Source organism: Panthera leo, chromosome B2, assembly GCF_018350215.1.
Source record: "Panthera leo isolate Ple1 chromosome B2, P.leo_Ple1_pat1.1, whole genome shotgun sequence".
In the NCBI taxonomy this organism is placed as follows: domain Eukaryota; kingdom Metazoa; phylum Chordata; class Mammalia; order Carnivora; family Felidae; genus Panthera; species Panthera leo.
Window position 1 is genome coordinate 99,898,807 of NC_056683.1, and position 50,487 is coordinate 99,949,293.

Genomic DNA, 50,487 nt, shown 5'->3' on the forward strand with positions numbered 1-50,487 from the left:
CAACATGATCATTTAATCCTCCAGCCACCAGAGGACAGAGATGCATCTTCCCTCAGGCGTCCTTCTTTCACGAGGCTCAGTTTACCTCCAGGAGACCCTGGGTCATTTGTTGAACAAATCTACAACCAAAAGCCAGAAAGCCTTCTAGGTTTATCAAACAAAGGTCTGCAGACTAGAAATCAGGCTATCTGGGTTCTAGCCGCGGGGCGAACTTAAACAAGCTTAGGTGTCTGTGGGTCCCACTTTTCTATGCATGAAACCACACTGCAGAGGTGCTGGATTTCCCGGGTCCTTTTCAGATGGAAAATTCCAAATGGTTCCAGAAATAAATGATTTAAGAATTACATTTATTTCTGTGCTTTCTTTCTTCCTTTCTGGTTTTTGTTTTAGTTTATTTCGTGGGCTCATATAGAGCCACTTATCTTGAAAAGTAGTGCCTAATTCTTCAGGATGAGAGGCGTTTTTTCTTTGTGCCATTTTCCCACAGTCTAACCTTCCTCCTCTTTTCATTTGCTGCTAGGAGGTGGGTCTCACTGATTCTTCTTGGTTCATTAGGAAGAAACAGAAAGATCCTGTGTTTTGAGAAACTCTTTCTGGATCATTTCCCAATGATCACAGGACTTTTGCAATCCCTTTGGCAAAGGTGATGGTGACAATGGGGTGTTTGGCAAAGTGGGTGGAGGTGGCTAATGAAGTGGCTGAGGTTGAGAAAAATGCTCTTGGCAAAACATCATGAAACAAGGTCTGGAGTGCTCAGAGCCGAGGGCTTTCCTCCCTTGCTGAGATGACTAAGAAAAACCCAATCTTTAAGTAGGTGATTTCTTTAATAGGGAAAAAAAAAAAAAAAAGAGTATCAACAACAATAATTTTTCTGAGCACTGAACTGAGAAGTAGCCAGTCCAATACTTAGATTGTAGCCATGCACTGAGATGCCGTTAAATAATACAGAAGTCAAAGGAACTCGGCATAGATTTTGAAGCCGGTCACTGAAATTAAAAAATTACATTTCAAATTTTAAGTGAGTCACTAAATATTAGACTTAAGAATCTGACTTTGCATTGTGCACACCTCACCGCTAAAATCAGTTTTGGTCTGAATCAAGCCTTGAGGCTAAAGGGTTATTTTTACTGAGTCAGCCCTACCTCACTTCCACCCCCAAAATATCTGCAGATGAACGCAGAGGACAGGGATAACATCTAAATAAACCAAGTGTTAATCCTAGTGCCAGTGCTCTATAATAGTTGTTAAAATTCCTTTGATATCCGTGGCCATCAAATTTCTTAGAAACTTCAAGGGTCCAACTTTCATCACTTGGCCAGGTGTTGTATGTGTGTGTGTGTTTACTTTTTGTTTGTTTGTTTTGCTACCAGTGCTACCAGCTGTAACACTTTAATGAATGTGGAACACCAGGGAATAACCCCGGGTAGGAACAGTGGCTGAGGGCTCAGGACAGGTCTCCGAAGGGAGGAGGGGTAACAACGTCCCATTATTAAACCTTGCAAACTAGACACATTTGAGGGTAGAAATTGCGGATGTCATTTTATTTACAAGGGTGTGAATCCTTAATGATCGTGTCACCTCCAAAAAAGATTTCAAAAGAGAGAAAGACTTGAAGTTTGTGTTTGGGGTGTTTTCTTAGGCATTTTGAGTTAAACAAGAGAGAGTTCAACCGGGTCTCAAATGCTACGGAGCTAAAGATGCTTGTGTTCGTCTTACAATGATTCCTTAAGGGATACTAGCTTTTATCCTTTCCCTTTTTTTTTTTTTTTTTTTTTTCAACACAAAGACATTCACCTTACCACCCAGAAGACCTGTAGGTTACAACGTAAATGAAACTAGTGTTCTTTACAATTCATTAGCAAACTTGCTTATTTATAGTTGGCACATATTTGTCTTTTCTCTGTGGCGACATACCAAGGTTGAACTATCTCACAGCACAATTGAGCCTTGTTTAAGAGATTAGATAGATCGGTAACAGGAAGCAGTAGCATCCCTCCCCCCCCCCCCAAGAACCTTCATATTAGCTTACTACTTAGGCCATAATTAACGTAATACCACCTTGCTCAATAGTTTATGTAGATTATACACATATTTCATATACAGGTATGTTTGTGTGTTTTTTGGAATCAGATGAGCAAAGTGTACGTGTTTCTAAAATTATGCATGTGAGGGACTGGAGAGATTTAAAGAGAAGAGATTTTAAAAAGAAGAAAATGTCCTTGTTAAGAAAATGTAAATTTATCCTCTGGGAGATATAATTATGACAACTCAGTCATTCCTCAAAAGAGTATTTAGAACTTAGGTCCCAGACCTTCAACCATTTAGGGCCGTTAGAGGGTACATCTGTCCACGTGATTTTGTTTTGGGTAGGCTTCATCCCAGCACAGAGCCCAACGAGGGGCTTGCACTCATGACCCTGAGATCAAGACCTGAACTGAGATTAAAAGTGGGACACTTAAGTGCTTGAGCCACCCAGGCACCCCTGTCCATGTCAGTTTATAACAGAGTCCTCGGGGTTTCAGAAAAGTGAAAGGACTTGCCTAAGGTCACATGGCTAGTTAGTGATAGAAGCAAGACTAGAACACAAACCACCATTCCAGCCAAACTTCTACATCCACGGCCACTCCTGACCATAGAGGATATTCTTAGATATACACATATCACGGTGGTTGCACAAGTGGTTTTGTTAAAAAGTTCTACTGCAACAATAAAGCTTTCAAGATTATGTGAAAAGGGATTGTTCAACTATCTGGTTCTAATCCTTTAATACAGACTAGTCTGTTACATGTATCTAATATTATATCTAAGCAGCTTTACTAACATCACTGGAAGCAACTGCCCATCTCATCAGGAATTAATACACATCTATCTCCTTTGAGATAAGTAAAATACAGTCTTACAAAAGAGTAAACATTTTATTATCTGTACACGAATCAGGTTGGTCTGAGGACACAAGAACATCTGGCTAACTCATAAAAATAGCCCTAAGCGATGGGAGAGCGTTTGTGGTCCGTTCACATTTATTGCAACATCATTTATATGATCTACTCGCTAAGCAGTGAGAGGCCCAGAATGGACACATCAGACAGTTAGGAGCAACATGCCGTGGGTGTTAGCAGTAGGGAAGGCAGAGCAACATGGCCTCTGTCTGAAAGGAGGTCTCTGGAGGAAGAATGCTCTGCAGAACAGGTTTTCTGGGGTTGCGGGGAGCCCTCTGAGAGGGCCTGCAAACGAACAGCCTCTGCTAGAAGAGTGCTTGTAAGTACACACACACAGCATGGCCCTGGGGCTCTGGGGATGGTGGGGGTCACAAGGGTACCACCTGAAGGGTGGGCAGAGGCCCCCGGGGAGGGGCTATGTACTCTTCCTCTCTGAGCAGCCGCAGCAGGATGTTTTTTTTATTCTTGGGCCAGCTGTAGATGTGAGTGTTCTGAAGCCAGGTGGGCACATGCTCCTATGGGAGAGAGAATGACAGGAGTGAAGGCCATTAGAGAAAAACCTGGATTCCAGATCCCCGGCTCCGTTCCCAAACATCTACGGCTTTCCCTGCATGGGCGTTCCCTGCCGAACTATCCTGGGAGTTGTGCTGTTTTGCTTTTGGAAAGGGCTAGCATGTGAGCCTCTCCTGGCTCCGCGTACAAGCTGAATATCTCATTATGGAAACCACATGTGCGCGGCGTTTTCTGTCAGCCTCCCAGGCTACCTGCCCTTTGCATTTCAACGTGCTTTTCACCACCCTCACATAAAAGGGGTAGGACAGAGGTCACGCAGAGTGATGGGAATTCCTTCGTGGCTTCAGAAGAATGCCAAGGCTAGGGGCTTAATCTAATTCGTTTCAGCCACAGATCTGGCCTGCAGCAGCAGGAGCCCAGCAGATCTGTTAGCAGGCAAAAAGCACAAAGCGAGAGCCGGGGATCGTGAGGGTGCGCTTTCTGACTGCCCTCGTGGAGTGGACATTCTGTCTGCTGTGGCGTGGACAGACAGACGACGAATCAGGAAAACGTATAGTGTGTTTGGTGGTGATACATGCCTCGGAGGAAAATGAAACAGAGAAAGGGACTAGAGAGTGCTGGGGCAGGGCTGAAAGGTTGCAGCTTTAAACAGAGCTTGCAGGAGGGGCACCTGGGTGGCTCAGTCGGTTGAGCGTCCTACTTCGGCTTAGGGCACGATCTCACAGTTTGTGGGTTTAAGCCCCGCATCAGGCTCTGTGCTGACAGCCTGGAGCCTGCTTCAGATTCTGTGTCTCCCTCCCTCTCTGTCCCTCCCCTGCTTATGCCCTGTCTCTCTCTCTGTCAAAAATAAATAAACATTAAAAAAAAAATTTTTTTTTAAACAGAGTGTATAGGAAAGGTCTCACAGAGAAAATGAGCAAAGACCTAAAAGAGCAGAAGGGGCGAGCTTTGTGGATGTCTGGGTCCAGACAGTGCAGAGGCCCTGTGACAGGGGCGTGCCTGGCCTGTTCAAGGAGCAACAGGCCAGTGTGGCCAGAGAGGAGTGAGTGAAATAGAGTAGGAGAGGAGGTCTGGAAGTAGGGGGGCCCGTGTCCCATGGGGCCTTGTAGGCTTTTCTCTGAGGAGATGGGATCCCTTTGGGGACTGCCAGATACACCCAGAAGCAGCACGTGCTACATGTCAGGCATGGTGCTAGGTGTTGATGACACCCAAAGGAAAAGACACAGTTACTGTCTTGAGGAGTTCACAGTCTAATGTTGGAATGTAAATGAAGATGTTAAGAAACTATTTTCTAGGCAATAGTGTACCAAGGGGGCAGGAGGTGGGAGCACAGGCCACAAGGGACTGTCTGACAAAGTTTTAAAAACATTAATAAAACCAACTAAAAGTCGGTCTCCTTTTCCATCACCATATTCCCAACAGTGCATCCACCCCCAACCACATTGACTCAAGGCACTACGACTGAGAGAGCTCAAGAGTATTGGCAAAGGGGGCAAGAAGTCAGGAGAGGCTAGACAGATTGGGTGATATAAGGATAGGCAAGAGTTGACTACACAGACAAGTCAGGGAAGGGCATTGTAAGCAGGGGGAACAGAAAGTGCGCAGGCACAGAAACATGAAAAAACACGGCAGGTGTGAGGGCATGCTGAAATAGCCCAGTACGACCCGAGCATAGTCACTGTGCACACGGTCGGGAGAGGAGACCGAGCATGTGGGCACAGCCCTCTTCTCAGGGGCCTCATCTGTCATGCTAAGAAAGGTGGATATGATCCCGTGGTTGGTCGGAATCCACTACACGATTTCTAAGCTGGGGCGAGACAGGGGAGATCTACATTTTGGATGTTCCTCTTTGACGGCGGTGCAGACGATGGCTAGGGAGACCAGTCAGGAGATGCTGCAGCGGGGCTTTGAGAGCCTGGGCAAGGGATGGAAATGCATACCATCGCACAGGGTGTGAGCTTTGTAACTGGAGGCATCCCATTCGTATCAGCTGGACTCTCCCCCTCCTTCAGCACCTGAGTCTCAAGGCAGTCCTGACATTTAGGGATCCTCCAGGGTGCAGCTGGGCCTGGGCTCAGGGTGCTGTGCTCCAACTCTCAAGACATCCACCACACCTCTGTCTTCCCTTTGCCAAGCCTGGAACGTGGCTTCAGATGGTTTCTGTCCTCCCTCCCCTAACCTGCTGGCATGCTCTTCTGGGGCAAAAACCCACATACGAACCACAGCAAAGCTCACTTTGGCAACTGTGTAGATTTAATTCCTTTCATCTACAGGTTTGAGAGCTGAGCTATGTGCACCAAAAGACTTCTGTGGCTAGTCAGCAAAAAATGTACATATCTTGACTTTTATGTACAAGAGATAAGAAGTATCAGATGAACAGCCTCTTTTTCTCTCATGAGTTAAAACACAAACTACTTCTTTGTGTGTAATGGCTGTTTGAACAATTAGGGCAGCGATGGTCTATCAGATAACGTCTTAAAACCTTCCTGATCCATGCAGCTGAGCTGAGCTGAGCGTGCTACGACCTGTGGATCTTTCTGGTAACACTGTTATCTCTAACGACTGATAAAGAGTTCACAAGCTTTTCCACTTAAAATCCCAGATAGCAGACAAAGCAAAGCTTGAATTGTTAAGGTTTGTTTGTGTGCTTATTTCTTTGTTTACCTTCTTAGCGTTTGGGAAGAGCACAGGGATGAATCTGAAATTCATGCTTCCTTGTTTTATGAACTCAATCTGCATCTGGAACAGAAAGAATGTGAAAGTTTGATTTCAGGAATGAGGAGGAGGAGTTAATGGCACCCACAATCATGCAAGGCCCACACAGCGTTTTTATTCTGATTTCGAGTGCCACACACTTCGCCTTTCAGGTGCCCCCCATGACACATGCATGCCATACACACGAATCATTTGTTGAAGGCCTGTTAAACATCACACTCAGTGCTCGACCTTGGGTTTCAAGGATTAGGATACCCTCCAGGGTGTGCTGAGCTGGCTCGTATTGGCTCACAAAAGCCAGTTGTATGCATCCATTCCTAATTCCTTGTTCAGTGATTTTACACTGGTAGCTTGAAATGGGCCCTAATGAGAGTATTTATACCATGGAAATGGGGAAATGCTACAAATCAGGATTTTTTTTTTTTTTTTTTTTGAGAACCAGTTTACCAGAACACTACGGATACAATCCCTATCCCCCGAAAGTCAGCAGATTGGTGCGGAGGAAGAAGGGTAAATTGCCAACCACGGTGCAGTGTGAAAAGTTTAAACAAATTGCTGTGGAAGGCCAAAATGGGGGCCATCCATTCTGCATCAGTGATTTGAAGAGTTACAGGGGACGTGTCACTTAGATACTGGAAGACAAGAATAATTTGATCAGGCAGAGGAAGTGGGGGAGAGGGGAAGGACACTCCCAGCAGACGAAACAGCAAGAGCAAACCTTTGGAGGTGTGAAAGAATTTTAGTGGGGTTGGGGCCAGCCAACAATGCTTTGTGGCTAGAGCACAGGATGGGCTAGGGAGGGGATGGGAGATGAGGCTGGGGAGGGGGGGGTCAACCGTGAGGAGCTCTGCCTGCCACAGAACATGTAGGTTCCCCACACGGTTCCAGTTTGCTCTGACACTGCTGTGGCCCCAAAAGACTCAGCTGCCAAGAACTGTATCAAAACCAGAATTTTCAAGATGAGCGGAGTTGGGAGTCTTCCCAATCCTGTGACCAGCACAAAGCTCTCAGTCAGTCATCTGATGACAAGGAGATGAGGAATTATGTGTCCCCAAGTATTTCATCTTCCAATTGATTTTTAAAACTGAGAAATCTTCATTGTGCAGGGGAATACAAACAGGACAGAGAAGTGACAGTGGTGACAGTTGGTTATTGAAGTCACCATAGAAACCCACAAACACAGTCTCACGCATGCGCACTCACACACACACACACCACACACAAATGCCCCACACGGTGTTTTCTCAGAACCGCTGTCTTTTAAAATCCAGAGGACCAAAAGTGTATTTTAAAATGACCCACGTACAGTGCAACTGGAAGCACCAATCATCAGGACAAACACGTGAAAGGAAGGGCACAGGGTTTCGAAGTTAAAAGTAAAGAAATGGATTTCACCTCTGACTTCCAGGACCCTGTCTCTAAAATTTTGCTTGTCTGCTAGGCTACCCAGCCTGCCGGCGGGCCAGACAGCAGCAGCGGATTATAGTTTTCTCTCGTATTTCCAGATACCGGCTTTTCGTGAAGTCACTGGCTCTATAATGCGGTTACTCCTGGGTACCTTTTCACTCCCTCTGTCCTAGAGGTTTCTGCTGCCTGGAGGGGACCTGGAGGTCAGCCAGCTGGGCAGGAAGGCACTTCTGTATCAGGCCTCTTCAACTCCTTCAGTGATAAGGAAGGGCCCAAGACATCCATGTCCCCAGACACTGAGTTTGGAGACAATCTGGTTCATGGCTGGGCACAGTCAGACAAACTCTGAGGTTGAGCTGCGTTTTACTGCCTGGCGTGGCCACACACCAGCAGACCTTGACAGGTTTCCTCAGGAACTGGCAGGGACCTGGAGCCCTTCCCACACACCAGCTGTCAGCTCCCAGGACTGGCAGGTTCCTAGAGATGCAGACAGGACATTGAGTGCTTTGGGGCCAGCCAGACATACAGCAGACAGCCAAGGGATGGCAGCACCCGCAGCCAGCCGTGACCCTTTTCTGGGCCCTGTCCAACCCCCGGGGGGCTGTCAGACTGGGAGAGGATGAACAGGGGGGAGGCTTAGCTCCTGATTCCCTGGCCTTACTCTCTGACCTCACCACCTTGCCTTGGGTTGGTTCTGAATTCGCACAAGTGGTCGGCACTTGGTAGAAGAGGAGACAGATGGGGAACCCCTGCCCACTCTGCCTTTTTCCTGTGCTCCTGATCCCAGGACAGACCTAGTCTTAAGTCAGCTTCCGCTGAGGTAAAGCTGCATGTCCCTTGCCTGCCTGTGTCCTGCCTTGTGCTGCTTACTTATTCTGTCGGGGCCACTTCGGTGTCTTGCCTCATCATCCTGTCTTAGTCAGTGATCCTTTCTGCGCATTCCAGGTGCCTGTGGAATGTTACCGTTGAAATGGAGCTTACAAGTTCTAGTCCAGTGGATTTCGAGCCTCTTCAAATCTCAAAATCCTTGGTAAACAAGCCTGAGAAAAGCAAACCAGCTGTGGCTAAGTTGGGGTGGGAGGCCCAGAGCCGCCCTGACCCCCAGCACCTGCGAGAGTCCATCGGGGACATTTTGACCCGCAGGACATTTTGAAAGTCACAAGTCTAGTCCAGCGCCCTAGTCAAGCAGGGACCATCTCCACAGCATCTCTGTAATCCTGGAAAGCAGGGAGATTGCTAGCTCACAAAACGGCCAATTCCAAAGCTGGGTGGTATTTTCGGTCAGAATGTTTTGCCAGATGCTGAGCACGCCTAACTTCCTACAGATTTTTCCAGTTTGACCAGGTCCCATAGTTTAGGTGTGGCCATGGAGGGTTGCTCATCTATCATGAGCTAAGAACAGTCCCTTCCCTTGATGTGAGCATCGATATGTTCGTCACGAACGATTTCATTCGATCTTTACAACACTGTAAGTGTTAGTGACCCATTTTATGATTAGGGACATGGAGGCACAGAGAAGCTCAAGCAGTTGGCCCGCAGTCACACAACTATACATGAGGAAGCAGAATTTGAACCGGGTCTATCTGACACAACAGCACGGGTCCTTTTCACTATGCTACTCTGCCTCTCTGGTGAGGCAGGGGTCAGAATAGGACACAGATGCAGGAGCCCGCTCTCCGCACAGCCCTGTCCCCTGCCCTCTTGGGACTTCACATTTGTTGGTAAACAACCACGTCAGCAGAGCACTGTTTTCCAGAGCCTTGGACGCTCCAGAGCACATGTGAATCTCCCCTTGCTCCTGACAGGAACGGAGTCCCAGAGATGTGGTCACTTAAGACAGAGCCAGAACCAACACCCCCCGCTGCTGCCTGGGCTTCTTCACCCATCATCATGCCGCCTTCAGTTGGTTTCTAGTGAAGGACAGGCCTTCACAGAAGAAAGGGCCCCTCTCCGAGGGGCGGCGAGGTGCTGCGGTCCCCCCACCACTCACCATTCGATGAATGTACTTAGTATGTAAGCCATGCTCATCCTCGTCCAGCTGTGATTCAGCACCTTCCACATCCTGTTTGTATTTGGGGCTGATTGCTACAATTATCATCACTGTCTTCTGTTAATGAGAGAGAAAGCATGTTTATGGAAGTGTAAAGTGTGGTCCATTTGGGGAAGGCAGGCTGGAAACTGGCCAGCAGGACTGTAAGCGTCGTGACATGCTCCAGAGTGGAGGGCCTGGCTCATTCTCTGCCCAGGGTGAAAGGCACTGGCCTCCGCTCCAACAGGCTCCTGTCTCCCCTTCTCCCCTCCGTCTCCCTCCCGGCTCCCTTGAAATGCAGAGCAAATAGCTCTGTGAGGAGCTCTCCTAAATGGAGGCGGTTTTGCCCACCATTGTCCACAACCATCACTAATAAACGTCTAATGAAAGCTGGAATCGCTAAGTGACTGTGCATCGTGGCAAAAAGGCTCCGGAACATCACCAATGAAAAGCCCCCTCCCTCCGGCAGCTGGGTGTAAGCTGTCAGTTACTGCACTCTTGACTGCCCTGCGTGCCACTAGCGCTTACAAGTCAGCACAGCCAGGAGGAGCAGCCCCTTCAACACAAAGCAAACATCAGGCTGCAGACAAAAGGAAAAGCCACAAAACCCCAGCCTGCTGAGACTCTCTCCCCCACCGCTCTCTCCAAAAGAAGCAGCTGAAGCAGCCGACACGGACACACTGGCAGCAATCAATTTCTATCTTGTTAAAGCACAAAGTGTCCCAGTGGTCAGTATAGATTCTGTCAGTGGAAAACAAATCACAGGGCTCCGAGTGGGCGCCTGGATTGGGGAGGGGGGACGGTTGCTGCACAGGGAGCCTCCCGGGAAAGCTCTGGAGCCCAATCCTGCAAAACACTTGGGGTGGCCTCAGATTAAATTGAATTCTGTCACTCCCTCCCCACTCTCTGCCTTCATTTCCTCCTTTCCTATTCTGGTCAAAAAATTGTTTGCTCTGATTGTTATCAACCACCTGTGTCTGGTTTGACCGTTATTTCCTGCCTGTGCATGTCCAGAAGGGTGACCCCATCCTTCCTTTCCAGGTCTTTGCACGGCTGCCAACAAGGGAGGCTTTGTTGGGACTTTCTCGGCTTTGGACTTGGTGGGTTTGCCAATTGCTCCTTTTATAAAATAGCCCCATAAGCACATTGTCTTTCCCACCAGCCAACGAGCTCAGAATTTTGGAATGTACTTACATCTCTAAGGTAGCGTTCCATCCACTTGATGATATCAATGCCTCGGATTCTATCCTCAAATATGTCAATCTACAAGAAAAAGACATGGGAGGTGGCTGTTAATGAGAAGCTTTCTCTAGATGCAGAGCAAGAGAAAACACGAGACTATATGCATTTAAGACTGAAAAAATTATGAGCACTTTTTGCAGAGAGCAGCATATAAGTCTAAAAGCCAAAATACAATTTTCTTAAAGTGTTCCCTATTTCAACATTAGTAGGCATTTAAGTATTTAATATCCGTAATTAGGATATAGTGGTACACATCAAAATGTATCTTTGGCTACACAATAATTATGTTTTAAAAATCTGAGAGATATAGTAGACTACCAAGTTGGATATAAGCCAGCAAAAAAAAAAAAAATTATATATATATATATATATATATATATATATATATCTGTAATATGAAAGGCAAACACGATATGATTCTGGAGCATTTTAATGGATGTGTGGTGTGCAAGTACGGAGATATAGTTCTGGTGCTTTACTTGCATTAGCCAGGTCATTATTATGGTATTATGTCCAGTTTCGATCTATACGTTTAAGAAGGATTGTATGAAACTTGGAGCAAATCCAAGGAACAGTCACAAAAACAATTACTGAGATGGTGGGAAAAGGTTTATGATGAAAGTCAAGAAGCAGAACCTCCTGGGCCTTGAAAAGATAGATATTAAATATCAAGTCTTTGAAGGAGTATTTGAAGGGGAGAAAAACCAGTTACTTTCTGTTTTTTCAGAAGACCAAATAAGAAGGCCTTTCTGGGGCTCAGGCTTTGCCCTGCAGCCAGAGAGTAATGTACATGTGTACAAGGTGCTCTTGTTTGGAAGAGGGATTATATACAAGAATGGGTGACTCGGGGAGAGTGTCCTTGAGGAGGAATTATTTGGTTCGGCCACACCGTTCTCAGATCAGTTGTCCTAAATGTCACTCCGCCATTTAAGTCCTAGCTGTTCAGTAAGCTCTCCATGCCATCCGTGACCCAGCCTTACCTCTTGTTTCATGTGCCCTGTCTACTTTACTCCCCCGCACCCCAATAGCATAGCCCAAGCCTCCCTGCTCTGTGACTCCTCCCCACTCGCTGACTTCCTCCTCCTCACCTCACCCGACTCAGCCCCGCTGTGACCAGTGGTGTTAGACACTTAACACGTCATTATAACATCCTTTCATTCACTGTATGACTCATTTATGTCTGCCTTATCTCTTCAACCTAGTTCTAATCTTCCTGTGGAACGAGAAAGTGCCTCGAGAACACCAAACTGTCAAACACATACAGTATATAATACAAGTTCAGAATATGTTTCTTTACCGATGGCACATTAAAAATAGAATGGCTTTCCTTTTGGTCTGGATGATTCCTGCTTTAAAATGTCTGATAGCCAATGACCACATGAGGTTATCTCGAGAAAGCTTGTAGCTCTCTGTGACTGTATCAGGAATTCATTTCTATTATATGAGACAGAAGCAATATAATGTTGGGGTTGAGAAGGAACGGACAGCTTGGCTCTACTCTTGGTTCTACTGTTGGCTTCTGCACTTCCTGCTTGCATAACTTTAAAACATTATGGAAACTCTCTAAGTCTTATTATCCTTGTTTGTAATATGTGGTTACTAAACCTACTTCCAAGGATGGTTATGAGGATTAAAACAATTGGTTATGAAAAAGGTATATCATAATGCCAGGCTTGAAGTAAGTACTCAATGAATGGTACTTCATTGTTAACTGAGCACCTAAATTATTCCCTGCTACTGAGGTGGACTTTCTGGGAGGCACAATGTGCTTGATATCTCTCATTTGTCTCTCCAGGTCTCTACCAAAGTCCACAGCATCTGTCAGGCCAACTTTTCCACACAGCCACTGTTAAAGGCCACATTGTTTCCCCCAAAACTCACATGTTGAAGTCTTAACCTCCACTGACTCAATGTGACTACATTTGGAGATAGAGCCTTGAGAGAGGTGATTAAGGTAAAATGGGGTCATGTGGGTGGGCTCTGATCTAATAGGACTGGTGTCCTTAGAAGAGATTAGGACACACAGAGGGAAGACCGGTGGAGACACAGGAAGAAGACGGCCACCTGCAAACCAAGGAAGAGGCCCGTAATGAAACCAGTCTTGCCGACACCTTTATCTTGGACATCCAGACTCCAGAACTATGAGGAAATAAATTTCTTTTGCTTAAGCGTGTGGTACTTCATGGCAGCCCTAGCAACCCATACGGCCTCCCTCTTCAGGTTGCCATAGCCACTGTTCCCTTGCCTCTTTAGACTTAGGGATGGTGGCAACTTCCTGCTGTTGCTGTAGGCCCAGGATATGCTCTGCTCCCTGAGGATTTCTTAAAATTTACCTAGAACTTTGAAAATAGTCCTTTCGGGGTGCCTGGGTGGCTCCGTCGGTTAAGCGTCCAACTTTGGCTCAGGTCATGATCTCACAGTTTGTGAGTTCGAGCCCCGCGTCGGGCTCTGGGCTGACGGTTCAGAGCCTAGAGCCTGCTTCACATTCTGTGTCTCCCTCTCTCTCTGCCCCTTCCCTGCTCATGCTGTGTCTCTCTCTGTCTCAAAACTAAATAAACATTTTTAAAAAAATTAAAAAAAAAAAAAAAGAAAATAGTCCTTTCATTAAACTTTCCTTAAATTACCCATTAAGTGTTTTTCTCCACTAAGGGACTCTTAATGTATCAATATAGTAACTTAGCTGTCCAGGATGGGGCTCTGTGATTCTAATACAAGGCTTCATGGTGATACAAATTAAGGACAGATTTAAATTCCGTCTAAGGCGTCCCTGACTCTTAAGTTCATAAAAACCTGTCCTCTTCTCCAAGGGCAATCAGTATGCTTTTTTGGAAATGACCAAAAGTAAGATCTTTTCTGCAAATGTTGGCCTTAGGACCTGTAATTTGATTTTACATCCTGGTTGCCGCAGTGCTTTCTTTCTCTAGAAACGAGAAATTGAAATGTTGGCTTCTATACAGTCACCTAAGTTGGAATGTATAAATTGTATCCATTTTTAACCTTGTAGACGCTCCTATTAAAAAAAATTATAGAATAAAGAGAAATTCAATAAAAACTGTTAAATAACGCTAAGTAATGTTTAAAATTGACATTTAGTTGCCAAGTATTCTCTTTTTATCCTTCCACATTCCTATTCATAGATATTTTCCTTAATTTTTCAGCACTGTCTAGAATTTACTATCACTCAATACCCAAAGGGGGCCTCTGGGAAGGAAGAGAAGTGAGCTCAGTGTTTTAGGAAAGCCAGTCCTTTGAGTCGCCTCCTGTGGTATTTTGTTTATCCTACAGAAGAACTTACATGACTTTAAGCTGTGCTGTTGGAAGGCACTGCAGGGAAACTTGAGGAGTGTGTGCTTCCTGAGATTTCTTGGGCCAAGGTCACAGTGAACAGCAGGGCTGGGTTGTCTACCTCCCCTAGAACTAGACGAGACCAGCTGAGAATCAGGCCATGTATTCCCTGCCCAGAGGGGCTGTTGCTGCATCAAGATGTGGAAGGCAGCTGTGCACAGTGGGCCTTGACCTCAGACCTTACAGCCTAGTGCCCTACAGAAGGGCCTTGTACAATAAGCAGGTGGCCTGGTTAAGCCTGAGGCCTCCTGCATCACAGGAAACACAACCAAAGCAGGCTTGCTTGGTGAAAAAAAAAAGAAAAAGAAAAAAAGGGCAAAGGTAGAAAGTGCATTAAGAGCCTGGCATTTCCTTTGGGTTGGGGGCCAAGCTGCGTCTGTGGTCAGCGCTGACTACCACCGTTCCGGCTGTTCAGAGGTTCTCAGGGTAACTCCAAAAGCACACAAGAAGTAACTGCTGGAGACTCTGGAGAGTTTAAAATCTAGAAAATAATTATCTACATCTATAAGCGTTTAGCTCCTAATCACGTAACTCAGATAATATAGTTTAAAACGTCAACAGCTATTTTGTTTTGCTTCTCATTGTACTTGCTTTATTATTTTTTTAAGTTTGTTTATTTCTGAGAGAGCACAAGCGCATGCACATGCATGAGTGGGGGAGGGGCAGAGAGAGAGGGAGACACAGAATCTGAAGCAGGCTCCAGGCTCTGAGCTGTCTGCACAGAGCCTGACACGACGCTCGAACTCACGAACCATGAGATCATGTCCTGAGCCTAAGCTGGATGCTTAACTGACTGAGCCCCCCCCAGCTGCCCCTCATTGTACTCACAAGTCTTCTCTTTGGAGAAAATACTTACTGCAGTTTGGAAGCCATTTACCAACAAAAAGTTCACGAATTTCACCACCTCCGTGGCTGTGTCCATAGAATAGGTGATAAAGACTTTCCCTAAGAGAGAGTTTTCACATTTATTAGAAACTAGTCAAATCATTCTATTCTGAACACTCGTAAATTGTATGCAATGTTTCTTGTCTTTTTAGACTTATAAAATGAAACTTTATCTGGGGTTGGTCTGAGGGCTTATGCCTGCAGCTGTGTGCATCACTAGGCCCCAAGGGGCGGCAGGGGTCTGTCCGAGGGGCTGCAGACTGCCCAGTGTGCATGGGAAGAACAGTGCTGGCGGCCTGAGCCCAGCCAAGGAGGTCTGCTGAAAAACCACACGATGCATTAACAACATCTATCACCCAGAACCTGAGGGGCCTTAAGATCAGGCCACCTCCTGGTTTCTTAGAGACACTTGGCACTGTGCCTGAGGAATACTCTCACAGCAGGCCAAGAAGCTGAACCTTGCTAAGGGGCCACCCAGCAGTGTCCTCTTTTGATCTCATGATGCTCTCTGCTCCCCAAGCTCTTGCTCAACAAAAGCAAGTGGGGGGAGAGGGAGCAGGTGGTTCCCTACCACCTCCTTCCCCTTACCACTCACTGCTGGGAGAAACGCCAGGAAATGAGGGTACACCAAAGCATGGATCGGGAATGTTAGTAGGAACTTCAGCAGCTTGAAGGACAGATTCCACCTCTGGGCATCCAGTGTCACTTATTCTCTGGCTCCTCCCTGGGTCAGCCTGGAGCAACAGATGGCATTGTGCCCACAGACTTGACCCAGTCAGGATGGCAAGCCAATGTTTTATCAGGCTAAAATCTTGGGGAAATTTCTGGGTAGCATGTTAATGTGATAGATGAATAATCTCTGTGTGCTGGCTTTTAGTCTGGAAGAGACAAGCTCAATATCAGGAAGTCCCTGGGGCAGGAGATGGAGAAGAAAGGAAAGTTGGAGAGAAAATATGAGTTTGTATGTATTCATCTATGCTTGGGCTCTGGACTTTTGAAACAAAGATCTCAAATAGAAGCGTGTACAATGCTCATACTGACTCATTTAAGCAGCCCGACATATCGATGGCCCTCAATGTATTCTTAACACCTAATATTCAACCAATTCCTAGGTAAGAATTTCCAGACTCCTTTATAGATTATGGTAAGATAAATATGATCTATAGATTGACATGAGGATTATATCCTATGCAGGACAGCATCCATTCTCCACAAGTGCTCAAGATTAAAATGTATAAGATTTTGAAAATATTAAAAAAATTTTTTTGGATGATAAACAACAATGGATCCTTACCATAGATATCTTCCAGAGCCCTAAATGACTAATGAGCACAGATTCCCCCGATAAGTTAGCAAATGCAGAAGGCTTAATTTTCAAGTTTGGTTCAAAGAAGCACCCAGGTTTCTAAAGGGCTTATTAGAATTACCTGAACTTCTCTAGCAAGCACAACAGAATATAACAATTTCACAAGTAGTGGCTGTTTTCATAAGATTTCTGGAACTTACTGTCCTGACTGACCTTAATATGAGAACATTTTGGTGATATTTCAACATTTCTGGTTCTGGCTGCAAAATCTGGAAAGAGAATCATCACCTGACACTTAGTTGAATGTTTCTTTAAATAAAAGGCTTGGTTTGCATTGGTTGTAAAACAGTATGGAGAATGTGAGACCGCTTTTTCCAAACAAGATTGCTCATTCCTACAGGAAATGACCTCGTTCCTGATGGCTGTTGCTAATTTATGGTGAAACACTAGGTCCCTGGCCAATACCACATGGACATCCAATCAATTTACCCAGGGACAAGTCCACTCAAGAGCATCATTCAGAAGAGAGAAGCGTTGGAGTTATTTGTTGTTGGAGTATATGTTTAAGAAAATCTAATGGTAAGCATTTTGTGAGTTTTGCTGGTAGTGTCAGCATCACTAAAAACGATTCATATAAAATGCTGGTTACTTTTTAAAGCAAAAAGTAAGGAAGTGAAATTTATTTCACTCTGTGTATGAGGAATACCCAAGGTCAGGGATGAAAAATCATCAAGTACTCTGTAAGTAGAAGACCTGACAAAAAAGAAGGAAAAACAACATTGCAAACAACTTACGTAATTCTTCTGGCAAATTGCTTGTTTTCAGAGTTCCTCTAGCTGGAAGGTTACTAGGGGGTCTGGGGACAGCAGCTGGGGATGGAGCCTGGGGAGCTGGTGGTCTCAACTCTGCAGGACACTCCAAGGACTCCTCAGGAACTCCTGCTCGATTAGGTGGCTGATGATATAGTTGGTCCCTGGAAAAGAATACATTTATGGTAAAATTTTCATTTTTTTACAAAGGCAAACCTAGCAAGACAGAAAGCCTTTAAGAACTATGGGAATATACCAGTGAGCTATCTCTCTCCTCTCCCTCCATTTCTTTCCTGAGCCAGAGGGATGAGGGTTGCTCCATTGAATTTCAGTCAATAAGTAATTCGGTGGGCTGCCATTTGTAAGGACCTGTGCTAGGGGTCGAAAGAGGGAGCAAGACCTGTGTAGGAAGAACAAATATTGTTAAAATGTCGATACTACCCAAAGCAATCTACATATTCAATGCAATCCCTATCAAAATAACACCAGCATTCTTCACAGAGCTAGAACAAACAACCCTAAAATTTGTGTGGAACCAGAAAAGACCCCAAATAGCCAAAGCAATCCTGAAAAAGAAAGCCAAAGCAGGAGGCATCACAATCCCGGACTTCAAGCTTCACTACAAAGCTGTAACCATCAAGACAGTATGGTACCGGCACAAGAACAGACACTCAGATCAATGGAATAGAATAGAGAACCCAGAAATGGACCCACAAACATATGGCCAACTAATCTTTGACAAAGCAGGAAAGAATATCCAATGGAATAAAGACAGTCTCTTCAGTAAGTGGTGCTGGGAAAAGTGGACAGCGACATGCAGAAGAATGAACATGGACCACTTTCTTACACCATACACAAAAATAAACTCAAAATGGATGAAGGACCTCAATGTAAGATGGGAAGCCATCAAAATCCTCAAGGAGAAAGCAGGCAAAAACCTCTTTGATCTTGGCCACAGCAACTTCTTACTCAACACGTCTCCAGAGGTAAGGGAAACAAAAGCAAAAGTGAACTATTGGGACCTCATCAAAATAAAAAGCTTCTGCACAGTGAAGGAAACAATCAGCAAAACTAAAAGGCAACTGACAGAATGGGAGAAGAAATTTGCAAATGACATATCAGATAAAGGGTTAGTATCTAAAATCTACAAAGAACTTATCAAACTCAACACCCAAAAAACAAATAATCCAGTGAAGAAATGGGCAAAAGACATGAATAGACACTTCTCTGAAGAAGACATCCAGATGGCCAACCAACACATGAAAAAATGCTCAACATCACTCATCATAAGGGAAATAAAAATCAAAACCACAATGAGATACCACCTCACACCTGTCAGAATGGCTAACATTAACAACTCAGGCAACAACAGATGCTGGCAAGGATGCAGAGAAAGAGGATCTCTTTTGCATTGTTGGTGGGAATGCAAACTGGTGCAGCCACTCTGGATAACAGGATGGAGCTTCCTCAAAAAATTAGAAATAGAACTACCCTATGACCCAGCAATTGCACTACTAGGTATTTATCCAAGGGATACAGGTGTGCTGTTTCGAAGGGACATATGCACCCCAATGTTTACAGCAGCGCTATCAACCATAGCCAAAGTATGGAAAAAGCCCAAATGTTCATCGATGGATGAATGGATAAAGAAGATGTGGTATATATATGTGTATGTATATGCATATATATTATATATATATAGTATATGTGTATATATAATATATATATACAATATACATATTATATATATATACATATACTATATATATTATATATATATATACACATGTATATATATACATGTATATATATACATACACAATGGAGTATTAACAGCAATCAAAAAGAATGAAATCTTGCCATTTACAACTACGTGGATGGAACTGGAGGGTATTATGCTAAGTGAAATTAGTCAGTCAGAGAAAGACACATATCATATAACTTCACTCATATGAGGACTTTAAGACACAAAAAAGATGAACATAAGGGAAGGGAAATAAAAATAATATAAAAACAGGGAGGGGGACAAAACAGAAGAGACTCTTAAATATGGAGAACAAACAGAGGGTTACTGGAGGGGTTGTAGGGGGGAGGGGATGAGCTAAATGGGTAAGGGGCATTAAGGAATCTACTCCTGAAATCATTGTTGCACTATATGCTAACTAATTTGGATGTAAATTAAAAAAAAAAAATTAAATTAAAAAAATAAAAGAATATGAACAGGAAAAAAAAAAAAAAAAGAAAAAGAAACAGAGAGAAGATTCGATGTCTCTATGCAAGGACTGTCTAACTGGGAAGATAAGTAGTATGTGCAAGGCAGACATGGTCTCCAAAGAAAGAAAGTAGTATAATGGTTGACATACAAGGTTGGTGTTATAGGCGTTCAGATAAAAAGACAGGATTTTTAACTCATGATAGAGAACATTTCATTATGTATCAAAAGGTAGAAAAGGCCGTGTAGGTTTAAGTATTTATGTTGTTAATATATGGATGAAAATCTGATTTTGAGGAGCTTTTAATGAAGTTTCTACCACATTGTTACATGTTATTATTAGTATTATTTTTGTTTTGGTCACCAGTATTCCCATGAACATTGTACTGAGAGGAACACACAGATGCACTCATGTGAGATCTGGAAAGCCAAAGGAAATATGCTTCTGCCACTTCTGTGATTTCTGTTGATAAGTGCTACCATCAGGTGCTGAGTTCCTGGGGAAGCACCCCAGTGTCCCATTACCAGCTCCCATGTCAAGGTGAGGGCAGAGGCATCCATTGTTGGCCAGTGCAGATCCAGCAGGCACAGAATGGACCCAATAATTGCAGCGCCGGTGGCTTCCTGATCCTGGACTGTACTATGGCGACATGGCCTTGAATGGAGGGTTCTCTGATGGCTTTCTGATCTTCTGCCTCTCCCACTGTGATGGAGGAAGCAGCTTTTTTGGCATCCTGTTCTTTGGTGCTGCTCTGGGGTCATTCCTGGAAGCCTGGCCTGAAGCTTGCCCTTCCAACCTCCAGCGATTCTGTAAGCACCCGATTCCCTGCATTAAATCCTTTCTGCTGAAAATAGCTATTTTCTATAACTGAATCCTGACCGATAGGGGGACTACACCTGCATCTGTAATGTTTTATTTCTTTAAAAAGGCTCTAGACTATGTATGGCAGTATGTTCACATTCAAAAAATCTAGGGAGTGGGAACGTGGATGTTTGTTGTTTGTTGTGTGCTTGAGATTGTTTTATATTCTAATATTTTTGAAGTTTATTTATTTATTTTGAGAGACAGAGCACGAGCAGGGGAGAGGAGAGAAAGGGGGAGAGAGAGTATCGCAAGCAGGCTGCACAATGTCAGCATATAGCCCTACATGGGGCTCGATCCCATGAACTGTGAGGTCATGACCTTAGCCAATATCAAGAGTTGGCTGCTTAACAGACTGAGCCACACAGGTGCCCCTTTATATTCTGAATTTTAAAAACGGTTTTGATGACAAAATCCATGTGTATATGCCCAGTTTTTGTAGATTGTTGCATATGCTCATATTTTTACCCAAAAGAGTATTACAAAGTTTGAAATTCTTATGCAACAGGATTTAAAATAAAATTACACAGAATCTCAAGTATACTATATTTTTCCTTTTTTTTAATGTTTTATTTATTTTTGAGAGAGAGACACAGTGTGAGTGGGGGAGGAGCAGAGTGAGAAGGAGACACAGAATCCAAAGCAGGATCCAGGCTCTGAGCTGTCAGCACAGAGACCATCACGGGGCTTGAACCCACGAGCCATGAGACCACAACCCGAGCTGAAGTCGGCCACCCAACCAACTGAACCACCCAGGCGCCCCAAGTATACTTACTATATTTCTAAAGTGTGAATATTTGAGGAACTTATTTTTATTTTATATTTTTATTAATGTATAGAAAAAAAATCTCCATAAAATATGCTTTTATCTAATGAAGATCCAGTTCCACATCCTTTTTGCATGAATTCCCTTTATATCGAAAGCTGCTTGGTTGTTTTTAGAAGACAATTGCTCATTTGATAAAGACATGTTAAAGCTTTGATAATATTTTTGTAAATTTTTTTAAATGTTTATTTATTTTTGAGAGAAAGAGAGAGAGACAGAGAGAGAGCTTGAGCAGGGGAGGGACAGAGAGAGAGAGGGAGACACAGAATCCAAAGCAGGCTCCAGGCTCTGAGCTGTCTGCACAGAGCCTGACACGGGGCCCGAACTCATGAACCCTGAGGTCATGACCTGAGCCGAAGTCAGACACTTAGCCTACTGATTGGGAAGATAAGTAGTATGTGCAAGGCAGACATGGTCTCCAAAGAAAGAGGTGCCACAAAGCTTTGGTCATATTAAAAAACCTCCATATAAAAACAATATCATGGATTGAATGACAGAGGCAAGTTTCTGTGTCAAGGTTCCCTTTCAAATTTATCAGTAAGAGAAGAATTAGCTTCATTACCTGAATTTATTTTTCATTATCCTAAAATGATAAATCCAAGGAGACCATAGCAGGCTCAAATTGATGTTACAAAAGCAATTACTCAGTACTAGCTTTGCAATTCTTCTGTAAATCTAAAAATATTTCAAAATCAATGTTCTTTTAGAAAAAAATTACTATTGCCTCTCCTATCCAATGCCAGTGGACATGTGTCATAAAGTTGCTTAAATTTTGTCTGTTTTCTTGGAATTTCAGATATTTCTTCTGCAAGCATGCTTATCTGATTGTACAGTCACATTTTAGTTAATTTCATTATTTAAACTCCATGCAATGTTTTAAAGTTTGTTATGTATGTATGTATACATGTATTTAAGTAATCTCTACACCCAACCTAGGCTTCCAACTAACAACCCTGAGATCAAGAGCCAAATGCTCCACTGACTGAGCCAGCCAGGCACCTCAAACTCCATGCAATTTTGTTTTTGAATAATAAGGGCTCTGTCTAGAAAGAAAATCTGAGAACATATGGGCTTTTGAATAAAGGTACAGGCATACACCTTATCTGCCATTATAAATGGAGTGGGCTTTTTTCCTTTTAATAAAGTTGCTGAACTAATTACAAACTTCTGCATTTCTGAAAAATCTGCTTTACAATGACCTTTGTGTCTCATTCTTAAAAGAGAATATAATTTTACTCTGAATGGTCTATAAAAATTGTGCTTGAGCAAGAGCAAACATTTCGTCTACTCTTTTCAATTTTGTCTTAAATTAAGAAGCTCCATTTTTACAAATTCTTCCTCCTTATTTTAGATCTGTTAATTAAGAGGGGGGTGCCTGGGTGGCTCAGTTGTTTGAGTGTCCAACTCTCGATTTCAGCTCAGGTCATGGTCTCACAGTTTGTGAGATCAAGCCCTTCGTTGGGCTCTGTGCTATTAGCACAGAATCCTAACCCTGCTTAGGATTCTCTCTCTCCCTTTTCTCTGCCCCTCCCTGGCTTGTGCTGTCTCTCAAAATAAATAAACTTAAAAAAGAACAAAGAGAGAGAAGAGGAAACTTGAAGAAGAGTCAAAGGAGAACAATAAAGAGAGAAATGACTAAGACTTAGACAACTGAAGTCAAGAAATACCAGAAGCAGTTTTCTGGAAGAAGTATAGGAAAGACCTAATTATGGTGTTCCATATGTGTGGATGCTAATATAAAAAACAAAAACAAATTTTGTTTTTAAAAATTTCTCTTCAGAGCTAATCGAATTTAAGATTTCCAAGTAAGACTTGGGTTTAAACAGGTGTAGAAACTAGGGTAAAAAAACCAAATATCCTATTGGTAGAAGTCAGTCGTAGTAAAAAGAAAAATCTATTTCTGGGCTAAATGGCCAGGTGATTTGACCATAGAAGGAGGGGATGTCACTTGGCATTTTAAGGGCCATTCCTTCGAAAGAATGTTGACTAGTTACCAGCGGCTTTATGTGTTGGAAAGAGATTCTTGTCAACCAGCTTCCATCTCCTCCTGACTCAAAGAGTCTATTCCCCTGTGTGGCTTGGTCACTAACCTGGGCAACAAGCCAACAGAGAGTTTTGATACATCTTGATTGCACTGGTGTCATTCTTTTTCTTTTTCACGTTAAACAATGTCTGGGGTACCTGGGTGGCTCAGTTGGTTGAGGCCCCGACTCTTGATTTCGGTTCAGGTCATGATTCCAGGGTTGTGAGATCGAGTCCCGCTTCAGGGTCTGTGCTGACAACCCAGAGCCTGCCTGGGATTCTCTCTCCCTCTCTCTCTCTCTCTCTCTGCCCCTTTCTCACCCTCTCTCTCAAAATAAATACATAAAAATTAAAAAAAAAATGTCTGAAAGTTGGCCTGTCATACTGATACCTTGGGAGCCCTGGGGAATGGTCTCTTTGTGCCGGTCTCTCGTCTTGGTCCCAGGGGCTGGGGTAGTTCAGGATGACCTTCTGCACAGGGTGTGGGCCTCGCCCACTGGCTCCCGGGAGGGGCTGCCCGCGTGGCTGGAACACTTGATGGTAGACTGCTTGAGGGTGGTCGAGGCCGCCTGCAGGTGAAGACAGCAAAGTGAACAGGGCAGAACGATTCTAACTCCTTCGTGTGAAAGTATAAGCTCACTGCCAATTTTTGTCTCAATACTGAGGGTTCCAGATGTCAGCTACCACCTCTGTAATGTCCGCCATGTTTCCGTACTATTTTTTATTTGATAGTTTTCGGTCAGTCATTTTTTTTCCCTTAATAAAAACATCTGTGAAATTATGAGTGTGGTGGTCTAATTGGAAAGCACGAAGCTCCGCCCAGGCCCCTATTTTATTTATTTATTTAAAAAAAATTTTTTTTAACATTTTTTTAACTTATTTTTGAGACAGAGAGAGACAGAGCATGAATGGGGGAGGGGCAGAGAGAGAGGGAGACACAGAATCGGAAACAGGCTCCAGGCTCTGAGCCATCAGCCCAGAGCCTGACGCAGGGCTCGAACTCACGGACCGCGAGATTGTGACCTGAGCTGAAGTCGGCCGCTTAACCGACTGAGCCACCCAGGCGCCCCCCAGGCGCCCCCCAGGCCCCTATTTTAATAAGATATTTAGGATAATCTAACCATGAGGATCGGCTCACACCACCATTCCTACCATAATTTCCCAGATTTCCAGAACACAAGACTAGGAGAAATGACCTCCCTGAAAGATAGAGAATTCCCCCAAGTGGACACAACACACACACACTCACACACACACATATACCATTCCCTCTTAAGGAAGAAGTAAATGAATGAAAACTTGGCTCATACCTCTGGGAAGTAGCTAACCAGTTGGCAATACCTCCTGACATTTATTCTTCTCTTTTTGAAGCCTCCATGTGCTTGGGACCATGAAGTTAGATAAGGGCAGGCCTGATGGCTCAGTCGGTTGAGTGTCTGACTTTGGCTCAGGTCATGATCTCATGATTCATGGGTTTGAGCCCCACATCGGGCTCACTGCTGTCAGTGCAGAGCCTGGAGCCAGCTTCAGATCCTCTCCCTGCCCCCCCCCCCCCCTTTCTCTGTCTCTGTCTCTCTCTCAAAAATAAATAAACATTAGGAAAAAAAATTATAGAAAAGGGCAGACCTCAGGACACAGCCAGGGCTGGTGGTGACTTATGTGCATGTGTAACCCAAGAGAAAGTTGGTCCCAGCCAGCCCCAGGAGCAGCAGGGTTCCAAGGGAAGGAGGGCATCCTGCCTGACCAGGTGAAGGAAGAGAATTCAAGGCCAGAGGAAGGATGCGGAGAAAGCAGTAAGGATGAGAGGAAGCCTCTGAGGGAACTCTGAGCCCAGAGGGGCTCAAGAGTGGGAAATCTATGGAGCGCCAGGGTGGGTCGGTTGGTTAAGTGTCCAACTTCGGCTCAGGTCATGATCTTGCGGTTCGTGAGTTTGAGCCCCGCATCAGCCTCTGTGTTGATAGCTTGGAGCCTGGAGCTCGCTTTAGATTCTATGTCTCCCTCTCTCTCTGCTCCTCCCCTATTTGCGTGCGCACTCTCTCTCTCTCTCTCTCTCTCTCTCTCTCAAAAATAAATAAATTAAAAGAAATTTTAAAAAAAGAGTGGGGAATCTAAGCAGTAGGTGTGGGGGTGCATCTTAAGGGTGGGTCTAGCCTACAGAGGGATCGGAGAGGTCCAAGTGGATAACACAGCAAAATAAACTATCCCGTAACTGCCTAGTGATCTAAGCACTGCCATCTCTGCCCAAGAGGTTGGATGATCTGGCAGGCGCAGCTAGTTAGAATAGGAAGGAACCTTGTTTTTCAAAACATTTTTTGATCCTTATTCTTTTTCTGATAATAATAATAATAATAATTAATAATAATAGTGATAATAAAAGCTTGCTTGCTGTGAGGTAGGATACATGAAGAAATGTAAAGCAAAATAAAGCCAGCAAGTGAGAAAGTCACCGATAAGGTAGGTTGGAACCAGAAAATGGGGGGTGAGGATATAGCAGAGAATTTTCTTCTTAGTTTGGTGGTCAGCAGCCATTGACGTTTTTAGGGGAGCATTCAAGGGAACGACAGCCTCAGATAGAGACAGAAAACAAATAATGTGCATGTTCACTGCCTCCAGGTCTCCACTGTCTGACTCAGGAAACTTGGCTGGGTGACCCTGGAAACGCATGCAAGCCAGTCTCTCAAGCATGGTCAGGTGCCCTGGGTTCAACCTATTGTCTGCTTTGACACAGGATGCCAGCCAGGCCCTTCCTGTCACCTCTCCAACCCAGGTTGACTCCTGGCCCTGACCCTGATGCTTGCCCTGCAACTGCTCAGGCCTGGTCTTGCTATTTAGGGGCAAGAGGAGGGATGAAAGAGTAGGTTGCTGGATCTATCCCAGCCCCCCGGCTGATAAAGGAGACCAGGACTTGGAGAGTACCTTCAAGAGTGGGGACACAGGACCACAGGACACGATATACCACACAGATTTTGCTTTTACAGCCTTCTCGGAGCAGGCAGATGTTTCAAGGGGGTCCAGATGGCCAGGTTGCTACTGCTGCTCCTTTTCCGGAGCTAGAAAGGGGAGAAAGGGCCGCTGCCATCAGATCACCAGGCAGGGACCAGCCCTGCTTCTAGAGGAGTCTTGCATCAGTGGACCATTTACAAAAGCAGCTGCAGCGGCAACCCTCTGATCTCCCCTTGCGCTTAAAATCCTCCTTTGTGGTTGGATTCCTGGGCTTGACCTTGGCCCCTAGTATGCTCTCACAAGCTCACCAAGCCCCAGCTACCCTGGTCATCTTTTATCTTGAACACCCAAGCTTTCCCCATCTCCGGGACCATGAGATAGTCATCCTCTCTGCCTAGCATATTATTGCACTATGTCTTTACAGACCAGCTTCTTGTCATTCCAGGCTCACTCAGATACCACCTGTTCAAAGAGGCCCACCCCCCTCCCCCAGTTGCCTTATCCTACCCCCCCCCACCCCATTTTATTTTCTTCATGGTGTTTATCATATGTTTGAGTAGTCATGACTCTTGTCAACTTTTTGTCTGCCTTCCCTACTAGCATTTAAGCTCTGTGAAAACACAGACTGAGTCTGTTGGCCACCAGGTCTCCAAGCACAGTGGTGGCACACGGGGATGCTCAAAAAAAAAAATGGATGAATGAAGATTCAACAGTTCACACACAGAAAAAGAGAAGCCACTACACTGTCTACTTATGTGCAGTCCATTGTGTTTTTCTAGTGTCTCTCCTGGAAGTAGGAAGGAGAAAGACTTTGCCAGTGGCCTTGAAAGTTTTTAATATTTGCAGCCATTTTTGCTTCCCATATCTGTTAATAAGCCGCTAATAATGTTTTATTTGCTTTAGAAGGACTACCAGGCTCTAATCATAGGGTTTGTTTCTTTTCCAGAGAGCGGATGTTAGTGCTGTTAATCAAAAGCCTTTGAATCAAGGTCATATGATTTCTAACAGATTATTTCCCGCACAACATGTTTTTGTCTCATAGCAACAAATCGTGTCATTAAAATCACTAAGGCATGTGGGCTAGGGTTTGATTAGCTGTAACTTTCATTTCTGAAATGGCCACCTGAGGTAAAAACTTGCACCGGTTTACGTGACCAGATGAAAACGATCCACCTTACCTGTTTTTAAAATTGACAAGGAGAGTCCTCTCTGCTGTCCTTTGATTGTTTAAAACAAAGAAATATTGAACACTAGAGGGTCAGTCAAAAACAAGCCTTCCCTTTTGTAAGTGAAATTTGGTTGTGTGGACAAGTGGCTAGATGAAAAGTATTCATTTATCAGGTAAATGAATATCTCTTCATTGCTCACGTTTTATTCATTCTGTTCCACTATTCTGACCGAGCCTTGCTCATTTAGTTGGGTATTCTCCATATAATCGTGGCCGACACTTTTTGAACACTCACTACCTGCCAGGTACCGTACTAAGTTCCTTAGTTGGGAATACAGAGTTCAATTTTCTGTTTTCTTAAAGAAGTTTGAGAATAAAATCTGATTCCCCTACCATGGTCCTTGGATCCTTCCCCTTCTGGCAGAGCTCACCTTGCTGCAGCCCCGTTGGCTTCCTTTTGGTGCCTTCACTGCACCCAGTTCCTTGCTTCCTTCACTTTCTCATCTTTCAGATTTCAGCTCCTAGGTGTCCTCTCAAACAGGTCTCCTCTCGTCATCCTATTAATGCCTAACACCCAGTTATTTCCTTCATAGCACTTATACTTTGTTTTGTTTGCTGATTTCTACTTATCTGGCTCTCTAGTAGACTATGAGGTTCATGAAGACAGGATCACATCTGTTGTATCACTGCACACCCAGTGCCTGGCATAGGATGGACAAATATTTGTGGAATAAATTGATAAATGAAGGGACGAGTTCTGTTTCCAAGTCCCATTGACGCCCCTCCTTTCCTCCCCTCCTCTCTTCCATAGGACCGTTAAAGATGGCCTTTCCATAGCCTGATATCACAAAGGCCCCACTCATGATTAGGGATTACTCCTTTCCTCAGGAGGCAGGGAACAGACTTCTTTTTATTCATTCAACAAATATCTGTTGAACCTCTACTGCTAGCCATGCAGCGAACAGAGAAAAACAGGATACAGTTTCTTTGAGTAGCTCAGAATAGATGGAGAGAGAAAATCTGTGTGTCTGTGGGTGTCTGTTTTGAAACACAAACCCACACTCGTTAGTATGTGAGAAGGGGAGGCGTGCAAGTCGGCAGCCACCTACTTGGTAGACTTAAGAATTGCCGCCCCAAAATATCTCCCCCACTGATTTGTCCTCGGTGCCGAAAATCCCATCACAAGAATTTATTCTGCAGGAGATGGGGGATGATGTGACAGACAGATGATTTGTGAGCAGGGTAACTCCTCAGTTCCGAGGCAGTGTTCATCACAGAACAAAAATATAAACCTTGCACACTCATAAATGGGTGCCCGGGACTGTATGTTATTTGTCAGTCTGAAAACCCTCTTGGCCTGGATGCACACGGTTTTCATGTCACCAGGGCTTTTACCACTTGGAATTTGTAAACCAAATCCTAAACGAGGTTTTCCACTGATCAGTCAAGACGTTCAACATTTTTCTTCCTTATTAAGAATGGTATTGCAAGAGTTTGAGAGAGGAAATAAAATCTGATTTTCAAGTTGTCAAAAAGCATGATGATATAATGCAATCAGTTTGGCCAGGAAACAAAATGGCCAACATAAACTGTTACGGGAACACCCACAGCTGTAAGCAGCTGCGGTTCCTGAAAGGCAGCTCCTTTATCATTTCTTCCATCTGGGTTATTCTTTCCTTACTTTTAATTGTGTATGCACTCTAGCATACGAATAATCACTTTTTCGGGTTCCTGTCAGCAATAGTAGGCCTATGCCCACAGTTTTATTTTATTCGGTATTCTTGGTAGAGAAAGCAAAAAATTTTAGAGTAAAATAAAGGCTGTTTAGATTTAATACGTTCTTTTTTTTCCCCAAGTTATTTGCATCATGGGCTTTATTTGATTGCACAGCCATGATCTCCATTCTGGTGACCTTCAGTGGAGGGATCCTGAGACAATAAGAGGCCAACTTCTCTGGGAGGTCTGGTGGGGTAGGGGAGAAGACATTAAGCCTATTCTACTGCTTTGAACTTGTTTTTTGTTTGGTTGGTTTTTTTACATGAAAGGGGTGACCGGTAACCATTTCTGCTTTAACTTGCAAAGGCTAGGGTATGCCATTTGCATGGTGATCATTATTTATTTATGTTTTCATTAAGGGATGAGGAAGTAATGCTCTTCTAAAGCCAAGTAGAACCACGTTTCCAACTGCACGAGCATCCCTTAGGTGAACAGCTCTTTTGAAGTGGTTTTGTTGGCAATTAAGTGCCGTTATAGTCCTGACATGAAACTAAGCATTTGTACACCTGCTCTGAATACTTAAAATCTGTGCCGGTGAGAGGAGTGTGGAAAGGGAGGGGCGCTCTCCAGGACTGGGCTGCTGGATCCATGTGAGTAATAACAATGATAACGAAGAGCTGCTAGTTGTTGAGGGCTTACTTTCCTAGTGCCTTCAGTATATTATCTCATTTAATCTTCAGAGCGACCTTCATGGGAGCCATTGGTGCCGGGGGCCTCATAAATATTCTGGGCTTGCAGTGCTCTGAAGAAAAACATAAGCACAAGTCTTCCCTGACAAAGCCAGCCCAATCCTGACCCTATTCCTTGTGATTAGATGCTTTTGGGAGCCGGGGCCAGGGCAAAGAAAGGCATGGTAAATTAGTGTGCTATATACTTTCATTTCCTGGGGGGGTTTTCTTTCTTCTTTTTCACTTTTACTTATTTTTCAATTATAAACATAATACCTGCTTGCTATAACAAATTTAAGAAAAGTATATAAAGTTAGAAGGACAGTCTGTCTCTTCTTAATTCCCTGTCTGCACTCCCCCGCCCCACCCTGACTACCCCAAGCCATGATCACTGATAACAGGTGGGGCAATTGTTCCAGACTTTTCAATGTACGGTGTTTAAACATATATAGCTTTTAAAAATAACACATATGGGATAAACACTGCATCTTGCTTTTCTGCTTGATCTTTTTTTTATATAAAGTCAGAATGTGTATTTTATTCTGTGTAACAGAGGTCTAGTAGTCCGTTGTATAAATAAATCTCAAATTACTTATCTGTCCCCTTACTGAGCGGCATTTGAGTTGTTTTCCTTTTCACTGTAATACAACAGTGCTTTACTAAGCATCCCTGTTCATGTGTTTTCATATGCTTGTTTAGCGTTTCCCTGGGATAGATCCTGTAAGTGCATCTGCGGGGCCAAGGAGGCACATTTAAAATTTTGATAAATAGGGATATTGCCTTCCAGAAGATTGTACCAATTTATACTCCTGCCAAGAGTAGACGGGGGTGTTCATTGCCCCATAACCCCACTAACACTGGATGTTGTCTGACGTTTTTATCTTTTTGCACATCTAATTAGGAAAATGGTATCTTAAAAAATTTTGCATATATACATTTTTCTTAAATTTAGTAACGTTACATACGCTTACTGACTGTATGTCTTCTCTGAATTGTTCCCTTCTCCTGTCTAAGTTCTCCCCTCTGCCTTTCATCACCTCTCCTCCCCCCAGGACCCCCAGTGGTCCCCTTCTCACTGCTTCGGTGGAAGGAAATGGTATACAGAGCCAGGGCAAGGCAGTTGATGAGAGAAATCTCATCAGAAGGTATTAGAGACAAAAAGATTCCCCAGTCAGAGATGTTTGCATTTTAAAAGAGTCTGCCCAGAGGGGGCAATTTGCACTCACCTCCAAAGACTGGATTGCTGGTGGGGTCATTTCAGACTTCAGCGCAAAAAATATTTCCATGTGGGAAGATCTTTCTGGGATCCTCGAATCATAAGGAGTTAATGCTTTCTTTGTCTGTCATAACCAGGCTTTCTCCTGTTAGCGGGGAAAGGCAACTGCCTGGGACTTAGTATCACAAAGCCCTTACTAAATATTCACACTTCTACACATTAATCTTAGGGATTCATCAGAAATGCAGAAAAAAACTCCTATACATGATGTTTGTCCTACCATTGCTTATTGGATCAGAAACTGGAAACTAGTAACAATGTCCAACAATGGAGAATAGCTTAAAAACAATTTGGTAGATCCATCTGATAAAATACATGCAGCATTTTTTTTTTTTTTTTTTTTTTGAGAAAGAGAGAGAGAGCGCGCGCGCGCGCGCACACACACACACACACACACACACAGGTGCATATGCAGGGGGAGGGGCAGAGGGAGAGAGGGAGGGAGGGAGGGGGAGAGGGGGGCAGAAAGGAGGAGGGGGGAGAGGAGGAGATATATATTTGACATATATTTTATATGTCAAAACCCCAATAAGGAATTATATTTAGGTGACAGAAGTATGAATTGAACTTTTAGGCATATTTCAATTTTGAGAGCAAAATTCTGATTCTGATTTTTTTTGATCAGAAAAATCATCTTTAAATGCACAGAGTAGAATGTTAAAAAGTAGTTTATGGTATTATCCTCCCAGAATTATTCCCTTTTATCCTGGAAATCATTGAGAAATAAATGTACCCCTGACCCTGCCAAGGTCCAGGCCTCAGTGATTCACATGTAAGGAATTCGGCCACCACACCCATCCTATTACTGGGCCCAGAGAGCAGGCCTCGGTGTCTACAACCCCAGTCAGTGACTTCCAGCCTCCCAAACTCAAGGTCTCAGCTTTAGCCCTCAGAGCCTCTTTCTCCCCGAGCTTGCTGCTTCCACAGCTCCTGGCATCACTCTTAACCTCACATTTATTCCTACTTTTTCTTCCAACTGTCTTCTAAGCTCCTTTAAGATTTAGCTCAAGTGTCCCTCTGGAAATCTCCCCAGATCAGCACCTCGTCAGGCTGTTTGCTTCTGCTCTGCCTGTCAGAACACCTAATGTCAGTACGGCATCTACTCATGGGCTTGCCTAACTCCCCCTCCAGAAGGCAAGCTTTTGTACATCAGGGCAACAGTTTCTGTCCCTCCTTTTTTAAAAAAAATATGAATTAATGAATTACTATGTTGCTCTATTCACTTTAGGGGGCTTTATACGAAGTGTGCTTGTATAAATACATACGTTGTGATTGGTTATAGGATTGATTTTTTTTTTAAGTTTATTTATTTTGAGAGAGAGAGAGAGAGCACGAGTGGGGGGAGGGACAGAGAGAGAGAATCTCAAGCGGGCTCCACACAGCGCAGAGCCTGACACGGGGCTCAAACCCACAAACCACAAGATCATGACCTGAGCCGAAGTCAGATACTTAACCAACTGAGCTACCCAGGTGCCCCAGCATTTTTGATTATTTCTATAATTTATTTCAAAGCTAGGCATCAGACCAAAGAGTCTGACCATTTGAACTGCTTTTTGTACCACGTTTATTTGCTAGGAAAAATATATCTCATAGCCCTGTGACTTCCCAGTAGCCTTAACGGAGACTTAACATCAAGAATTGTAATGAACCTTTTATCTCAGGCTAAGACTTTATCACTTCCAGAGACACTTACTGCACTGATACACATTACTCACTCATCCGCTCATTCAGAAATAATTTCCTCAGAGCCTAGCGTATGCTGGCCACTATGCTAAACGCTGGAAAATTATGGATTAAAGATATACCTTTGCTGTTGTGCTGGAGGGAGAGGTAGACGAGTCCATGAGTAGATGCATACTGATATTAGGTGTTCTGACAGGCAGAGCACAAGGAAACGGACAGCCTGAAGAAAGGATTGATCTGGGGAGTTTTCCAGAGGGACCCTGGAGCTAAGTCTTACAAGGTGATGGTTGTATAACTCTGTGAATATACTACAATTCATTGAATTGTACACCTAAGTGGGTAAAGGGTGAACTTTACAGTATGTTGATTAGATCTGTAAAGCTGTTTGAAAAAAGAGGTATAGAACTGGGTCAAATGTGCACGAAGGGGCCGAACATCCTGGATAGAGAAGAGCAAGGGCAAATGCTTGGAGGTATAAAGGAGTTAGACAGGTTTCAGGGGACTGCGGTCCTTGGGGGTGGCCAGGGTTAGAGTAGAGGTGGGTGGCTCAAGTCTCCAATGGGGTTTAAGTAACAGCATCATAAGAGCAACTCAGTCTTCATGTGATGGCATGAATCCAGAGTTTCAATAACATTCCGACATTTTTGACTGAAGGCCTCTTTCTTTGCCAAAACTAAGATGGAGAAGCAGCTGGGAAGAACCTGGATGCCCAAGAATGAAGACAACAAAAATATACTCTAGAAGTCATTTGGGTCATCTCCCTGCCTGTAGGCAGGTTTCAATTAAACTGAGACAGAAGGATCCATTTTCTCCTTAAAGTTTTATAGAGAAGGAGGTTCCAAGTGGGACAGGCTTTGGGCTAAGATGAAGCATTCTTCTGGAAAGCCCCTATTCTGGGAAGCAGAATGCCTTCCCTGCATTCTGACCTATCTGTGCTGGTCTAGAGATGTGAGGCATTGACACAAGGCCTTGTTTACTTAGTTACCCAGCCCGGAATGTCCACAGGAGGTGAAGTTCACTTACATGGCACCTGGTGATGGGGACCTCCAGGACAATGGTAATGACAGTTCCACTGAGCATGAGGGCTGGGAGGCAGCATCTGTACACACGCTGGGTACCTCTGAGGTTCAAACTGAGGGAACTCCCTGGACCTGAGAGGTCTGGGGAGGTCCTGGGGGTAACACACAGAGGTGAGGGGCAGGGGCCTTTCCAGCTGCCTGATGCCCAGGACATCCTGGGGCTGGGAATCATACCCCGTGTCTATTGTAGGCAGATCTGGAGCTGCTCGGTTCCTGTGGGGCCAGGGCTGTTGCACCGTCTCTTGGTTACTGCCCGAGGAGTCTGCTGAGGCATTAGGTAAACTTTGGTCTGATTTCTCTGAGTCATGGCCAGTGTCAGGAGAAGCTGCTGAAAGCTGAGATTCTAGCCATTGATTCCGTTTTTCCATAAATGAAAACTGATGCTCCAGGGGGAGGGCTCCAACCACAGACTCAGGCTCGTGCTGGCAGGCTGCAGAGGAACCCGAGGGAAAATCTTTGCCTGGGTCCGGGTGTCTCCTCCAGAAGCTGTCTTCGCTCTCCTCCAGGATTTTAGTGCGCAGGCAGGTGACATGCTGGGACACAGGCCGCAGGTGATTGGAAAGTTTCAGGGGTGGATGAGCCTGAGAAAAGTCTCCTGAGGAACAGTGAGGGGTTTGGGGCGCAGACAAGCCGTTGGGTGCCATGTTCCTTAGATTTGGAGCAGGTGGTTCGGATGCCTCTTCCCGGGAACAGCCTGGGATTGGTTTCAGTAAGTGACTTGGGTATGGTTCTGATTCATCAACCTCCACAGGAATGCTTCGGTTCATCCTAGTTTCTGGAACAAGAGAAAACATGCCACAGCCTTAGAAGACAGATCATCTCTTGGAGCCCCTACTTTATGGCCTTAAGAGACCTCGTTCGAGATGTGGTTTCAGTTAATAGCAGTGTGACACCAACGTGTTTCAAAGCCCCAGTCACATAAAGTTGTTCACTCATCCTCTAGGCAAAGGCTCTAGTGCTTATTAAGATACTTTTACATGGAAGGCGATTCAAAGAATGTGACGGGACCGTCATGCAGTAGACAGCACAATGGGAAGACAGATGAATATCAACAGCTAAGTATGGAGGAGGGAAATTATAATGTGGGCTGCTGTGTGTGTGTGTGTGTGTGTGTGTGTGTGAAGGATACACAAGACATTGATTGGTCTGCCTTTGAGGATGCCTCTGAGGATGCAGTGGGGAGACAGTGTCCACCTTATAAACTTTAAAAATGTTGCCTCATTTTTAATCAAAAAAAAAAAATTAAAAAAAAACAACAAAAAAAGAAAGTGTGAGTTAAAAAGCACGGAGAAAAGGTCATAGTGACATTTCCCACTTAACAACTATAGATTGTTTTCTGGACTTAATTCCCTCTGGCACTATGCTTACAGTCAAGGTAGCCGTGGCCATCTGGTTTGTGATGAACTGGCTGAACTAGCAAGGCTTGCTAAACTAGCCTTTAGCCTACAGTCCGAGTAATATTGGTTTTACCTGTAAAAATAGAACTCGTAATCAACATGATAGAATAAAAGAGAAAATTAGCCTCCCCTTATCATTTGTTTGCTTGAGATGACGTCCCAGGACACCCAAGCTCCAGCGGAAGGCAGGAGGCAGGCAGGGAAAAAGAGTACGGGAGTGACTGACGGCCTGCAGAAAGTTCCAGAGCAGGTGTAGTGGTAGGGAGACCACGAAAAAAAAAAACATCCCAGAGGTCTGTTCTGTGAAGGCCTTTTACACAGTATACCTCAAATATCATACAGAGGATACAGGTGGTGCTGCTGCTGGTGGATTTTTAAATGCCTATTTGGGGTTCCTGTAGAATTTCAGCCATATACATTTACTGAGGGCGTGCTGTGCCCCAGATCGTGATGTACGTCAATTGTCCCTCTAAGCCAAGTTTTGAAGAATATGAACTCCCCTTCTCTTGAGCCCTGTATCCGTCCCAATGGGAACCTGAGAGCACCCGTTTTAAGGTGCTCCCCTCTGAGCAGAGGTGGGGCCGGCAATTTCCTACCAAATTTATCTTCAGTGCCCGTAGACAGAAACTTCTATTTGCCTCCCCACCCCCTGCCAGGTGAACTCCAACACTTCTCCTTAGCCTCACTTGGTAACAAACGTACCCATGTGCTGCAAACAACCTTTGTGCTGTTTTCTGGCCCGGAAGAAAACTCTTTTAGTGTCTAATTCCTGGCCGGCCCTCTCTCCCTCCCTGCCTCATTTCCCCTTCTCCCAGCTGGCTGACCCCCCTCTTCCTGGCAGCCGGCTGGGCGGTGCGTGCCCCTGGCCTCTGGCCTCTGCAGAAAAGAGACCTCATCACCTACCTCGATTAGACCTTGTAAAAACGAACAGGAACCTACCCCAAACACAAATATCTCAGCTATTAATTATTTTTGAGTGCTCACCATTGTTTTTTCTCTCTTTCTTACACTTTTTCTACAGCTGTGAAATTGGATATGCCACACAACATGCTCTTCGGCTGGTCAGGAAACAAAGGTATTTTCTGAGGGGGTGGCTGAGTGTTGTGTAACCTCCTGCAAGCGTCTGTGGGCCCACAGCTGAGTGGAAGGGCAAGGAGGTGCCCCGAGTGAGGGAGCTAGCAAAAGGCCTGCACTCTGTCAACGGTTTCTTGTTACGTGATTCCGGTGCCACAGTTTACATTCTCCCTGGGTTTGGAAAAAAATTGTTTTAACGTTTATTTATTTTTTGAGTGAGAGACAGGGAAACAGAGAGAGACAGATCATGAGTGGGGGAAGGTCAGAGAGAGAAACACAGAATCCGAAGCAGGCTCCAGACTCTGAGCTGTCAGCATAGAGCCCGATGTGGGGTTCGAACTCATGAACTGCGAGATCATCACCTGAGCCCAAGTCAGACACTTAACTGACTGAGACACCCAGGCACCCCTCTCCCTGGGTTTTTAAATGTGAATGCCTTAATGGCGGGGGGGAGGGGAGGGGTATGGCTAGATGGCTCAGTCAGTTAAGCATCCTATTCTTGATTTCAGCTCAGGTCATGATTCCAGGGTTGGGGGATCGAGCCCCGTGTTGGCTCCACGCTGGGCATAGAGCCTGCTTGAGATTCTCTCCCGCCTTTACCTTTCCCTCTGTCCCTCCCCAACTCCTCCAAACAATAAACTAAAAAAAAAAAAAAAAATGTGAGTACCTTACAAGTATTTCCCTAAAAATTGCAAATTCCAAACCTTCCAGGGGCTTGGAAGAAGCCAATAAAAAAAAGTGACAAGCGTGGTCATCTCACATAACTGGAAACCTGAGGTCTATCTTATGGTGGGAATTCTACAATTAAAACTGCTCTGAAATTAAACTAAAACTACCCCTTGGATGGTAGTAAGGATCAGCCGGCAATAAATGGCCTCTGGGGAAAGCTATGGGATTAGTAAACCATAAAAGGCAAAACAACCCTTGGTGTTTTAAACGTGTCACTATCAAATATTCAAAGAGCAAATGATTACTGAACCTACTATGTGTCCAACTCTGTGCTCTATAACCTCCTTCTGAGGCATGGGCTGAATGAAACCCTTTTTTTAATAACAAGTAATACTTACAAGTGATACAAAGTTCAAGAGTACAAAAGGGTATACAGTGAATGGTAATCAAAAGTATTTCTAAAGCCTTAAAAAGCATTATTCCTGCCCTCATGTTGCCTGTGATCCAGAACAAGAGAGAAAACTAATAGAGGAAATCAAAAGCCCTATCTCAGGGCCTTTGCACTTGCTGTTCTTTCTTCTCTGAACACTCTTTCTCTACATGTCTGCAGGGCTTGCTTCCTTTCTCCTTCAGGTCTCCTTCTCAAGTGTTTACTTGCCCTTCTCACTCCCTGTCTCTCTTCCCTGCTTCACCATCCTTTCCAGTAGTTATCACATCTTACATACTACAAAATGTGTGTTATAACTGCAAATACCTAATACATTCCTTGTTTATTGTTTCTCTCCTCCCCCAGAATTTAAACTTCATGAGGATGTGATTTTTGACTGTTGGGCTCATGGCTATCTTCTCACCATCTAGAGCTGTTCCTGGCACATAAATATTTGTGGACTGAATAAGTGATGGATGCCTGTTTTTGGAAAGAGTACAGATCTGTGTGGCTGGAAGGATCACTGACAGTGAGAACATCAGGCACCATGGTGGGTAGCAAGGAATATTGGGTGGGCCAAGTACTCAGTTCTTAAAGTTACCCCACTTGGGGACCCTTCCCCTTACATCCTTGCTTCTTCTCAAATATTTATTAAGGGCTCACTAAGTGTCAGGCCCCAAGGTGAGTCTGGGCCATGCCTACGAGGTCCCATCCGTGGGCAGAGTTGACCGTGAACCTCGCTTGCAGAATACAGGTGTTTCTACCATCTAGTGTAAAGGGAACATCTGGTATTCTGTTCCAGATAGGGAGCTGGTCTGTTCATGCATCATCAGGCTTTGCCCGGAAACAGTGGAGGGTGGGCATGCCTCCCAGCTACCACGTGGGTCCCTCCCAGCCCTAGATCCCTGCCAGAACTGGCAAAACAAACCCTGAGACACAATGGTGTCACTGAGAACAACTACACGCAAATGCCGCATCAGAGGGTCATGGGCAGATTAGTGGGAAATGGCAGTTTCGTTTTTGGTCTTTAATGTCAATATTGTAAACATGCTACACATTAAAAATAATCATTCAATATCTCCCACGGCTAATATTTCCATCTTTCCCTGTTTTATTCCAGGGCTTCTCACATGATATCCACATGGTTACATGGCCTGTGCTCCAGTCCCCAACAGGGGGTGGCACTTGGAGTGAAATGGAAAAACCTCTGTGTCCTACCACTGTTCTAGAGAAGAAGGCTCTGACTCCCCAGAGGGACAGAAGAGCTGCCAGCCAGGACCCTGCAAGCCTGAGTGGCAATGCCCCGGACAGATGCTCGTGGACATCCTGTCCAACTCAGCAAGCCTGGGGGAAGCTGGGACCGGTCAGCCGGTCAGCCAGGAGGATAATGGTCAAGTCTACCTGGCCTCGGGGCAAATTCCTGGGGAAAGGGAGAGGCTAGCGGGTGAGAGAACTCAACTCAAGGGAGTCTTCTGGCTCAGAATCTCTTTTTGAGGCTCAGAACACAGGTGCTCAAGCCCCACACCTAGAGATTCTGAGGTGAGGTCAGGGCTCCCGTGTATCTTTGTTTAAGTCCCACAGGTACGCAGATTCTCTTGTACTTGTACTCTGTGATCTGTGCCATTTGGCAGGAACTATCAGAATTTTAAACGTTTATGCCCTTTGACCTAGTAATTTCACTTCTAAGAATTTCCTCTACAGGGATACGGGTGTACCCTGCGAAATGAAGAGGCTCTGAAGATAGGCGATGCAGCCTTGTTTGTAATAGCAAAGACTAGAAACAACCCACATGTGCAGAAAGGTTCTGATTTTTAAAAACTGTGGTCCGGCCAAACAACGACTGCTCTGTGTCTTTTTTAAAAAGACAGAGGAAGTGCTCTGGGGACTGATGTGGAACGATGTCCAAGATTTATTTGTGAAGTTAGGAAAAGTAAAGAGGAGGACAGTGTGCAGAGCATGCTACCCTTTGTACGATCTGAGGTTGTGTATGCACATGCCATCTCGTCAGAAATTTGGAACAACGGTCGCCTCTGGAAAGGGAACTGGATGGCTGGGGAACGGGAACAGGAGGGACGCTTGCTTTCCGGAGCATTTTATACCTTATATATCTACTTAAAAGATAGGAGAAAAGGGAGAGCTTCAGAGTGGTCCTGCTGTTCACAAAGATTAAGAACCAACGTGAAGGAAGGGGAGGCGTGTCTCTGAAAAGACAAAAGACCATTCCGCTGAGGGTGAAAACATTTGCCCCCCCCCCCCCCCCCGGGGGCAGGAATGGGTGGGCACCAGCCAGGAACAGAGGGCTAGTCTGGAGTACACGCAGCTAGGCTGAAGCAATCATGCACGGGAGTCTGGTTCTGATTCACTGAGTTGACCCAAAAGACGCTAACTTCCCTTCTCTTGGATCTCATTGCCCTTTGGACAGTGAGCTGTGGTTCTAGCCCTTGATTCTGACTGCAACTTTCTTCAAATCGGGCGGTTTTTCTCTGTCCAAGTCTCGTCTTTGGCTTCTTTTCTGCCTCCTCTGGCCTGAAACCTTTCTCTTAGCATATCCACTCTACCTTGAGTAGCCTGATTTTGCAGATAAGCTCTTACCCAGATGGCAGCGGTTCCAACATCCCATGTGACAAGGCTCCCTGGTGTCCCATTCACAGAATTTCCCACCCCCTCCTCCCTTTTCCTGCACACAGCTCTTAGTCAATCCCCTGGAGCTGCCTCCAACTCTTTGCTGGTATCTGTTCCCGGCAACTTTTTTCTTCTCCAGCACATCCTGCCTTAAATTCTTAGTTTCTTGAAACAGAGCCTATTAAGGCTTCAAAACACGATTTTTCTGATCTCACAGTTCATAAAAAAGCTTCTTTTCCTTCCCTCATCCCAACCTTCCTTTCTGCATGTCCATTACATACCGCCCTGGCCTGAGTGCAAAACAAGTTCTCTCAGGGCACACGTGAAGAGACTTCATGTCCACGTTTGCAGTGAACTGTGGCTTCTGCTTTCCAGATGGACTTACTCTGAACCAACACATATTTCTAGGATGTAGTATTTAAATGCACAGGCTCTACATTCAAACTCCCCACGTTTTAATTCTTTCTTTGCCAGCTGCATGATTAGATGTGAGACCTTGAGAAAATTACTTTACTTCCCCGGGCCTCATTTTTCTAATATGTAAAATGGGGGAAAGAACATTTGTCTTACAGGGATGTTGTGAGGATAAAAGAAGATGTAAATAAAATGCTGACTGCAGAACCCGGCCTATATCAAGCTCTCAAAAAACAACACCTGGGGCGCCTGGGTGGCTCAGTCGGTTGAGCGTCCGACTTCAGCTCAGGTCATGATCTCTCAGTCTGTGAGTTCGAGCCCCACGTCGGGCTCTGTGCTGACAGCTCAGAGCCTGGAGCCTGCTTCTGATTCTGTGTCTCCCTTTCTCTCCGCCCCTCCCTGATTCATGCTCTCTTTCTGTCTCAGAAATAAACATTAAAAAAAAAACCAAAAAAACCTGTTTTATTATTGTTACAACTGATTTGGCTTTAGAACTTTCTTCTAGACTATGTTCACTGGTTTTATACCTGAATGCTAGCGTTATTATATGAGCCTAATGAATGAAGACCATATCTTCTTAACCGATATATATATTTATGGCACATTCGATACGCATGGCCTCTTGTCTTAAAAAGAGCTGGGCCAGACAGGGTATGTCCTATAACTTTCCCATTCCTATTTCACAGAGGGATAGAGATACATTAAGTAGCTCTTCCAAAGTCACAGCTGAATCTAGCCTATAGATCTCCGAGATCTTTCCATTAAACCACATAGATCAGGAGCAAACTTTTTCCGTAAAAGTCCAGAGAGTAAAGAGTTCACGCTTTATGGACCACAGATGGTCTCTGTCTCATACTCTTGCTTATTTAAAGAATTCGTTTTTAAGCAACACTTTAAAAATACAAAAGCCATTTTTAGCAGTATGCTGTAGCAAAAACAGACTATGGGTCACATTTGGCCTGAGGGTTATAGTTTACCAATGGCTGATACAGATTACACTGATAAAATACAAAGAAACCTTCCCCTTTATTAGTAGTAACTGCTAATATTTGTTGAATGTTTACTATGTGTCAAATATTGTTCCAAGTGCTTTGCATGTATTAACTTATTTCATCCTCACAGCTACCTTATTTGGTAGGTATGATTGTCAACCTCATTTTACAGATGGGGAAACTGAGGCACAGGGAGGTAAGTGACTTTCCCAAGGTCATATGTCCAGCAAGCAGCACAGACAGGATTCAAATCCAAGCAGTTCAGCACCAGAACCCGTGCACTTAACAATCTGTTTCTTGGTTAAGAACCCTGACTTTGAAGGGCGGGGGAGGGGATTGGAGCAGCTGAGTAACCCCTGGAAGCTTCTGGAATGAATATGTTTCAGACTCTTCACCTTGAAGCTAAGGAGGCGTGGATACGGGCCACCTGTGTTTTATAAAGGATTACCGGGCGGGAAACCTGTGGTGGCTTTCCTTCATTCCAGTACAATAGAGGACATGGATGAGGACTGCAGAGGCATCTTGATTTGAGAAAAGCACTTGATTGGATCTCATTAAATTTTAATCATAAACTGAATTCAAAATAAATTGAAAACTGGTTGACAGAGCACAAACAAAGGGTGATGATAAATGGTGATGCATCTAGAGAGGGGATATCTTCCAGGGGACGCCTCTGAGGCAAGGACGGATGGGATTTAATGAAGGTGTTATGTCCCTGGAAGAAGACAAATAGACAGCAAGAAACAGAGGAAGGGCAGGAGTGAGCAGCCTGAGTAATTAATAAACCACATTACCAGCTCCTAAATAATCAAGGCTTGCTGTTCACCAACCACGTGGATTTTTTTTTTTTTTTTAAAGAATTCTTTGGGTCAACAATAGTCTTGAAGAGTCCTAGAGGCACACACCATGAATATTTCAGGTGAACGTAATAAATATATACATTTACAGCTAGAAAGATCCTCAGATCCAATTTGGATCCGATACTTTCAATTACAGATTCTCAAGGTCTTACTTCATTCTGCAGAGAGTAATTTTTTTTTTTTATAAATTAAAAGTCTAAAAGCCATGTTATTAAAAAAAAAAAATCTTTAAACTCATTAATGCTCTTTGTTTACTGCCCAAATGCATGCAAACTTTCACAATGTCAGTTTGCTCAGTGGAGGCTGGTTTTGAGTGAACTGTTTGGCTCCGGTTCAAATTCCAGTGAATAAATACGTCCAAGTTTACTTGCAGAATTTCCCAGACAGAGAAGTTCTTCCATTTGGTTTGCCAGAGGATTGGAAGCAGTGGTGAGCCCTGGAGACAAGGGAACATTTACTGGCCCTTGTTCATCCCCTGCACGGTACAACTCACATCAGGCTCAAGGCAGCACGGCATGACCTGACCTGATTTGAAGTTCACTCTGGAACTGTTCTGAGCCGCTGAGCAAGGAGACCATGGACTAGTGGGAATGGACTGACCCGGCTATGTTGTTAGTTGGTGATAAACATTTGGAGAGCAACCTCAAACCAGCCCAGGTTTTTGTTTGTTTTGCTCCGGATAAGGTTTCTCTCAGCACATATCTGTGATTCTTAATTTCAGTCCAAGCCCTAGAGTGAAGACGAAGGGGCAGAAAGGAAAAATCAGGAGAGGAAGATGAAGGGATAGAACATAAGAAAGGGGAATGGAAGAGGAGAGACACAAGGAAAGAGGGGAAAACTTGAAGGACATTTAAAACAATTTGCCTTTTATTAGTGTAGGAGAGAGACTTATTTGTGATTTTTATGTATTACTGAATCTGAGAAAGGGCAGTTGGAAGGGAAGAAAAGGAATGAATACAGTGAAAGGCGAGAGTGTTTTAGGTAAGCTGGTGAGCCAGGAAGAGCCTGGACGACAGCACAGAGGAGGAAGGCAGATCGGAGATGCCAGGGAGATCTAGTGACCCTGGGATGGGAAGAAGGAAAAACACTGGGACCCCAGGGCAGGAAAACAACGAGGCAGAAAAGAGCCAAGTTTTTCTCATCGCTGAGGGACCTGCCAAGATCCCAGCCAGCCTCGGTGTTCAGGGTGGAAGGAATGGGGACACGCAGGCTGGGGGCGGCAGTCAGTTCCATCACTCCCAAATCGCTCCACCTCGGCTGCCTGGTCAGGGAGCCAACCCAAACTGGCACAACTCTCCGGTTCAGCCGGTACATGAAAGGCCCCCCCACCTCCTCGGCCAGGATACAACTTGCGGCCTCTGGGAAGGTCTAGATGCATGCACGCACGCACGCACAGAGAAACACGAGCGGCCAGGCATCGAAGTACATGTGGGCTAGTAGAGGCCTGCTGGTGAAGAGACGCAAAGAATGTCGGGGGGAGAAGGGACAGCTGGGGTTTCATGAACTAAAAATATCTTGGTGACAACGCACTTAGAAGAAACGGGAGAGGCCCAAGGGGAGAGCTTCTTGATTCCAATCCTCAGATGCTTTCTCACGAAAGGCTGGCAGGATTGTTTTGATAAGGAAATGTGGTCAAACATCAGGGGTCATTTCATTGGATCTGAAAGGAATATAAAGTTTAATGTGCCTCATCTGTGCCCTTGCCCACCCCCCCCACCCCCAAACAGTTGCCTGCAATTGTTACATATTTTTATGGGCTAATCTAAAACTTCCTGCTGCAGAAAAATGGTTGGATTCAGGGTATTTCTGAGATTTCGATTCTGTGCAGGGTAGAACAGATTTCATTTAGACAAACTACCCACATAATCTATCTTTCTGAATGCCTGTTAAAGAATGCCTGCAAATCAAACTACCTTGTATTTTCAGAGCGTTTGAAAGTCACTAACTCCTTAACCCCGAGAGAAACAAGCTTCAACACTTTCTATCTTTGCACCCTCCAAGAGTCAGTATCCCTGAGTTAGGATGATGGTGCATCCATGCTGGTTCAGTACCCTGACTGCACTCCCTAGTCAGCCCACCACACACAGTGAGCAGAGGCACCACACTGTTTCATGACTGCCATCAAAAAATGACTTGGAGGGGCACCCGGGTGGCTCAGTCGGTTAAGCGTCCGACTTCAGCTCGGGTCACGATCTCGCGGTCCGCGAGTTCGAGCCCCACGTCGGGCTCTGGGCTGACGGCTCGGAGCCTGGAGCCTGCTTCCGATTCTGTGTCTCCCTCTCTCTCTCTGCCCCTCCCCCGTTCATGCTCTGTCTCACAAATAAACGTTAAAAAAAAAAATTAAAAAATAAAATGACTTGGAGCTGTAACACCAGATTAAGAATGGCTACGGGTGGTCTTTCTGGGTAAAAGCAGGGCTGGCGGCTGAGAGCAGTTAGCCTCATTTCAGATAATGGTGCTTCACCCTTCGAAATTAGAATCAGTAATTCATCACAGGTGAAACATCTTGAAATTCCTGCCCTCTCATCCCGGGGGTCATAGAGAGGGCCATCTAAGAACGTGACAATGACTACACCAGGGCCTTTCCACAGAAACAGTTTAGCAATACTGAAAGCACTGAGTCAGCCCATCCCCATCAGCCAGGGCCTGTTGGAACGGTAGTGACAAAAAATAATTGCCCAAAGAAATAACAACAATAATAAAGTAGTGGTTTGGAAAAGGTTAAGGATCCTGTGTCTGCCATCTAATGTGTCCAATCATAGCCATCACCCTTACATGCTATTAGGATGTACTTCATAGCTTCCTTTCACCTCCCATTAAATTTAGGCCCCACATGCAGTGATTATTGGTCTAGCCCAGGAGTGGTTTTCAGCTCCAGCTAAGTCAGTAATGCAACCTTCTGGAGCCAGGCTGCTCTGCCAGTTCTCTGGCCTGCCATGAATCTGTGGGCAAGTGCATAGGACAGTTCTTCCTGAGCAACCCAAATGGGACATGAACTAATTTAAGAAACCCCGTTTTATGTAACTAGAGCCAATAAATACGCCTAAATTCCCGGCAGCCTCCCGCAGAGCCATGTGGCTGCCCAGCTTCCCCCAGCCTTTGGCCCTGACTGAGGCTTTTACCTTGTGCTTTCAGAACAGGTGAGTGAAACAAGTCAAAGCAGCTTATGTGATAAAAGCTTGAGCACCTATGAGGTGTTTGATAGTATACTTGTGCTAAGGGGTAGAAAAGGATTAAGAAACAAAGTCCTTTTTCTCAAGGAACTAACCATCTAGTAGCAGGAGGTAAAATTCATATGTTTGAATAGTCAGTAAACAAAGTAAGTCTTCCAAGATCACCCATTACGGCTAGCCCTCTGGGGACTCCCATTTTCCTAGCTTTATTTTGTTAGAAGGGAATTTAGACAAAATCATGTTAGTTCACCCCCCACACACATTTTATTGATGAAGAAATCCAGTCCTAGGGAAACCAAAGTGATTGCTTAAGCCACAAAGCCAGCAAGGAATGGAGTGAGGACTTGAAACGGAGTTTCTTGTCCTTTTTTATTATTTATTCGGTCTCTCCCCCGCCCCCCATTAAAATTGCCCTATTCTAAGAGACCATCTTGAACTTGAAAGTCACATGAAACTTGATGAGCTTCTAAGATAGAGTAATAGCATTTCTCTCCTTGTTTTCTGTGCCAGCAAACGTCTGGGTTGCTCCGGAGGGGCGGGGGGCTGTGGGAGAGGGCTGGGAAGGCAGCCGGGAGCCAGCGCAGAGCTGAGCTGAACTTCCTGGCCCACGAATATGGGGTTGATCTTTTCCCTGCATGAAACAAGGATCGAGAAAACTGGGAGTTTTCCTTCCATCTTTGCCACTGACGTGTCCCAGGGCTGGAAGCCAATGACTTAATTTTTGCCATCCCTGGCTCCCTCCTTGGAGAAGTGAGGCTGGATTCTTAACCGAAACTTGTGGGACACGAAGTACTCAAACAAATGGTTCCCAGACAGCTCCGAGAAAACACCCGTGTGTGCGCTTTCCACCCCTCAGAGAGTTAATCTCCTCTCGCCTGTCTGAAATACTAAACCACCAGCACTTTCTGGCAGCCAGATACTTAGGTGTCATTTTCTCAGCCCCAGCCAGTCTCTACACGAACAGGTTAGAAAGGTGGGGAGTGGAAGGTGGGGGGAAAGTAAGGCAGAACATTTCAGTGAAGGCGAAAACTGCTTTTGGAAAATGGGTCAGCAGCTAAAAAGTAAGGCCAGGCAGGCGACAGCTCTGAACGACTTACCTTAGCACCACCACGGACAGACAGACCGGCCGACGGGGTGGTCGTGCTCTCTCCTTCTCACACTCCACCTTGGGTCGCTCCCGCCTCCCTCCTCCCTCTCCAGGCCCAGGTAAGCGGTCGAACAAGCTCTGAAGCAGGAAGTGGAAGTTGTATGCAAATTTCTACGGAGGCTAGGAAGCCTCTGCCGAGAAAATCTCCCTGTGGGCAGTGAATCAACAGCTGAGAAGTCACTTTATTTCTTAAAACAGAAACCTCCTTCATTGACTAGAAAAGGCCACTGGCTGACCAATTGGGGTGCATTTTTGTTTCCACCACCCAGCTAAGTAACTGCGGAGGAATGTCCTCACTGCCCTGGACCTCGGTGCTACTGCAGCGCCCTAGCCCTAGACAAGGTGTCTGGAGAGGGATTGGATTTGGGTGTTAAGATTGGTTATTCATTAGCTGCTCCAAAAGAGGAGATTAGGGGCAGATAGCGGAGTGGAGTGTGAGTCAAGAGCTTCTTACTGTCTCTGTTTAAACGTCAGCATTTGCTGCCCTTGCTCATGTGAGGGCAGGACTCACTGCCCATCCCCATGTGAGCGTGCGTGCGTGCGTGCACACACGTGCATGCACACAAGCACAAGTATGCATGCACTGTCCTCCTTTGGCTGTGTTTTTCATGACCTCAAGTTTATTTCCTCTCCTTCCTTCTCCTTGTTTAATCCATAGACTGGAGAATTTATTGTCAAAGGAAGCACATGATGGGAGCTGTGGCCGCTAGAGCTCTGGAGTCGGAGGGATGTGGGTGAGAACTCAGTTCCTCCACTGGCCGACTGGGCACCACAGCCAGGTGCCTGGGCAGGAACACTGTGCTCCTGGTGCTGGCCTTGCCTGCCCGTTGAAGAGGCCCAAGGGTCAGCACCCGCTGCCAGCCATCTCTCCACCCTTGTGCAGGGGACAAGTCCCAGAGCATCCCCATCCACACTGCCAGGTTCTGCTCAAGTAGGTCACACGAAGTGGGTTGCTCTACACTCTGCAAGCAAAGGAAACACGGCTTGTTTTTAAAATAACGTATAACAGGTTGCATATATTTTGGTATATCCTTGTGATGGAATGCTATGCAGCTGTGAAAAATAATAAATATGTATATATTTCTACATTCTAACGTGCAGAAGTGACATATTATTTATTAACATGATCTCATTTTTGTCAATAAACACGTGTACATTCATATATAGATTCATGCTTGTTCACTGCTGGTTGGCCCTGACACCTGCCCGGAACATAGTGAGCAACCATTCTATATGCATCAGATGAATAAATCATAAATGTCTGGAAGAACGCATCCAAACTGTTGAGTGGTTTTCACCCCCCGGGAATGAGATTGAGGGCAATGAGTGAGAATGGAGGACTTATATACTATTTACACATATGGGTTGTTTGATTCTTTTTTTCCACAAACATATTTTTCAAAAAAAAAAAAATTGTACTTGCTACCTTAGCCTTGAACTTTCTGCCTCAAAATTACTATAATAATAATCTTTTTTTTTTTTTTTTGAGTTTAGAGAAAAATAGTATTCTCTGTGCGGCAGCTGGTACCAGGATACTTTGAAAAAGCTATCTGTGTTAGGAGAGGAGGACAGAGAAGAAAAGAATGCCAAGGGGAGGAAATAAGAAGGAGAGCAAAGAAGGGGGCGGGGTGAAAAATAGTTTTCATTTCTCTTAGGTCCGTTACATGGATTGGGAAAAAGCCTGGAAGATGCTTCTGTCAAGGACTACCTTTGGAATACAACTCATCGGGAAGAACAGGGAGAATCTTTTTTTCCATGGCTCGCACCGACTGTTTCCCCAGCCACGAGGCCTAAGGGCCCTGTAGGAAGATAACCAAGTGCTGTAGTGCTGCTTTGAATTGCTGTCAGCCGGGCCTTCCTCCCTTCTCCAGTTATCCTGAACAGAAAGTCACCCACTTGCCAGAATAGGTTAATGGTTCCTACCCGGGAGCCTTCACGGAGGCCCCTACTGCAAAGCAGCATGGGAATGTAAACTGTTTAGAACGGGAGAAACTCCCGTCTAAATGTGCTGGAGGCAGTTACAGTGAAATGTGGATGCAGGGGAGGTGTCAGGGAGTCTGGAAAATGAGCACCTCTGGCCCCCAGGAGTCCCCACTGGGGTTCTCACTCTAGCACAGACACCCTTTTAGCTGCCATCACAGGAGAGGGGCGCTTCACTGAGAACCCACCATTCACCGCCTACCAGCACATTTAATCCTCCAACAGTCCTGAGAGAGGCATCGACTGTCATTCCCACTTTACCTTTGAGGAATCCGAGGCTCAGAGACACTGAGTCACTTCTCCACGTTCACACAGCTAGTCTGTGGCAAAGAATTCTGGAACTCGGGGCGCCTGGGTGGCGCAGTCGGTTAAGCGTCGGACTTCAGCCAGGTCACGATCTCGCGGTCCGTGAGTTCGAGCCCCGCGTCAGGCTCTGGGCTGATGGCTCAGAGCCTGGAGCCTGTTTCCGATTCTGTGTCTCCCTCTCTCTGACCCTCCCCGTTCATGCTCTGTCTCTGTCTCAAAAATAAACGTTAGGGGCGCCTGGGTGGCACAGTCGGTTAAGCGTCCGACTTCAGCTCAGGTCACGATCTCGCGGTCCGTGGGTTCGAGCCCCGCGTCGGGCTCTGGGCTGATGGCTCGGAGCCTGGAGCCTGTTTCCGATTCTGTGTCTCCCTCTCTCTCTGCCCCTCCCCCGTTCATGCTCTGTCTCTGTCCCAAAAATAAAAAAATAAAAAATAAAAAACGTTGAATTCTGGAACTCCCCCACTTCCAGGTGGATGCTGCTTCTTGCCCCTTCTTGCCGTGTTGTGGTCTGTCCTTCCTACATGCTTGGGTGAACACAGGTAACTTGCTTCCTTCGCACAACTCTCGACAGCACTCAAGAAGGAAAAAGGGTGTAGACAATAAAAGGGTGGAGCTGAGATTGCCAGTCACGTGAGGCCACGTGTGTCCACGGCGCTGGCTGCTGTATATGTGCTAAGCAGAGGAGCCAAAATACGGGTCAGCTCTCACCCTCCAGTTAAATGTCTAGGAGGGGAGGATTTGTGTTTGCCAGCTTCTAGCGTTGCTCAGTATTCTTGCAAAACACATAATTAGATGAAAGTCGGCTGGCTCTCTCCTCCTCTGTAAACAAAACAAAACAAAGCCATTTGGATCTGATGTTCAGAAACTCCATTCTACGGTATTTTTTTAAATTTTTCTTTTTAATGTTTATTTATTTTTGAGACAGAGAGAGACAGAGCATGAATGGGGGAGGGGCAGAGAGAGAGGGAGACACAGAATCGGAAACAGGCTCCAGGCTCCGAGCAGTCAGCCCAGAGCCCGACGCGGGGCTCGAACTCACGGACCTCGAGATCGTGAGCTGAGCTGAAGTCGGACGCTCAACCGACTGAGCCACCCAGGTGCCCCTCCATTCTACGGTATTAATCCACGAGAAGAAGGGGAAAAGGAAAAGATTCATTCCTTGGACAAGCCTTGATTTTCCATTTTTAAATGGTATGATTTCAAGTGCTGGAAGGGCAGAGCGAATTTCCCTGAGGACGGCCACGAGGAATTTCCCTGAGAATGGCCCTCGTTCGGAGGGTCCCTGGCACTCACACTCTGCTGGCTGACAAGTCTGTGGCATGGCCGTTAAGACCGATGGCAGCAGGAGCAGAAACGCCCAGAAACGCCCAGGCTCCCAGGGTCTAGTCCTGTTCTCCTGCGTATTCCGCTCCCCCAACCTTTAGTGAGCACTTGCCTCATTCAGACACACACTAGGTGCTAGGCATGCAAACTGAAGGATTCTCAGCATGTTCTCGTGTGCCTGTCAGAAGCAAAAACTGAAGAAACAAGGCAGCTCCAAACCAACCGGCCAGCAAAACAAAGCTGCAGAGTCATCTGGCTGCTGCTTCTCCACTGCTTTGGCGGGCTGCTTCTAGCCCAGAGGGACTGCCAGACCCAGGCAGATGCCAGAATCCATCCATCACTAGCTCTTCCACGGCCCCCCCCTCCCCCCCCCCCCCCCCCCCTCACTGAGCTCCTTG

At 45.2% G+C, this 50,487-nt stretch overlaps 1 protein-coding gene across 2 annotated transcripts; it reads right to left on the reverse strand.

Annotated features, from left to right (window-relative positions):
- Nucleotides 1-2,517: 2,517 nt before the first annotated feature.
- On the reverse strand, nt 2,518-46,598 carry TRAF3IP2 (TRAF3 interacting protein 2). 2 transcript variants are annotated; one of them, XM_042939610.1, is made up of 9 exons: nt 46,431-46,598; nt 33,650-34,480; nt 23,504-23,681; nt 17,176-17,354; nt 15,047-15,135; nt 10,798-10,866; nt 9,565-9,681; nt 6,117-6,191; nt 2,518-3,454 (listed from the first exon to the last, which is right to left on the reverse strand). In XM_042939610.1, the coding sequence occupies exons 2-9, from the start codon at nt 34,470-34,472 to the stop codon at nt 3,308-3,310; spliced, it is 1,677 nt and encodes a 558-aa protein (XP_042795544.1). In that variant the 5' UTR covers nt 34,473-34,480; nt 46,431-46,598; the 3' UTR covers nt 2,518-3,307. The 2 variants fall into 2 exon arrangements, with proteins under 2 accessions (XP_042795544.1, XP_042795545.1); XM_042939611.1 differs by lacking the exons at nt 10,798-10,866; nt 15,047-15,135; nt 17,176-17,354; ... (1 more) ...; nt 33,650-34,480; nt 46,431-46,598 and adding an exon at nt 10,575-10,779.
- Nucleotides 46,599-50,487: the final 3,889 nt, after the last annotated feature.

Coding starts and splice junctions, on each gene's coding strand:
- TRAF3IP2 (XM_042939610.1), bottom strand. CDS start 34,472: ATGAACCGAAGCATTCCTGTGGAGGTTGATGAATCAGAACCATACCCA. Junction 17,355..23,503: donor CATTCCCCAGGGCTCCCAAG/GTATCAGTATGA, acceptor ATTCTTTTCCAG/GGACCAACTATATCATCAGC. Junction 9,682..10,797: donor TGGAACGCTACCTTAGAGAT/GTAAGTACATTC, acceptor TCTCATTAACAG/AAGACAGTGATGATAATTGT.